General features: G+C 44.8%; 1 protein-coding gene across 1 annotated transcript; it reads left to right on the top strand.

The window, feature by feature from the left end:
* The first annotated feature begins 28,560 nt into the window (after positions 1-28,560).
* LOC144494995 (membrane protein FAM174A-like) lies at positions 28,561-69,788 on the top strand. The gene is made up of 3 exons (XM_078214724.1): positions 28,561-28,926; positions 37,283-37,417; positions 65,364-69,788. The coding sequence occupies exons 1-3, from the start codon at positions 28,628-28,630 to the stop codon at positions 65,365-65,367; spliced, it is 438 nt and encodes a 145-aa protein (XP_078070850.1). The 5' UTR covers positions 28,561-28,627; the 3' UTR covers positions 65,368-69,788.
* The last annotated feature ends 2,301 nt before the right edge of the window (positions 69,789-72,089 follow it).

The following is a 72,089-nucleotide window of genomic DNA, read 5'->3' as shown; positions in this document are numbered from 1 at the left end:
AATTGTTGTGCAAGAAAATAGTGCTTGCGCATTATATTAAGGAAGTTTTTGACATAATAGATTAAAAAGTGCAAGCTACATTATTTTCCAATTATAATGCCCCAACATCAGCAACTGATATGGTTGCAGTTTATTTATTTGGCTGTTTGCTGAGTTCTGCTCATTGTTGGAGACTATGAAAAATAAAATCACCAACGTTTCAATTGGCAGAGAATCACTAACAAAAGCGTCAGGTCACACTCAAGCCATACTTCCAGCTTTTGTTAGTATGGAACACAATGGGTTTATCAGATTACCACAACATTAAACCAGACGTAGATACTTGACAACTAGAAAAAATATTTACCTAAAGAGACAGAAGTAGAGGAAGGAAGTTCTCTTCCAAGAACACACATGAAGAAGGCCAATACTTACTCCATACTCCAGTCTTTGACACTCATTTTTTATTGATCTGAATTCAGGCTAAATGGATAAGCCCATTTGCTGTCCAAAGGTGTATCAAGACCTTGTATTTATATAGCCCTTAAAACATAGCTAAGTTTCTCAAAGTTTCGCAATTGGACATCAGAATCGTGAATGAATGTGAGAAGTAGTGAATGAAATTGACAGATAATGTAGATGTTGGACAGGCTCTGGAGAGTCAGGAGGTGAGTTACTCTCTACAGAATTCCCAGCCTATGACCTGATGTTTATATTGGGGATTCTGCAATGATATTGCTATGGAATGTCAAGGGGAGATAGTTAGATTCTCTTTTGTTGGAGATGGTGTCATGCCCAGAAGACATGATGAAAGAAAAAACATATCACCCAGGCTACTTTATAAAATTATGTTTTTATAATGGACAAAGATTTTACACAGACAGAAACCTGACTAGTTATGATTCACACAAAAAGAATTTCTAGCCTTCAGAAAACAGCTAAAGAGATGCTGGTGCCTCCATGACTGCAGAAGTTAAATTTCAAGGAAAAGCACAAAGATACTGCACATTTGTAAGGCACAGCTCTGGCCATTGGAGACAGTACATCTGCAAAGATAAAGGGACCCTGAACGCTCTGAAATGTATTGACGGATGCAACATTGACCATCTCAAGAATCCAGACCTATAATATTTATCCTTTGTCCGAACCAAGGAGAAGTGGGAGTTATATTACATGACTCCACCCCCAAGCTGCTAGAACCTATAATATTACCTTGATGAGCTGAACAAAGGCAGTCCGACATCTTCCACCAACAAAGCAGCAGCAGGAACAGAGTTCTGCCCAGGTTTAAATTGTTTAGTCCCCTCATCTACCTTATTTTCCACCAGGATGTCTAAATTTCTATACCAGTGCCTACTACTACAAGACTAATTCACTTCTATGCACTTGTCCCACCATGAAATCAACATGACTGGAAAAGTGGATTATCTCTCATCAGCTTCAGCCTGCTAAGTTCTCTGGAGGAATACACCGTTGGACTTTTGATTCGACACTCTGGACTCAATGAAACAATGGCCAAGATTTTTCAACCCATCAGCAGCGGGTTTTCTGGTGGTGGAGGCAGCTTGCCATTAGCCGCTGGTGAGATCTTTTGATCGCGCCAAAATCAATGATTCATTCAAGTTGCTCACCGATTCTGCCGCTAGGGAATCCAGGGCTGGGAGTTGCCTTCAGCGAGACTGGGAGATCCCAATGGTGGAGGAAGCCACAAAATCCCAGCCAATAATTCTCATTTTCTCTGTGGACTTTGCCCTGAACCTCTTCCTTCCCCTTACTCCTCTTTTATCGTGTGAAGATACCAGGGGCTATGTTGTGAACTCCCATAGAACCATAGAAAATTACAGCTCAGAAACAGGCCTTTTGTCCCTTCTTGTCTGTGCCGAACCATTTTTTGCCTCGTCCCACTGACCTGCACTTGGACCATATCCCTCCACACCCCTCTCATCCATGAACCCGTCCAAGTTTTTCTTAAATGTTAAAAGTGACCCCGCATTTACCACTTTATCCGGCAGCTCATTCCACACTCCCACCACTCTCTGCGTGAAGAAGCCCCCCCTAATATTCCCTTTAAACTTTTCTCCTTTCACCCTTAACCCATGCCCTCTGGTTTTTTCTCCCCTAGCCTCAGCGGAAAAAGCCTGCTTGCATTCACTCTATCTATACCCATGAAAATCTTATACACCTCTATCAAATCTCCCCTCTTTCTTCTACGCTCCAGGGAATAAAGTCCCAACCTATTCAATCTCTCTCTGTAACTCAGCTTCTCAAGTCCCGGCAACATCCTTGTGAACCTTCTCTGCACTCTTTCAACCTTATTTACATCCTTCCTGTAACTAGGTGACCAAAACTGTACACAATACTCCAAATTCGACCTCACCAATGCCTTATATAACCTTACCATAACACTCCAACTTTTATACTCGATACTCCGATTTATAAAGGCCAATGTACCAAAGGCACTCTTTACGACCCTATCCACCTGTGACGTCACTTTTAGGGAATTCTGTACCTGTATTCCCAGATCCCTCTGTTCAACTGCACTCTTCAGAGTCCTACCATTTACCCTGTACGTTCTACTTTGGTTTGTCCTTCCAAAGTGCAATATCTGGCACTTGTCTGCGTTAAATTCCATTTGCCATTTTTCAGCCCATTTTTCTAGTTGGTCCAAATCCCTCTGCAAGCTTTGAAAACCTTCCTCACTGTCCACTACACCTCCAATCTTTGTATCATCAGCAAACTTGCTGATCCAATTGACCACATTATCATCCAGATCATTGATATAGATGACAAACAACAATGGACCCAACACCGATCCCTGCGGCATACTACTAGTCACAGGTCTCCACTCAGAGAAGCAATCCTCCACAACCACTCTCTGGCTTCTTCCATTGAGCCAGTGTCTAATCCAATTTACTACCTCCCCATGTATACCTAGCGACTGAACCTTCCTAACTAACCTCCCATGAGGGACCTTGTCAAAGGCCTTGCTGAAATCCAGGTAGACAACATCCACCGCCTTCCCTTCATCCACTTTCCTGGTAACCTCCTCGAAAAACTCTAATAGTTTGGTCAAACATGACCTACCACGCACAAAGCCATGTTGACTCTCCCTAATAAGTCCCTGTCTATCCAAATATTTGTAGATCCTATTCCTTATCACACCTTCCAATAACTTGCCCACCACCGGCGTCAAACTTACTGGCCTATAATTTCCCGGATTTCTTTTGGAACCTTTTTTAAACAACGGAACAACATGAGCCACCCTCCAATCATCCGGCACCTCCCCCGTGAATACTGACATTTTAAATATGTCTGCCAGGGCCCCTGCAAGTTTAACACTAGCTTCCCTCAAGGTCCGTGGGAATACCCTGTCTGGTCCTGGGGATTTATCCACTCTGATTTGCCTCAAGACAGCGAGCACCTCCTCCCCTTTAATCTGTAAAGGTTCCATGAGCCCCCTACCTGTTTGCCCTATTTCTGTAGACTCCATGCCCGTTTCCTTGTTTTGAGTGTGTGTAAAATAAACTAACCCTTTGATTTGACCCTACCTCGGTTTTGCTGAAGGATTATTAAAAGAAAATTGGATCACTAGAAAAATGAAGGATTGGGATAAATTCATTACCACTTATAAAGGGCAAAATGAAAAAGAACATCTGTTTATGGATAGGTGGTGAGAGGAGAAATCAAGGCTGTTTTAATTAAACCCCCTCGTGTGCATAACAATGGTCAGTGCAAGGCTTTAGTGTGATACAAATGGCTTTTGCCAATTATCAGCCCAAGCCTGAACATTGTTCAGGTCTTGCTTCATTTGGAAATTGACTATTTCAGTTTCTGAGGAGTTGCAAATGTGACTGAACATTTTGCAATCATTTGGGAACATCCCAAATTCTGACCTTGTGATGAAGCAGCTGAAGGTGGTTGGGCCTAGGACACTACCCTAAGGAACTCCTGCATTGATGTCTTAGGACTGAGATGATTGACCTCCAAAACACCTCAGCAGTATATCTTTCTTTGTGCGAAGTAGGACTCCAATTAGTGGAGAGTTTTCCCCTGATTCCCATTGACTCCAGTTTTCCTAGGCCTCATTGATGCCACACTCAGTCAAATGCTGTCTTGATGTCAAGGGCAGTCACTGTCACCTCACTTCCCGAGTTCTGCTCATTTATTCATGTTTGGATGAAAGCTGTAATGAGGTCAGGGCTGAGTGGCGCAAACTGAGTGTCAGAAAGCAGATTATTGCTGAGTAAGTGCTGTTGGTTAGCACTGTCGATGACACTTTCCATTACTTTGCCTATGATCGAATGTAGACCAATGGGATCATAATTGGCCAGGTTGAATTTATCCCATTTTTTGTGTACAGGACATACCTGGGCAATTTTTCATATTTCTGGGAAATGCTAGTGTTGTGACTGTACAGGAACAGTTTGGTTGTGCTGTAGAAAGTTCTGGAGCACATGCCTTGGGTACTATTGCCGGAATATTGTCAGGGCCCATAGACTTTGCAGTTTCCAATGCCTTCAGCTGTTTCTTGATATCAGGTGGACTGAATCCAATTGGTTGAAAACCAGCATCTTTGCTGCTGGGGAGCTTAGGAGAAGTCCAAGATGGATTATCCATCCATGTGAATGTTGGCAAGCTAGGGCAGTGCAGCAACATCGAAACGTGTGCCGCCTTCTTCTTAGTAGATCTGTTGAAATGAGCAATTGAAAAGAATCTGGCACAGAAGATAAGATAACAGCAGGTTGGCCATGAGTCAAAGGTTTATGTTAAGAAATGATAGATGACAGCAAAAACAAAGCAAGAGTCAGATAAATATGTAGACATTCATTGATTTTTTTCTCTCATGACTCTCCCAACTCAAGGGGCTTCTAAATTGTTGGTCACAACCCCTGGGGTCACAGAGATTGCTTTTGGGGTTGCAAACATCCCCCGCCTCCAAGGCAATAATGACAACTTTGGGGAGGAAAGTCTGGTGGAACAGTCCAGAACGCACAGGCTTTTTGCCATCAAATAGCGAGGGATGGATGATGACCTCAAGGTGCTTGTTGGCTTCAGAAAACACTTGTAGCGATGAGTACCCAGGCAGGCAAATGTAGCTCAATGACTGATCATGTGTGGGCAAAGCTCGGAGGTCATGCAACTGAGCTGGGAAGGTGAGGGGGAGATTTATTGCAGAGTGTCGGAGATTCATTCGGGTAAGTACGCCCAGAAAACAGGCAGGAGATTCTCCCGTTTTCCCGCCTGTTGGGCATTTAGTTTGATTTTGGCAGAATCCCAGCCGATGTATTAGCATATCTATAATATGCAAACTTTAATAATTTAATAATAATACATTGCTTTCTATTTCTGCTGACATCAGGACTCATGTTCATTTTAAAGTTTTAAAATGGAATCACATTGGAAAATAGTTTGGGAAGCATTGTCTAATATATTAATACTGATAAAATAGAGACAGTTTACTCTTAATGATTAAAAATAAATAAACTGAAGCACAAAGAATACAGCAGGATATAGATAGATTGCAGACTTTGGCACAGAAATGGCAGACAAAGTTTAATCTAGACAAGTGCACGGTGATGCATTTTGGAAGATCAAATTCAGGTGCAAATTATACAGTAAATGGCAGAACCCTTAAGAGCATTGACATACAGAGGGATCTGGGTGTACAGGTCCACAGGTCTCTGAAAGTGGCAACACAGGTGGATAAGGTGATCAAGAAGACATGCAGCATGCTTGCTTTCATCGCTCAGGGCATCAAATATAAAAATTGGCAAGTTATGTTACAGTTGGATAAGACTTTGGTTAGGCCACATTTGGAATACTGCGTGCAGTTTTGGTTGCCACACTACCAGAAGGACATGGATGCTTTGGCAAGGGTGCAAAGAAGGTTTACCAGGATGTTGCATGGTCCGGAGGGTTTTAGATATGAGGAGAGGTTGGATAAACTCGGATTATTTTCACCTAAAAAGACGCAGTCTGAGGGGCGACCTGATAGAGGTCTACAAAATTATTAGAGGCATAGATAGGGTGGATAGTCCCAAGGTGGAAAGGTCAACTACAAGAGGGCACAGGTTTAAGGTATGTTTAGCGGAAATGTGCAGGGAAAGGTTTTCACACAGAGGGCGCTGGGTGCCTGAAATGCACTGCCAGTGGAGGTGGTGGAAGCAGGCATATTAACAATGTTCAAGGTGTATCTTGATAGATGCATGAATGGAAAGAGAACAGAGGGATAGAAACCACGTATTGATTCAGGTTTGGTGGAACAAAAGGCCTGTTCCTGTGCTGTATTGTTCTTTGTTCACACTGTCAGAAACAGAGCACTCTGGTTAATAGATTGTCAACACTCTTTTACAGTGTATACACAGGTTTGTTTTACAGAATATTTGAATTAAACCCTTTTCTGATGGTGAGTGTATTGGTCTTGATTGTGACTGTTGATATTTTAAAACCTCAACCCTATTTTTAATGGATTGTGAACTTGTTTTATTTATATTGCATATATTTTGTATCTTGTGACAAATATCGTCACCCAAATGCCACCAGTTTAGCAAGCATTAAAATCCTATTGGACAACACTGAGTTAGAGAAGATATTCCAAACTTTCTGAACAAATTCATTAAAGGCTCTGGTGCAGACAATAGTGCAGAATGTCAAGGAAATGTGCTGCAGATAAGGTTAGAGGAGTGAATGCTGCAAGAAGTGAAGCTGCAGAAATAGGATGAGCTGAGACCAAGAGGGGAAGTAGGGGAAACTCCAGAGTTGGGGTGGTTTGAGGCCACAAGGGAATTGATGATCAAGATGAGGATTTGAAAATTGTGCTAAAAGATGGGCAGCTCACCAAGATTTTGGAATGAGAGTTTTTGTAGAGTTTTATGCAGAAAGCAATCAGCTTGGGGAGTTTTGAATGAGGTGAAGTTTATTAAAATGCAGCTTAGGAGACAAATGTTTGCAGATTTTCGCCCAGAAGAAACAATAGCATGAATGCGGGCTGCATTGCACTGGCATGTGATAAGGAGCACAGAGTGCTGGAGATTTGTTCCACTAAGCACATCCCAGAAACAAGCGGGGAATTCTCCCATTTTCCCAACTGTTGGGCACTTCGTTTTTTTTTGGGAATGTCCCAGCAGTAGTTTCGCCTCACCTCAGTTTTGAACCTACCTCCTCTCACTCTGTATCTATGACTTCTTGTCCCACGAGGGGGGCATCTGTTCAATGCCCACCTTATCAATCCCCTTTAGCATTTTATATACCTCAATCAGATTCCCCCCCTCATTCCTCTGAATTCCAGCAAGTTTAGTTGGCTGACACAATGTACATGTCATTTTTGCCACTGATTAATAGCAACAACACAATTCTATTGATCTGGTAGCTTTCCTGGGGTCCAGGGAGCCAATGGTTACACTGATGTTACGATGCTAAACCCAATGTACAATGGATTTTGTTTCAACTGGTATGAACCCTCCAGCATGAAATCGTGCAGATAAATGCCTGTTGCCTTGGGATCTTTTATGGTGCCTTCATTTTATCTATCACATTTTTTTTGAAAGAGCAGAAAGATTGGCGGCTGCCTATTGCTGGAAAAAATCACAAGGAACTAGAGTATATATTTGAAGAAAAGGTGCTGAACGGTGTCGATGAATAGAGAGACCTAGGGGTTCAATTACATAATTCCCTTTAAGTGTGAGTATAGTGGATAAAACAGCAGAAAAAGATAACGCTATTTTGAATTCTAAATTGGGACAGAGAAAACAAGAGTAAATAAGCAATGATAAAAGTCATGCAAAATATTGATTAGAATACAGTCAGAGTAACTTGTGTAGCTTTAGGCGTTTAATTTGAATTCACCAGGATGAAGAATCAAGAAAGTAGGGCTCTGGGGTATGTTTTGGCCTGGCAAAAAACCAACATAAACACAATGGGCTGATTTCCCTTATTCTGTAATTTAAACTTCTACAACAGCCAGGACTAACCTTGCAGACAGGACTCATACACTTTTGCCACCAGCAAAAGGTGAAAGTAGAGTACAATAAAACTCCTGCCAGAGCTAGCGAGATTATTGAGCATACCACCGGGATCTTAAAACAGCACTTCAGACGTCTTGACTGGGAATGCCTCAGAGCACTATCTGTCCCAAGGGGTTCACAAATAATTGGGTCTCTGGTACACGCTGAATGAATTTGTCCTGCAAAGAAATCTCACCGTGACTGGAAAAACAGGATGATGAAAGCATAGCAGAGCAAGAGGATGAAAATTACAATTGACAATGCAGCAAGGAAGACTTGCAGTTCAGACATTAATTGAGGATCTCTTCCAATGACTGCGCCAGTGACACCACTTCTTAAAACTGAAAACCGCAACTGCAAAGTAATTGTGCCCAGTCGCATTCGCATACATTATTGTGTGCAGCTTCTCAAATCATGCCTTGTATCTTTCCAATGGGAGTGCAGATTAGGGAACTGGGCATGGAGCTCAGGGCTCCTCGTTTGTTACAGACCTAACATTTCAGCCAGTAAATTCATAGAAATTCATAGAAACCCTAAGTACGGAAAGAGGCCATTCGGCCCATCGAGTCTGCACCGACCACAATCCCACCCAGGCCCTACCCCCATATCCCTACATATTTACCCACTAATCCCTCTAACCTACGCATCCCAGGACACTAATTTTTTTTTTAGCATAGCCAATCAACCTAACCCGCACATCTTTGGACTGTGGGAGGGAACCGGAGCACCCGGAGGAAACCCATGCAGACACAAGGAGAATGTGCAAACTCCACACAGACAGTGACCCAAGCCAGGAATCGAACCCAGGTCCCTGGAGCTGTGAAGCAGCAGTGCTAACCACTGTACTACCGTGCCGCCCTGTGTGTCGGCCAGTGGCTAGATTTTACTGATTGAAGAGATTCTAAGTAACTGTCGACTATTTTCTGCTGTGTATTACGAAGGCCCTGCATTTCTGTCCACCACATCCAGTACTGTGGTGGCTCCCTGCTTAAGTTCCTGGTCCCTCCACAGTAATACCTGCTGCTGTAGCTTTGGCAATAGTCGAACAGACATCCTCATTTATAACTAATCAATTCATGCCAATGTGGCTGGGCATTCACCCAATCACTGATTTGTCTGACAGCAGGACTTAGGCAGTTATAAGATCAGTGGATCCTTTCCTCAAAGTTGTCTTTGTGTAATCTTTCAGTGTGTTGAAACAAATCCAGAGAATATTGTTAAAATTTGACCACACGGTGTTGTATGAGAGAAAACTGAGGAGTAACAGGAGCTGCTTCGACAGCTTTCATCATCTGTCCCACTGCAGAGTTTGCAGAAATTGCCACTGGCGATACATGGACAAATGTTCATCCAGGATTTTGCAGATTTAGGTGATGCCGTCTCCTGTGCTCCTCCAATCTTTCCGTTGTATTTTGTACAGACACAATTCTGTCAGTCAGCAATCTATAGGTTGTCAGCCAGGCTCGTCTGGCCATTACAACCAAAGCAGCCTCATTGCTCCTTGCTGGTAATTGCTCTGCCTTGCCTGTATAATGTGACTCACCTATATGTCCTCTCCAACTTTGATACCTATATCCTCCAGGGAGTGTGGCAAAAAGATAGGCAACTCCAACAGCGCAGTGCTCCCACTGGAGTGTCAGCTGTAATTTTAGTGGGGGGGGCGATTCTCCCAAAAGTGCTGAATTGGCGGGAAAACTGTTCGAGATCACGACTACTCTGACGGATCAGCTTCTCACCCGAATCTCTGCACTCTGTGCAATGCAGAGGGCCCAGCCGTGAATATTATTAAACGCTCAGGGAGCGGGGCCAAGGAGCCTGAAATCGGCGAGATGAGCGAGAACCCGCGCATGCGCACATTGCTGGGAGATCATGGAAAAGACCTCCCAGCATCCAAATCACTGCCATCCAAACCCCACACACATCACTGGCCTCATCGCTGCCCCCCACAACCCTCCCACAGAGACATAGCTTGCCTCATCGCTGGCCCCCATAACTCCCCCCCACCACATCGTTGGCCTCATCGCTGGCCCCCGCAACACTCCCCCACACACATTGCTGGCCTCATCGCTGGCTCCCACAAACCCCCCTACATACATCGCTGGCCTTATTGCTACCCCAACCCTGTCTCCCCCCACACATAGACATGGCTGCCCGCTCACCTCATGCCCCCATGGATCCGGATAATGCGGGAACACAATTCCTCCATCTCTTGAACAGACTGTCCTCACTGCTGCCCTGCAGAGAACTAGCGTTGTGCTGACATGCACAACCCCAGCTTGTGATCATTCCCTCTCTTGAATGGGAGCCTTGAGTATTGCACCCCCGCTGGACACAGCAGCCAATCAATTAGGAACCCAGAGTATTGCACCCCCCATGGACACAGCAGCTTATCAAGTAGGAGCCCTGAGTATTGCACCCCCCCTCCCCACCCCCCCCCCCCCCCCCCCCCCACCCCCACCACCCCCGACCCCCGGACACTGCAGTCTATTGAATGGCAGCCTATCAGCACCCTGAGGGATACATGACATTCAACTGAATGCAGCCTTAAGTATTTGTTGCCAACGGGCCCCTGACTGGTCACACTCGCTGCACCTGCACTCCCCTAATAAGCCAGAGCTGTTTATAAGCTGCAGGAATGGACACACAGCCAGTCACGCCACAAAGATGTCTGCGAGGAAACCGGCTCCCAGATTTTTGGAGGCCGACCAGGAGCACCTGCTGGATGCCGTGGAGGAGAGGCGTCATCGTCTGTTCCCTGGCCAGGGCCCCAACCCAAAGGGTGCATCCGCCATTGCATTGTGGGAGGAGGTGGCAGAAGCGGTGAATGCCAGGAGCCTGACACCGTGCTTCGGCCGGCAGTGTCGGAAAAAACTGTACGACCTTCTGCGAGCAGCAAGGGTGAGTGAGCATCCCACTTGGAACCCCGCACATGCTTGGCACGGATCTCCAACCCTGCTTAGACACCTGAAGGCCATGCAACAAGTGACCCTTCCCACAGGAATAGAAACTAACCCTCACCCCTCAATGAGCACCCTTCAGTGGTGACCGCTTTCCCTGAAAATTGTCAGCGCAACGCCCGAGACACAGGCACGCATAGCGCACCATGCACTGCAATATGTTAATGCTTGCTATCCACCTTGTGTTCCCACAGGAAAAGAAAATCCACAACGCACGGGAGATGACACAGACGGGTGGTGGTGTGCCTGACCTGCGGCAGCTGAGTAGCATGGAGGAGCGTGCCATGGAGCTGGCAGGGGGTGATGGGCCATCCCGAATGGTCACCGACAGCCAGGTCGGCGTATAGCATGCATGTGAGCAGAAGCGCACCCTCAACCCAGGCCCTCCTCGAAGTAAGTGCGATGCTGCATGGAATGTTTCGTCTCCCTCCCCCTAATGTGTGTTCTTTATTGCAGCTCTGGATCCAGAGGAACCGAGCCCTTCGAGTGTTGCCGCCGCCCCCGCTGCTCTGGAGCAAACTGCCCACGACCCCTGGATGACACCTCGGAGGGAGGCACTGAGGAATCCCCCAAGGGCAGCACCACTGAAGCGGCACTGGCATATACCACACAACCCACCAATACAGGCGATCACCACGGTGGGTACCTTTAGCGTTGAGGTTTCTGGATCACAATCTGGTGAGCACATCACAGCCGCTGATGCACATCGGGTGGAGGCCGGCACATCTGAGGGCCCGGGCACACGGAGGTCTGCCAGAGGCCAGGATTTAGCTGTCCCCAAGCCAGCTGCTGGGCCTCTGGGTTTGTTCCTCCGGGTTTGTTCCTCCCAAGGCTGGTCGGGATGCCTCAGGAAACCCAGGGAGTTGTGGAAGGGCTGTCAACAACCATGCTGCGACTGCAAGGCTGTCTGGGGGAGTCAAACAGAGTGCCGTTGCAGGAGGTGGTGCCGACACAGCGTGCAAACCAGGCCAACACTGCAAGGGTGGTGACCGCAGTGGAAAGTCTGGCTCAGGGGTCTGTCCTCATGGGTGACATGGTCCAGGCCATCCTGGAGACACTTACGGGCCATGGGCAAGTGTGTTTCCGATATCCAGGATTCGATGGCCATGGGTGTTGGGGGCATGTGGGAGACACTGCTGGCCATGGCTGGGACTCTCGCTGGCATTCTGGAGACACAGCAGGTTGTGGCTGTGAGCCTCGACAATATAGCCCAGGCTTAAAGGGCTACTGCTGAGGGGCTCCAGGGCCTGGCTTGCTCACAGAGTGCTGTAGCAGAGGGGCTCCGGAGCTTGGCCGAGTCTCAGAGGGCCAGGGCTGAGAGATCACTCATCATGGGGCAGACGCATTTAGGCCTCCAGGACTGGCAGAGCCAGGTGACGCCGGAGCTTCTGGAGTTCAGTCTGGGTACCCTGGTGTCTGATGGAGTGCCCCCAGGGCCTCTGGGCACCCCAAGGGAGGAGGAAGGACTTGGGCCCGTGCCAGGGTCTTCCACCCAGGAGATCCCAGACGTCCAGAGGTGTTCCGATTCCCCCCCTTCCTCACACCGGGGCATCTCAGAGCCAGCAAGATGAACAGTGTGGCACCGAAACAATGCCATCCGCAAGTCAGCCGGGGCCCTCCAGGTACCAGCCACCCAGGGGACGTCCGTCAAGGGCATCCCAGGCAACGGGGCGTGCATCACAGCTGGACACCTCCACCTCCGATGTACATCCTGGGGTAGCACCTAGAAGAAGCAGTAGACAGCATAAAATTAGAAAGTTGAAGTTCACTAGAGGGCACGGGTGAAGGTCAGCATTAGTCAGGGTTTGGTAATCATTTATGTTAAGAGCACATTAAACTGTTAATTGCACATCACGCTGTGACTAATGTGTCTCTGATTCTCTTCCCCCCATTCCCGCCCCCACAGCTCAGTGTTCCCGACTCCCAAACATGGAGGTGCTGTCTGTTGAGCCTTGCAGACTCAGCCCATGTTTCAGTGTACCTGCCCTACCTTCCCCAACATCCACCAGACCCTTGGTGCAAGCACCATCCACCCCCCACTCTCTTGGCCAAAAAACATGTGTCCCCAACCCTTACAGCTACATGGGCCAGGGTGACAGCGTGCATTTGGAGTACAGGTAGGAGTCAGACTTGAGTGGACCAGAGGCAGGATCCCAGTATGCACAACAGCAAGTTGTCATCATCCTCCAGCCTTCAACCAAGACTCACAACCACTGCCAGCCCAGGCACATTAACAGGTTCGGATGTTTCTGGGGGAAAGGGTGGTGAGATGACAGGAACAGGGGAAGGGTGATGTGGTGGTTTGAGGGCCCAGGTCGGTTTGGATGGGGAATAGCGGCTGCACTTGCTCCTGGGGTGTGGTGGATGTGTGGTGGTTGCACCCCTCTCACTGCACAGCTGGGTGAAGCGGGCTGCAATCAAGGCGTCCCTCGCTGCCCTTCCCTGTCGGACACCTGCCGTTGCAGCCTGCTGTCTTTCCTCTGGCACTTCAAATGGGCGCCCACCTCATTCCCTCGCCGCTCCTCCTCCTCCTCCTCCTTCTGCTCCAGCTGTTCTCCCCGCTGCTGGGTGATGTTGTGCAGAGCGCAGCTAATGATACGTGAAGCACGCACCGGGTCATACTGGAGGGGCCCTCCCAGTGTGGTTCAAACAGCGGAACCGTATCTTAAGCAGGCCAATGCACCGCTCAACGACGGACTGGGTGGCTGCATTGGCCTCTTTGTAGTGGGTCTTGACCTCGGTCTGGGGCCTCCGCACAGGCGTCATCAGCCATGAGCTTAGTGGATAACCCTTGTCATCCAGTAGCCAGCCCGGGAGCCTGGGCTGGTCTTCAAAGAGCCCAGGGATGTCCGACTGCCAGATCACAAAGCTGTCATGGACACTCCCTGGGTGGCGTGCATCGACCTGCATGATCTTGAGCCGATGGTCACAGACGATTTGAATGTTCAGGGAGTGGAATCCCTTCCGGTTCACAAATCACTACGGCCCTGCATGGGGGGCCTGCAAGGCGATGTGCGTGCCATCCACTGCGCCCTGCACATCTGGGATCCCGGCGATGGAAGCAAAGCCATGAGCTCGGGCCTCCTGCTGTGCACGGCCCACATCGAAATTAATGAACTGCCTGCCCGGGCATACAGGGCATCTGTGACCTGCTGCACACATCTGTGCACAGAGGCCTGGGAGATACCAGCTAGGTCGCCACTGGGAGCCTGGAATGACCCAGAGGCATAGAAATTGAGGGCTGCCGTCACCTTCACATCCACAGGGAGTGCGTGGTCGCCGCTCCTCTGAGGTGCCAGGTGTGAGAGCTCCTCACAAAGGTGTCGCACCGTGGTCTTGGATAACCACAGCCAGCGACGCCACACCTCCTCCGAGAGGGCCTCGAATGAATTGTGAGGCCTGCACCTCCTTGGCCTCGGCACCCCCCCTTCTGTGCATCCTCTCGGGAGCCTGCTCACCCACCTCCTGGCCCTCAGTGGCAGCCCCCTGCCCTCCTTCCTGAGGGTTTGGTGGTGGCTGCTCTTGCGGTGGTCTCTCCACGCCCATCACCTCCTGAGCCGCCTCCTCCTCCGCCTCCTTCCCTGCTGCCACCACCATGGCCAGCTCCAGAACAAGCAAACCGAGATCCATCTGCACAGCAGGGTTTGGAAAGACCATAGAATGACAGATTGTTCTCATTGGCTGCAGAGACCCAGCACCACCCCAATCCCTCACTTGGGCCAGTACCCCCACTTGTGGGAGCTGGCAACCCAACACAACCCATGGTGCCATGCGTGGCCCGATTTGGGTTGTGTGAGATTCCCATCATGACAAATGCTGGCACAGTTTATGCAGGTCGGTGTGCAGACATGGGCAATGCGCACCCTTGAGCCATTGCTATGTGTGCAACTGCAGCATCGGTTACAGGCATGTGTTGCTGGTCCGTGTCACAGGGCAGGGACAGACTGCAAAGCAGCACCAGATGTGTGCCCAGAGACAGCAGATTCCATGCAGTCCATGTCTGAACCTCTGCACCCCGGCCTGGAGCAGCAGCTGCTTCATCTGGTTAGGCCTCAGTCAGCACATGGTGCACTCCCCCCCCACCCCGGAGCACCAGCACTCAGTCAAGTCCCTGACCACACCCCGCGGCAAGACAATGCCACTGCAAAGTGCTGTGGAGGGGGAGGGGAAGCGGGAGCCCTCGACGCTGCCTCTCACAGTCAGCTTCAGCGCTGCTTGGAGGATGGGTGGGGGGGGGGGGGGGGGGGGGGGTGGGGAGCAGGACTCCCTGACGGAACCTCACCCAGGGAGCTGTGAGGAAATGGAAGCCCCTCTCCCCACCAACAGATGTCAGTCGTCAATGGGCCAACACCTGAAGGCAGCAGGAGGAAAGCGATAGATCGATTCCTTCATCTCAGAAACCAAACTAGTGAACTTCCTTTGCACTTCCTCTTAGCTAACGGTCAGCCCAACCCCACTGGAGTGAGGGGGGGTGGGGGGGAGCCATGGAGGCTCCCCAGGAGGTCGGGGGTAAGGGGAGGGTGCCCCCTGGGCAATGCCAGCCTGGCCCCCTGGCACTGCCCAAGGGGCGCCTTGGCATTGCCTGCCAGGCATCGAGTCGTGCCAGGAGGGTGGGGCCAGAGGGTGTGGAGTGTATGGGGTGTATAGGGGCAGGGCCTATGTGGGACAGATCGGTGGAGGTGGAGGATCCTGCTGCCACTCTGCACTGGGGATCAGTGGCAGAGAGAGGGAAGGGGCTGATCGGGGCTGGCCATTGGGACGGGGGGCGCCTGTCGGGAGTGTCGGGGCCGCAAGGGGCGGGGGGTGGAGGTGGGACTGCGGAGGGGGAGGGTGTTCAGGGACATCAGAGGTGGGATATTGGCAGATGTCCAGGAGGCTAGCGATGTGGAGGGGGTGAGGGGTCTCATGGCTAGAAATGGGGGGTTGCTGTGTTGGTTAGCGAATGGGCTGGCCAGCTTTCTGGCAGGCCAGTGATCGGGAGGCCAGTGATCGGGTGGCCAGTGATCGGGAGGCCAGTGATCTGGCAGGCCAGTGATCGGGAGGCCAGTGATCGGGAGGCCAGTGATCGGGAGGCCAGTGATCGGGAGGCCAGTGATCGGGAGGCCAGTGATCGAGAGGCCAGTGATCGGGGGGGCCAATGATCGGGAGGCCAGTGATCGGGAGGCCAGTGATCGGGAGGCCAGTGATCGAGAGGCCAGTGATCGGGAGGCCAGTGATCGAGAGGCCAGTGATCGGGAGGCCAGTGATCGGGGGGGCCAATGATCGGGAGGCCAATGATCGGGAGGCCAATGATCGGGAGGCCAGTGATCGAGAGGCCAGTGATCGGGAGGCCAGTGATCGGGAGGCCAGTGATCGAGAGGCCAGTGATCGGGGGGGCCAATGATCGGGAGGCCAGTGATCGAGAGGCCAGTGATCGGGAGGCCAGTGATCGGGGGGGCCAATGATCGGGAGGCCAATGATCGGGAGGCCAATGATCGGGAGGCCAGTGATCGAGAGGCCAGTGATCGGGAGGCCAGTGATCGAGAGGCCAGTGATCGGGAGGCCAGTGATCGGGGGGGCCAATGATCGGGAGGCCAATGATCGGGAGGCCAATGATCGGGAGGCCAGTGATCGAGAGGCCAGTGATCGGGAGGCCAGTGATCTGGCAGGCCAGTGATCTGGCAGGCCAGTGATCTGGCAGGCCAGTGATCTGGCAGGCCAGTGATCTGGCAGGCCAGTGATCGAGAGGCCAGTGATCTGGCAGGCCAGTGATCGAGAGGCCAGTGATCTGGCAGGCCAGTGATCGAGAGGCCAGTGATCTCGCAGGCCAGTGATCGGGAGGCCAGTGATCGGGAGGCCAGTGATCGGGAGGCCAGTGATCGAGAGGCCAGTGATCGGGAGGCCAGTGATCGGGAGGCCAGTGATCGGGAGGCCAGTGATCGGCAGGCCAGTGATCGAGAGGCCAGTGATCTGGCAGGCCAATGATCGAGAGGCCAGTGATCGGGAGGCCAGTGATCTGGCAGGCCAGTGATCTGGCAGGCCAGTGATCTGGCAGGCCAGTGATCGAGAGGCCAGTGATCGGGAGGCCAGTGATCTGGCAGGCCAGTGATCTGGCAGGCCAGTGATCGAGAGGCCAGTGATCGAGAGGCCAGTGATCTGGCAGGCCAGTGATCGGGAGGCCAGTGATCGGGAGGCCAGTGATCGGGAGGCCAGTGATCGGGAGGCCAGTGATCGGGGGGGCCAGTGATCGGGAGGCCAATGATCGGGGGGCCAGCAGTACATGCACCGATCTCGGTGCTGACAGAATGGCGCATGCGCAGTTCCCCGCTCAATGCCATGCTGCCAGTGTCTCCAGCAGGAGTAGGCCCCACCCCTGTATTTTCATCGTGAATCTCGCAAGTGCTCAGTGTGGGAGATTCATTTTGAAAATCCCACAAAAAAAAACAGTGGGATTTACTCCAGTTTTTATGCAAATTCGGCACTTAGAATTTTTTTGGAAGAATCCCAGCCATTAATTTTCGTGGCACCTGAAGGGGTTAAGAATCATTAAATGCAGCAAAGCTGGGAAATTGCTGGAGTTGTAAGGTATAAGCTGCAAAACCATGGTTAAAGAGGCTTTGACAGAACACCAGAGGGCTGTAACTACATATATCACTGTTTTCAGATCACATCCCAAGACACACTGGGTGGAATTATCCCTTTCCTGCCGACCAGGAGAATAATAGAGGGCGGGACAGAAAATTTGGTGGACCATTTAAAGGTCCGTGGACCTCAAACTGGAATCTCCGGTCTTGGGGCACACCAGAAAATCCCGCCTACTGTGCTTTGCTAGGAATCCTAAGTCACTATCCAGGGAGCAGACAGTAATGCAGTGCAATATAGCAGGCAGTGGTACAGTGTGATGTAGCAGACAGTAATGCAGTGAGATACAGCAGACAGTAATGCAGTGTGATGTAGCAGACAGTAATGCAGTGAGATGTAGCAGACAGTAATGCAGTGAGATACAGCAGACAGTAATGCAGTGTGATGTAGCAGACAGTAATGCAGTGTGATGTAGCAGACAGTAATGCAGTGTGATACAGCAGGCACTAATGCAGTGTGATACAGCAGGCACTAATGCAGTGTGATACAGCAGGCACTAATGCAGTGTGATGTAGCAGACAGTAATGCAGTGTGCTGTAGCAGACAGTAATGGAGTGAGATACAGCAGACAGTAATGCAGTGAGATACACCAGACAGTAATGCTGTGTGATGCAGCAGATAGTAATGCAGTGTGATGCAGCAGACAGTAATGCAGTGTGATGTAGCAGACAGTAATGCAGTGAGATACAGCAGACAGTAATGCAGTGTGATGTAGCAGACAGTAATGCAGTGTGATGTAGCAGACAGTAATGCAGTGTGATACAGCAGGCACTAATGCAGTGTGATACAGCAGGCACTAATGCAGTGTGATGTAGCAGACAGTAATGCAGTGTGATGTAGCAGATAGTAATGCAGTGTGATACAGCAGGCACTAATGCAGTGTGATACAGCAGACAGTAATGCAGTGTGATGTAGCAGACAGTAATGCAGTGTAATGTAGCAGATAGTAATGCAGTGTGATACAGCAGGCACTAATGCAGTGTGATACAGCAGACAGTAATGCAGTGTGATGTAGCAGACAGTAATGCAGTGTGATACAGCAGGCACTAATGCAGTGTGATACAGCAGGCACTAATGCAGTGTGATGTAGCAGACAGTAATGCAGTGTGATGTAGCAGATAGTAATGCAGTGTGATACAGCAGGCACTAATGGAGTGTGATAAAGCAGACAGTAATGCAGTGTGATGTAGCAGACAGTAATGCAGTGTGATGTAGCAGATAGTAATGCAGTGTGATGTAGCAGGCAGTAATGCAGTGTGATAGAGCAGGCACTAATGCAGTGTGATACAGCAGACAATAATGCAGTGTGATGTAGCAGACAGTAATGCAGTGTGATGTAGCAGGCAGTAATGCAGTGTGATACATCAGGCACTAATGCAGTGTGATACAGCAGGTACTAATGCAGTGTGATGCAGCAGACAGTAATGCAGTGTGATGTAGCAGACAGTAATGCAGTGTGATACAGCAGACAGTAATGCAGTGTGATGTAGCAGACAGTAATGCAGTGTGATGCAGTGGAATACAGCAGGCACTAATGCAGTGTGATGTAGCAGACAGTAATGCAGTGTAATAGAGCAGACAGTAATGCAGTGTGATGTAACAGATAGTAATGCAGTGAGATACAGCAGGCACTAATGCAGTGTGATGTAGCAGACAGTAATGCAGTGTAATGGAGCAGACAGTAATGCAGTATGATGTAGCAGACAGTAATGCAGTGAGATACAGCAGGCACTAATGCAGTGTGATGTAGCAGACAGTAATGAAGTGATACAATGGGCAATAAGGCAGTGTGATATAGCAGGCAATAAGGCAGATGTAATGGTATTACAATTAAATAAAGGTAACTACAAAGACATGAGGGAGGAGCTGGCCAGAGTTGATTGGAAAGGGAGCCTAGCAGGGAAGACAGTGGAAGAGCAATGGCAGGAATTTTTGAGAGTTAATCAGGAGGCACAACAGAAATTCATCCCTAGGAGGAGGAGATATGCTAAGGGGAGGACGAGGCATCCATGGCTGACAAGGGAAGTTAAGCACAGCGCAAAAGCAAAAGAAAGAGCATACAAAGTGGCAAGGATTAGTGGGAAGCCAGAGGATTGGGAAGCCTTTAAAGGCGAGCAGAAGACGACTAAAAAAGCAATAAGGGGGGAGAAGGTGAAATATGAGTGTAAGCTAGTTAGTAATATCAAAGAAGATAGGAAGAATTTTTTTCAATATATAAAAGGGAAGAAAGAGGTAAAAATAGCCATTGGAGCACTGGAAAATTAGGCTGGAGAAGTAATAATAGGAAACAAAGCAATGGCAGAGGAACTGAATAGATACTTTGCATCAGTCTTCATGGTGGAAGACACCAGTGGGATAAGAACATAAGAACCATGAACAGGAGTAGGCCATCTGGCCCCTCGAGCCTGCTCCGCCATTCAATAAGAACATGGCTGATCTTTTTGTGGACTCAGCTCCACTTACCCGCCCGCTCACCATAACCCTTAATTCCTTTACTGTTCAAAAATGTATCTATCCTTGCCTTAAAAGCATTCAATGCGGTAGCCTCAACTGCTTCACTGGGCAGGGAATTCCACAGATTCACAACCCTCTGTGTGAAGAAGTTCCTCCCCAACTCAGTCCTAAATTGGCTTCCCCTTATTTTGAGGCTATGCCCCCTAGTTCTAGTTTCATCTGCCAGTAGAAACAACTTCCCTGCTTCTATCTTATCTATTCCCTTCATAATCTTATGTGTTTCTATAAGATCTCCCCTCATTCTTCTGAATCCCAAGGAGTATAGCCCCAGTCTACTCAGTCTCTCCTCATAAGCCAACCCTCTCAACTCCGGAATCAATCTAGTGAATCTCCTCTGCACCCCCTCCAGTGCCAGTATATCCTTTCTCAAGTAAGGAGACCAAAACTGTACACAGTACTCCAGGTGTGGCCTCACCAGCACCTTATACAGCTGCAACATAATCTCGCTGTTTTGAAACTCCATCCCTCTAGCAATGAAGGACAAAATTCCATTTGCCTTCTTAATTACCTGCTGCACCTGCAAACCAACTCCTTGAGATTCCTGCACAAGGACACCCAGGTCCCTCTGCACAGCAGCATGCTGCAATTTTTTACCATTTAAATAATAGCCCATTTTGCTGTTATTCCTACCAAAATGGATGTCAGAGCTCCAGGAGAGTCAGGGGGCACAGGTGAGTATAGTGGCCATCACTAAGGAGAAGGTTGTGGGGAAACTGAAAGGTCTGAAGGTGAATAAGTCACCTGGGCCGGATGGACTGCACCCCAGGGTTCTAAAAGAGATAGCTGAGGAAATTATGGAAGCATTGGTGGTGATCTTTCAGGAATCACTGGAGGCAGGGAGGGTAGCAGAGGACTGGAAAGTAGCTAATGTAACGGCACTGTTTAAGAAGGGAGGGAGGCAGCAGATGGGAAATTATAGGCCAGTTAGCCTGACTTCAGTCATTAGCAAGATTTTAGAGTCCATTATTAAAGATGAGATCGCAGAGTACTTGGAAGTGCATGATAAAGTAGGACTGAGTCAGCACGGCTTTGTCAAGGGGAGGTCACGTCTGACAAATCTGTTAGAGTTCTTTGAAGAGGTAACAAGGAAGTTAGATAAAGGAGAACCAGTGGATGTGATTTATTTAGATTTCCAGAAGGCTTTTGACAAGGTGCCGCATAGGAGACTACTAAATAAGTTAAGATCCCATGGCGTTAAGGGTAAGATTCTGGCATGGATCGAGGATTGGCTGACTGGCAGAAGGCAGAGAGTGGGGATAAAGGGTTCTTTTTCAGAATGGCAGCTGGTGACTAGTGGAATATCTCAGGGGTCGGTGCTGGGACCACAACTTTTCACAATATATATTAACGATTTAGAAGAAGGAACTGAAGGCACTGTTGCTAAGTTTGCAGATGATACAAAGATATGTAGAGGGACAGATAGTATTGAGGATGCAGGGGGGCTGCAGAAGGACTTAGACAGGTTAGGAGAGTGGGCAAAGAAGTAGCAGATGGAATACAATGTGGAAAAGTGAGAGGTTATGCACTTTGGAAGAATGAATGGAGGCATAGACTATTTTCTAAATGGGGAAATGCTTAGGAAATCAGAAGCACAAAGGGACTTGGGAGTCATTGTTCAAGATTCTCTTAAGGTTAACGTGCAGGTTCAGTTGGCAGTTAGGAAGGCAAATGCAATGTTAGCATTCATGTCAAGAGGGCTAGAACACAAAAGCAGGGATGTACTTCTGAGGCTGTATAAGGCTCTGGTCAGACCTCTATTTGGAGTATTGTGAGCAGTTTTGGGCCCCATATCTTAGGAAGAATGTGTTGGCCTTGGAAAGGGTCCAGAGGAGGTTCACAAGAATGATCCCTGGAATGAAGAGCTTGTCATATGAGGAATGGTTGAGGACTCATACTCGTTGGAGTTTAGAAGGATGAGGGGGGATCTTATTGAAACTTACAGGATACTGCGAGGCCTGGATAGAGTGGATGTGGAGAGGATGTTTCCACTAGTAAAAAAAACTAGAACCAGAGGGCACAACCTCAGGCTAAAGGGACGATCCTTTAAAACAGAGATGAGGAGGAATTTCTTCAGCAAGAGAGTGGTGAATCTGTGGAACTCTTTGCCGCAGAAGGCTGTGGAGGCCAGGTCATTGAGTGTCTTTAAGATAGAGATAGATAGGTTCTTGATTAATAAGGGGATCAGGGTTATGGGGAAAAGGCAGGAGAATGGGGGTGAGAAAAATATGAGCCATGATTGAATGGCAGAGCAGACTCGATGAGCTGAGTGGCTTAATTCTGTTCCTATGTCTTATGGTCTTATGATGCAGCGGGCAGTAATGCAGTGTGATTCAGCAGGCAGTATTGTAGTGTAATACAACAAACAATAATGCAGTGTGATGCATTGTAATACAGCAGACTGTAATGCAGTACAATACAGCAGACTGTAATGCAGTACAATACAGCAGGCAGTAATGCAGTACAATACAGCAGGCAGTAATGCAGTGTGATGCAAAGTAATACAGCAGACAGGAATGCAATGTAGTACCGCAGGCAGTGACAGTAAGTACTCTCACAACATCAGGTTAAAGTCCACCAGGTTTATTTGGTAGCACGAGCTTTCAGAGCGCTGCTCCTTCATCAGGCGAGTGCCCTGATGAAGGAGCAGCGCTCCGAAAGCTCCTACTACCAAATAAACCTGTTGGACTTTATCCTGGTGTTTTGAGACTACTTACTGTGCCTATCCCAGTCCAATGCCAGCAAGTCCACATCATAGCAGGCAGTGATGCAGTGTCATACAACAGAGAACAATGCATGTAATACAGCAGAGAATGACGCAGTGCAATACAGCAGACAGGAATGTAGTGTGATATAGTAGACAATAATGCAGTGTGATGCAGCAGACAGTAATGCAGTGTGACAAATCAGGCAGGAATGCAGTGTGATGCAGAGCAATACAGCATGCAGTAATGCAGTGTAGTATAGCATAGTAGTGCAGTGTGATACAGCAGGCGGTAATGCAGTGGTGATACAGTGGGCAGTAAGGCAGTGTGATACAACAGACAGTAAAGCAGTGTGCTATAGCAGGGTGTAATGCAGCAGGATGTGATACAGCAGACAGTATAATGCAGCAGGGTGCGATACAGCAGGGTGTGATACAGCAAGCAGTGTAATGCAACAGGGTGTGATACAGTGTCATACAGCAGAGAACAATGTAGTGTGAAACAGCAGACAGGATGCAGCAGGCTGTGATATAGCAGGCAGTGTAATGCAACATAGTGTAATGCAGCAGGGTGTGATGCAGAAGATAGTGTGATGTAGCAGGCTGAAATGCAGCAGGCAGAAATAGGGAGTAAAGCAGCAGGCAGTAATGTAGTGCAGTTTAGCAGGCAGAATTGCGCTACAGTGTAATGCATCAGGGAGTAATGCAGCAGGCAGAGTAATGCAGTGTGATACAGCAGGCAGTAATGCGGTGTGATGCAGCAGGGTGTGATGCAGCAGACAGTAATGCGGTGAGATGCAGCAGGGTGTGATACAGCAGGCAGTAATGCAGTGTGATGCATCAGGCAGTAATGCAGTGTGATGCAGCAGGGTGTGGTACAGCAGGTGGTAATGTGGTGTGATGCAGCAGGGTGTGGTGCAGCAGGCAGTAATGCAGTGTGATGCAGCAGGGTGTGATGCAGCAGGCAGTAATGCGGTGAGATGCAGCAGGGTGTGATACAGCAGGCAGTAATGCAGTGTGATGCAGCAGGGTGTGGTACAGCAGGCAGCAATGCAATGATGCAGCAGGACATGGCACAAAAGGCAGTAATGCTGTGTGATGCAGCAGGGTGTGGTGCAGCAGGGTGTGGTACAGCAGGCAGTAATGCAGTGATCCAGCAGGGTGTGGTACAGCAGGCAGTAATGCTGTGCGATGCAGCAGTGTGTGGTACAGCAGGCAGTAGTGCAGTGGTGCAGCAGGGTGTGCTACAGCATGCAGTGATGCAGTCATGCAGCAGGGTGTGGTGCAGCAGGCAGTAATGCAGTGATGCAGCAGGGTGTGGTACAGCAGGCAGTAATGCAGTGTGATGCAGCAGGGTGTGGAGCAGCAGGCAGTAATGCGGAGATGCAGCAGGGCGTGGTACAGCAATGTAGTGTGATGCAGCAGTGCGTGGTACAGCAGGCAGTAATGCATTGTGATGCCGCAGAGTGTGGTACAGGAGGCAGTAATGCAGTGATGCAGCAGGGTGTGGTACAGCAGGCAGTAATGCAGTGTTGTGCAGCAGGGTGTGGTGCAGCAGGCAGTAATGCGGTGTGGTACAGCAGGCAATAATGCTGTGTGATGCAGCAGGGTGTGGTACAGCAGGCGGTAATGTGGTGTGATGCAGCAGGGTGTGGTGCAGCAGGCAGTAATGCAGTGTGATGCAGCAGGGTGTTATGCAGCAGGCAGTAATGCGGTGAGATGCAGCAGGGTGTGATACAGCAGGCAGTAATGCAGTGTGATGCAGCAGTGTGTGATGCATCCGGCAGTAATGCAGTGTGATGCAGCAGAGTGTGGTACAGCAGGCGGTAATGTGGTGCGATGCAGCAGGGTGTGGTACAGCAGGCAGTAATGCAGTGTTGTGCAGCAGGGTGTGGTGCAGCAGGCAGTAATGCAGTGTGGTACAGCAGGCAATAATGCTGTGTGATGCAGCAGGGTGTGGTGCAGCAGGCAGTAATGCGGTGATGCAGCAGGGTGAGGTACAGCAGGCTATAATGTGGTGTGATGAAGCGGGGCATGGTGCAGCAGGCAGTAATGTGGTGTGATGTAGCAGGCAGTAATGCAGTGTGATGCAGCAGGGTGTGGTACAGCAGGCAGCAATGCAGTGATGCAGCAGGACATGGCACAAAAGGCAGTAATGCTGTGTGATGCAGCAGGGTGTGGTGCAGCAGGGTGTGGTACAGCAGGCAGTAATGCAGTGATCCAGCAGGGTGTGGTACAGCAGGCAGTAATGCAGTGATGCAGCAGAGTGTGGTACAGCAGGCAGTAATGCTGTGCGATGCAGCAGTGTGTGGTACAGCAGGCAGTAGTGCAGTGGTGCAGCAGGGTGTGCTACAGCATGCAGTGATGCAGTCATGCAGCAGGGTGTGGTACAGCAGGCAGTAATGCAGTGATGCAGCAGGGTGTGGTACAGCAGGCAGTAATGCAGTGTGATGCAGCAGGGTGTGGAGCAGCAGGCAGTAATGCGGAGATGCAGCAGGGCGTGGTACAGCAGGCAGCAATGCAGTGTGATGCAGCAGTGCGTGGTACAGCAGGCAGTAATGCATTGTGATGCCGCAGAGTGTGGTACAGGAGGCAGTAATGCAGTGGTGCAGCAGGCAGTAAGGCGGTGTGGCGCAGCAGGCAGCAATGCAGTGTGATGCAGCATGCAGTAATGCAGTGTGATGCACCAGGGTGTGATGCAGCAGGAAGTAATGCGGTGTGATGCAGCAGGCAGTAATGCAGTGTGATGCAGCAGGGTTCGGTGCAGCAGGCAGTAATGCAGTGTGGTGCAGCAGGGTGTGGTGCAGCAGGAAGTAATGTGGTGTGATGCAGCAGGCAGTAATGCCGAGTGGTATAGCAGGGTTTGATGCCGCAAGCAGTAATGCAGTGTGATGCAGCAGGCAGCAATGCAGTGTGGTGCGGCAGGGTGTGATGCAGCAGGCAGTAATGCAGTTTAATGCAGCAGGCAGTAATGCAGTGTGATGCGGAAGAGTGTGACGCACCAGGCAGCAATGCAGTGTTGTGCAGCAGGAAGTAATGCAGTGTGGTGCAGCAGGCAGTAATGCAGTGTGATGCAGCATGCAGTAATGCTGCAGGCACTAATGCAGTGTGGTGCAGCAGGCATTAATGCAATGTGATGCAGCAGAGTGTGACGTAGCAGGCAGTAATGCAGTATGATGCTGCAGTCAGTAATGCGCCGTGATGCAGCAGGCCGTAATGCAGTGTGGTGCAGCAGGGTGTGATGCAGCAGGCAGTAATGCAGTGTGATGCAGCAGTACGTGATGCTGCAGGCAGTAATGCAGTGTGGTGCAGCATGGTGTGGTGCAGCAGGCAGTAATGCAGTGTGGTGCAGTACAGCGTGGTACAGCAGGCAGTAATGCTGTGTGATGCTGCAGGGTGTGGTACAGCAGGCGGTAATGTGGTGTGATGCAGCTTGGTGTGGTACAGCAGGAAGTAATGCAGTGTGATGCATCACGGTGTGGTACAGCAGGCAGCAATGCAGTGATGCAGCAGGATGTGGTACAAAAGGCAGTAAAGCAGTGATGCAGCAGAGTGTGGTACAGCAGGCAGCAATGCTGAGTGATGCAGCAGGGTGTGGTACAGCAGGCAGTAATGCAGTGGTGCAGCAGTGTGTGGTACAGCATGCAGTAATGCAGTGATGCAGCAGGTTGTGGTACAGCAGGCAGTAATGCAGTGTGATGCAGCAGGGTATTGGTACAGCAGGATGTGATACAGCAGGCAGTAATGCAGTGCAATGCAGCAGGGTGTGGTACAGCAGGCAGTAACGTGGTGTGCTGCAGCAGGCAGTAATGCAGTGGTGCAGCAGGCAGTAATGCGGTGTGGTGCAGCAGGCAGTAAAGCAGTGTGGTCCAGCAGGGCGTGATGCAGCAGGCAGTAATGCAGTGCGGTGCTGCAGGCAGTAATGCAGTGCGGTGCAACAGGTGGTAATGCAGCGTGATGCAGCAGAGTGTGATGCACCAGGCAGTAATGCAGTCTTGTGCAGCAGGCAGTAATCCAGTGTGGTGCAGCAGGTGGGAGTGCAGTGTAATGCAGCAGAGTTTGATGCACCAGGCAGTAATGCAGTGTGATGCAACAGACAGTAATGCAGGTTATGCAGCAGCGTGTGGTGCAGCAGGCAGTAATGAAATGTGATGCAGCAGAGTGTGATGCAGCAGGCAGTAATGCAGTGTTATGCAGCAGGCAGTAATGCAGTGTTATGCAGCACACAGTAATGCAGTGTGATGTAGCAGGCAGTAATGCGGTGTGGTGCAGCAGGGTGTGATGCAGCAGGCAGTAATGCAGTGTGGTGCAGCACGCAGTAATGCAGTGTGGTGCAACAGGCAGTAATGCAATGTGGTGCTGCAGGCAGTAATGCAGTGTGATGTAACAGGCAGTAATGTAGTGTGGTGCAGCAGGCAGTAATGCAGTGTGGTGCTGCAGCTTGTGGTACAGCAGACAGTAATGCAGTGTGATGCAACATGGTGTGGTACAGCGGGCAGTAATGCAGTGTGATGCAGCAGGCAGTAATGCAGCGTTGCAGCAGGGGGTAGTGCAGCATGGTGTGATGCAGCAGGCAGTAATGCAGTGTGATGCAGCAGGGTATGATGCAACAGGCAGTAATGCAGTGTGATGCAGCCTGGTGTGTTGCAGCAGGCAGCAATGCGATGTGATGCAGCAGGGTGTGATGCAGCAGGCAGTAATGCAGTGTGGTGCAGCAGGGTATGATACAGCAGGCAGTAATGCAGTGTGGTGCAGCAGGGTGTGGTGCAGCAGGCAGTAATGCAGTGTGGTGCAGCAGGGTGTGATGCTGCAGGCAGTAATGCAGTGTGGTGCAGCAGGGTGTGATGCTGCAGGCAGTAATGTGGTGTGGTGCAACAGGGTGTAGTGCAGCAGGCAATAATGCAGTGTGATGCAACGGGCAGTAATGCAGTGTGGTGCTGCAGGCAGTAATGCAGGGTGACGCAGCAGGGTGTGATGCAGCAGGCAGTAATTCAGTGTTATGCAGCAGGCAGTAATGCAGTGTGGTGCTGCAGGCAGTAATGCAGTGTGGTGTAGCATGCTGTAATGCAGTGTGGTGCTGCAGGCAGTCATGCAGTGTGGTGCTGCAGGGTTTGATGCCGCAGGCAGTAATGCAGTGTGGTGCAACATGGTGTGGTACAGCAGGCACTAATGCAGTGTGATGCAGCAGGGTGTGTTGCAGCAGGCAGCAATGCAGTGTGGTGCAGCAGGGTGTGTTGCAGCAGGCTGTAATGGTTTGTAGTGCAGCAGGGTGTGATGCAGCAGGCAGTAATGCAGTGTGGTGCAGTAGGGTGTGATTCAGCAGGCAGTAATGCAGTGTGATGCTGCAGGCAGTAATTCAGTGTGGTGCAGCAGGCAGTAATGCAGTGTGATGCTGCAGGCAGTAATGTGGTGTGGTGCAGCAGGGTGTGATGCTGCAGGCAGTAATGCAGTGTGGTGCAGCAGGGTGCGATGCTGCAGGCAGTAATGCAGTGTGGTGCAGCAGACAGTAATGCAGTGTTGTGCAGCAGACAATAATGCAGTGTTGTGCAGCAAGGTGTGATTCAGCAGGCAGTAATGCAGTGTGGTGCAGCAAGGTGTGATTCAGCAGGCAGTAATGCAGTGTAGTGCAGCAGGCAGTAATGCAGTGTGGTGCAGCAGGCAGTAATGCAGTGTGATGCAACAGGGTGCCGGATTCTCTGGGGAAACAATGGAGCGTTTCCTGGTTGGTGACGTCAGCCTGCGCGAGCCCGCGGTCCCGACGCGAGGCAGAGGCTGCACTGCGCAGCCGCAGCGGGGGGCGGGGGAGCCGGGCCGAGCGGCCTGACAGCCAGCACCGGGCCTGCGGCTCTGAGATGTGGCGGGGGCTGTGCGTGCTGTGGCTGCTGATGTGGGCCGGAGACGCTTCCATGGTGGTGTCGATGTCGAAGAAGCTGCCGGGAAACCGGACGGAGGCGGTCAGGGCCTCGGGGCACCCAGTCAACAGCAGCAGCGACAGCACCGCGCTGACGGCGGCGGCGGGCAAGCACCAAGAGGGCGGGCAGCACAGGACTGAGTCCCCTGTGGAACAGACCATGATGATCCAGAGAGCTCTCTATGTGCTGGTGGTGGTCACTGCCCTGGTCGTCATCTACTTCGTGGTGAGGACCATCAGGTGAGGGGGAGGAGTTCCCAGGTAGGGCAGTGCCCCTGGTTCATGTTAACACTGTAAGAAGTATAACAACACCAGGTTAAAGCCCAACAGGTTTATTTGGTAGCAAATGCCACATCATGTTAACACTGACAGCCCAGGCTGGAGAACCAGGAGGCTGCAGGAATAAGAGGAAAGCACAGAACTGTGACAGCACAGAGATAAGACATTCAGTCCATCATATCTGTGCCAGCTCTCCAGGTGAGCAATCCACCCAGTGCCATTCTCTCAACTTCTCCCCCTAACCCACCACATTCTTTCTTCCAGTCCGCTTTTGAATGCCTCAGTTGACCTGCTTCCACCATAGTCCCAAGGCAGCACATTCCAGATCCTAACCGGTAGGAAGAATACTTCTTTAGTTTTAGTGAGCGCTGCCAGCATCAGATATCGCAAACTCAAGATCTTTCTTGAACAAAATTAAGAATATACAGACCATAAAGCTTACCCGTACATAGCAGTATCTGCTGTTGGCAATAATAGGAGAAATAATACTAAACACTGACCACTAACTTTGAAACTCACCATCCCTGAATCGTATGGTATTATTAGGGTTGGCTGCAATTTCAGTAGACATTGACATTGTCATCATGCCCTCAACAATGAAGCAGGTCAGCTGTGTTGTCGACAGTCGCTTCAAAACAATGTGTAGTCCTGATGGAGGATTGTTCAGGTCAGCCATTGCTCAGCTGGTGGCACTCTTGCTTGTTGAATTAGAAAGTTATGGGTTCTCAAATCCCATTTGTTTCTTGAGCACAGTCTAAGCTGACACTTCAGTGTAGTGTACTGAGGGAGTGCTGTACTGTCAGAAGTGCCATTTTCAGATGAAATGCTCTCAGGTGGGTACAGAATATTCCAGGGCACTATTTTGAAGATGAGCCGGGGACATATCTTTGTTATCCGGGCCAATATTTATCCCCCAGTTGACATTGCAAGATCAGATAATCTATCATTATTAAATTGTTGTTTTTGAGAACTTCCTGCATGCTTATTGGTTGCAGCATTCTTACATTACAGCAGTGACTACATTTCACCAGCTGTAAGGACTATGGGACATCCTGTGGTGTAAACAATGCTATATAAACGTAAGTCACTTCTTATTCTTTTTGTAAGGAATATGAAAGAGTGTGGCATTCTGCCTCTTGAGCTGTTCACTGAGTTCATGGCTGATTTGCACCTCAACTCCATTTACCTGTTTTAATCCACATCCTTACCTAACAATTTATCTCTCTTGAAAGCACTCATTGCCCTAGCACTTGCAGATTTTTGATGGTGAGAGTTTTTATATTTCTATATACTTGTTCCTGATTTTGTTCCTGAATAACAGCTTCATTTGTATGATCATGTCCCCATATTCTTTCTTTTCCCTCAAGAGGGTTCTTCATATCCACCTGAACAAATCCTTTTAACATTTGAAACATCTTAATATCAAATGTTTGTGGGTATGATTTATGTTGATCTCCAGAGACATTTACAAAAGTCCGACATGAGAATGTTAGCAAAAATGAAAACCCATGAAATTGGAGACAACCTATATGGGTAGGGAATTTATTAGGGAGATAGAAGACCGAGTAGGGATAATGGATACGTATTCCAATTAACAGGATGTGGCTAGTGGTCTCCAACAGTAAGTGCACAAACGACTTTGTCAGTCACTTTCTTCTCGTCCCCTATTTCATCAGCTCAGATTTCCCCTAAAGTTGCCCCCAGTCCTATCTGAACCCATAATTCTTTTCTATTTTCTATCTCCTCTCTCAGTTCATCTTGTCCATTAGACTGACCATTCATTCCCTCGACACTATTCCCACAAACTGTTGGACAAGCAAATTGCCTCCTTGACCCTAAGTTCACTGATATTGTCAATGGTCCTCTAGCCTTAGAAACTGTCCACATCGTGTTGAAATGTCATCTTCACCCATCTTAAAAAATCCTATCCTTGACCCCTCTGTCCTTGCATATACTCTCCCATCACTAAACTTCCTTTGCTCTCAGTTGGAATTACTATCACCTCTCAAATTGATGGTATCTTTCCTGGAACTACTCTGTTTTTGAATTCCTCCGATCAAGTTGCAGGCCCTGACACAATACTGAAATAGCCTTTATCAGTATCACAATTAATACCCTTTGTGACTGTGATCAAGGTAAATTATCCCTCCTTATCCTGTGTGCACTGCTTCACTGTTAGCTTCTTGAGAATGTCATCTTCTCGTCCCCATGTTTTTGATCAAGTTGCTGTATTTGCACACTAATTACCCATTAAAAATACCACATAGTTAATTTGAATAATTAATAGCATACCTTATTATTAGTACCTTTTCAGTGACAATTATTAATGTCTATTTTTCAACTTTTCTTGGCAAGAAAATGTACAATTAAAAGTGTGCAGTCTTATTCCCTAAGGTTATAATTTTTTGGACATTTAAAAAATAAATCTATATTTTTAATTTTCCTTTGTCTCTTTTTTCATTCTCTCCTAATCCTGTCTTTCTTTCCTTCTCTTTATTTTTCCATCTGATTTGACGTTGAATTCATCCTCCTTCTCGGTCTTTTCCCTGTTTACTTCTAATCTCATAATCTCATTGGTTAAGGAGATGCATGCTTTGTCCTGAATTCATCAAGGTCCCAGATGCACTCTTATCCTTGCTACGCAGTTAAAAGTTTGCACTTCCATCAACTGTGGGTAAAAAATTCAAAACTAAACAAGTCTAACTGATTGAGATTCCACGCTCCTGACAAATCAAAGGCACTGTTAATACTATTTTGCAACAATGTACCAAAAAGATATATATTATTCCTGATCTTTAATTAGCTTTATTGATCTTTATGCTGTTTCTCCCAACGTGTTAGTGTGCAAAGTACATCTTGCAAAATCACTCAACTCAATGATTTGTAATTTCCCTGAATCTGCTGGCAGTTTAAAGGTTAAATTGCCACATTTGATTTGCTGAAGCATCTGATAATGTTGTTATAGCACAGGAGAAATTAAAGGCAGGAATCTTGTCAAAGTGTGAAATTATGCTGTATAAAAATGACTACAAAGCTTAAACTTCAACATGTCCCTTTCACACATAAGACCATAAGACCATAAGACATAGGAGCGGAAGTAAGGCCATTCGGCCCATCGAGTCCACTCCACCATTCAATCATGGTTGATTTCAACTCCATTTACCCGCTCTCTCCCCATAGCCCTTAATTCCTCGAGAAATCAAGAATTTATCAATTTCTGTCTTGAAGACGCTCAACGTCTCGGCCTCCACAGCCCTCTGTGGCAATGAATTCCACAGACCCACCACTCTCTGGCTGAAGAAATTTCTCCTCATCTCTGTTCTAAAGTGACTCCCTTTTATTCTAAGGCTGTGCCCCCGCGTCCTAGTCTCCCCTGTTAATGGAAACAACTTCCCTACGTCCATCCTATCTAAGCCGTTCATTATCTTGTAAGTTTCTATCAGATCTCCCCTCAACCTCCTAAACTCCAATGAATATAATCCCACGATCCTCAGACGTTCATCGTATGTCAGGCCTACCATTCCTGGGATCATCCGTGTGAATCTCCGCTGGACCCGCTCCAGTGCCAGTATGTCCTTCCTGAGGTGTGGGGCCCAAAATTGCTCACAGTACTCCAAATGGGGCCTAACCAGTGCTTTATAAAGCCTCAGAAGTACATCCCTGCTTTTGTATTCCAAGCCTCTTGAGATAAATGACAACATTACATTTGCTTTCTTAATTACGGACTCAACCTGCAAGTTTACCTTTAGAGAATCCTGGACTAGGACTCCCAAGTCCCTTTGCACTTTAGCATTATGAATTTTGTCACCGTTTAGAAAATAGTCCATGCCTCTATTCTTTTTTCCAAAGTGTACGACCTCGCACTTGCCCACATTGAATTTCATCAGCCACTTCTTGGACCACTCTCCTAAACTGTCTAAATCTTTCTGCAGCCTCCCCACCTCCTCAATACTACCTGCCCCTCCACCTATCTTTGTATCATCGGCAAACTTGGCCAGAATGCTCCCAGTCCCGTCATCTAGATCGTTAATATATAAAGAGAACAGCTGTGGCCCCAACACTGAACCCTGCGGGACACCACTTGTCACCGGTTGCCATTCTGAGAAAGAACCTTTTATCCCAACTCTCTGCCTTCTGTCTGACAGCCAATCGTCAATCCATGAATGACGAAGCTCTAATTTTGAATCACGATTACTTTTGGGGGAAAGGGATGTTGAACAATGTTATATATAGATCCCCAATGTCGTTATTGAGGATAGAGTGAGTGGCTATATTTTATTTTTGCAAAATTAAACTGTTTCCTTGTGCAACATTTTTTGCATATTGATTTTTTTGTGTGTACTTTTATTTCTTTTCCCATCTTGGTAGGATGAATGTCCAGTAACCATGTAATACATCTCATGACCTAAGCGTGGTTTGTTCCATGAGTCAACTGTATACTGTTCCTCACTTTTGCTCATTCGGGGAATCCCATTTGATGTTGGAGGTGCTTCTTTACTTCTGTAATACCCATATATCGGTTAGATTATCTAATGTGATCATGTCGGGAAATTCCAAAGCAGGATGTGGAATCGTTATGTGGCCTTATTAGGAAAATGAATCCTAGAGATTGAGAGGGATATTCCCTTCTGGACAAATTCACTTGGTGAATGGAGGAAAGTCCTAGCTTGGGGAACAAGCGAAGGGGGTTTTATCATTTGAACTGGGGGTGGATTTGCAAAAAATGACATGTTAAAGGTGGTAGTGTGGGAGTGAAGAGGCTTCAGTCATGCAAGAACTTTGAAGGTGTATCTAGGATGCAAATGGCCTTGAAGCTAATGGTGCAAATGGCATTTTAATTTTAAGACTGTTTTAGGCCAGCTACCACTGCGCTCACTTCTTGCTGTCATTTTCCTCCACACACCCTCTACTTCATTTTCGGTTTGTGTGCAGATGACGGGCTGTCCTTTGAATCAAAGACTGGATATGTCATATGGGAATTGTGCTCCTTCAAGTTATCTTTCTATTATCCATGGCTTGAATCACATTACGGTATCTGAGTCAGTCCAGGTGGATGCTAGAAGGCTGATTTCTATTGGAAAAATCAGATCTTGCCACTAGGATTGTTAAATCCAAGGGTTTGTTGTTAGCCATGTTTGTAATTGTGAATCTCTGCTGTCCTATGTCCGTTTCCAGTCATGTAGTGTAGAATTTGTTTTTCGGAAGTTGGATCAAAAACTGAAGAGGCACGGGTTTCTCCGAAAGCCTTCTTTATTGCATCGGAGGAGAGATCACAAGGTCATGCACATCCAGCATGGGTTCGTGAGTCTCTGTCTGGCTTACAAAACAGTTTCAGTTATACACGACGGAGATACATCCACATACTTCTGTTAGCCAATAAGGGTATAGCTGTATTGTTACATTTTGATTAGATTACTTTCAAGAACAAAAAGCGATAGCCACGTAAAGACATGGCTATTAAAGTTTCTGATTAGATTACTTTCAAGGACAAAAGGCCAATTGATAAGGCCCTGCCCTCCGAAGCCAGAACCACAATTACCTATTAGCAGTTTCTTTAACGTGATCATTAGTTTCGCTTGTCGCCCTCGCCTCAGGCCCTTTCCAAAACCAGTTTATCCCTCAACTGATTTCTAGTTTCGCATCCCAATTTTAACCCTTTCCTCTTCTCAATCTATCTTATACTCATTCTCAGTAGAGTTCAGCAATTCAATCATGATGAGTGCCAGAATCCCACATTTCCTCTGACATTTTTCTGCACTTTCGTTTTTTTAATTTACTTTATTTGTGGGTTGTGACCATCGCAGGCTAGGCCAGCATTTATTGCCCATCCCTAACTGTCCTTGAGAAAATGGTGACGAGCTTCCTTCGAACTGCTGCAGTGCATGTGGTGTAGGTGCACTCATAGTACTGTTAGGGACAGAGTTCCAGATTTTGATCCAGCAATAATGAAGGAACGGCGATATAGTTCTAAGTGTGTTGAGTGATTTGGAGGAGAACTTCTAAGCGGAGGCTTTCCTTGTGCCTGCTGCTCTTATCCTTCTAGCTGATAATAGTTCTGGGTTTGGAAAGTGCTGCCTAAGGAGCCTTGATGAATTCCTGCAGTGTATACTATTGACGGTACACACTGCTGCCACTGTTAGTCACGGGTGAAGGGAGTGAATGTTTGTAGGTGAGTGCCAATCAAACAGGCTGCTTTGTCCTGGATTGTGTCGAGCCTCTTGAGTGGTGTCAGAGCTGCATTTATCCAGACAAATGGAGAGTATTCCATCACATAAGAACTAGGACCAAAATTAGGCCCCTCGAGCCTGCTCCGCCATTCAATAAGATCATGGCTGATCTTTTTGAGGACTCAGCTCCACTTACCTGCCCACTCACCATAACCCTTGATTCCTTTACTGTTCAAAAATGTATCTATCCTTGCCTTAAAAACATTCAATGAGGTAGCCTCAACTGCTTCACTGGGCAGGGAATTTCACAGATTCACAACCCTTTAGGTGAAGAAGTTCCTCCTCAACTCAGTCTTAAATCTGCTCCCACTTATTTTGAGGCCTAGTTCTAGTTTCACCTGCCAGTGGAAACAACCTCCCTGTTTCTATCTTATCTATTCCCTTCAGAATTTTATATGTTTCTATACGTTTTCACATTCTTCTGAATTCCAATGAGTATAGTCCCAGTCTACTCAGTCTCTCCTCATAAGCCAACCCTCTCAACTCCGGAATCAACCTAGTGAATCTCCTCTGCACCCCCTCCACTGCCAGTATATCCTTTCTCAAGTAAGGAGACCAAAACTGTACACAGTACTCTAGGTATGGCCTCACCAGCACCTTATACAGCTGCAACATAACCTCCCTGTTTTAAATTCCAGCTCTCTAGCAATGAAGGACAAAATTCCATTTGCCTTCTTAGCTACCTGCTGCACTTGCAAACCAACTCTTTGTGATTCATGCACAAGGACACCCAGGTCCTTCTGCACAGCAGCATGCTGCAATTTTTTACAATTTAAATAATAGCCCATTTTGCTGTTATTCCGACCAAAATGGATGATCCTCACACTTACCAACATTGTACTCCATCTGCCAGACCCTCGCCCACTCACTTAGACTATCCATATCCCTTTGCAGACTTTGTGTCCTCTGCACATTTAGCTCTACCACTCATCTTAGTGTCATCACACCTGACTTGTGCTTTGTAGATTGTGGGCAGGCTTTGGGAAATCAGGAGATGAGTTACTCGCCGCAATATTCCTAGCCTCAGACCTGCTCTTGTAGCCACAGTTTTTAAATGGCTAGTTTGGTTCAGTTTCTGATCAATGGTAACCTCTAGGATGTTGATAGAGGGGGATGCAGTGATGGTTAGTAATGCCATTTAATGTCAAGGGGCGATGGTTACATTCTCTCTTATTGGAGATGGTCATTGCCTGGTCATTGGCATGTTTGTTATTTGACACTTAGCACAAGCCTAGATATTGTCCAGGTCTTGCTGCATTTGATCATGGACTGCTTCAGTTGCTGAGGAGTTGGAAACGGTAGCCCAGAAAATACGTTAAACATGTGTGTCCCACTAATTTAAAAATGAGCATCATATTCAGCTTTTCATTGAATTAAGATAAAATTGTGAAGGAAGCAGAATTGAAGCCCATCAGCCCTTCTCTCTCTCTCTCTCTCTCCCTCCCCCCCACACCATCCCCCCCCCCCCCCACCTCCCCCTGGCCAAATTGAGTGAAAATATATAAAGATAGTTGTTATTTTGAACATCACTAAAGCTCAAAGCGAGGGTCAGAGAAAGACACAATTTAGCTAAGTGGCAGTCCCAAATTACTTACACAGTTCTTCTGGACCTCAATGGATGTTACAAAGGTTCTGGCAAATGTATATTTGTAGAAGTTTCATTATATGCTTTTGTTGAAAAGCAGTCACAAATCAATCTTTTTCAGTCTTTCTGACAAAAATCTGTTCGAGATATTACCTCAGTATAATGCTTGGTGCAATATTGCTAACAAAAGGATAAAATAGCAGACATTGAGATTGAGCTTAAACTGAGCTGAGTCGCACATCTAAATTGGCCCTGGGCTACATTCTGTGACATTGCTGCAGTCTATTAAAGAAGGCATAGCAGTGCCCAGGGTGTGGTGGGAGATGCTGTTGCTGTAAGATATCCAAAATGCTCTGTAGAGCTAAAAGGTAGTTTTCCTCATTTTTTTACCTGTGAATGTCCTGTGTTATGACATCCACTTGAAATCAGCAGGATAGCCAAAATTAACTGCTGCTATTTTAATGTCGGTATGAGATGTTTACTGTAAATTCTTATTTCAATCTAGGATGAGGAGAATTAACAGAAAAAACCGGAAGTATGGTATACTGAATACAAATCTAGAAAACATGGAAATGAGGCCTTTAGATCAGGAAGATGATGATGAAGATGATACATTATTTGATGTACATCATCCAAGAAGGTGAGTGATGAATCAAATATATGCTCTTTTTTAATAATAAAAACAAACAATGAAGTTAGTAAATTAGTTAGTTCTCTTCGTTTAGTCTCCAGGATCATAACGCAAACCTATGGAAGATGCCAAGTAATGGAAAAAGAAATAAACTGATCACTTACCATTGTTTGCCTAATCAAACAAGTGTACATAACATTGTACAAATTAAAAAATGCTTCAGCATATTCCTGTAATACATGGGATAATCAGCAGCAATGCTTTAATAGATTTATTCAATTGAAAACTCTATTCTGATACTCCAGCATTATGAAATGGTGAAGTACACTAGTGAAATTGTGCAGTAATTTACTAATATTGTGAAACACTTAAATAGTCAAGTAGGATAGGTCACTTCACTTGGTTGAATTACTAAGTGTGCACTCCAGCTGAGCGACCAGAAATTGAAAATCCCAAACTATTTCTCCTGCCTATTGAGCCAAATCTGGCCTCTTGAATATTCTATTTTAATTGCTGCACCATCACAGCTATCAAGGCCTTCAGCTGTGAAATTTCCTCTCTAAACTTCTCCTCCTCCACACCTGTTCTTCCTCCTTTTAAGGCATTCTTAAAACCTACTTCCTTGAACAGGCTTTTGGTTATTTTCCCTTTTATCTCTTTTGTTTAGTGTCTGATTTTGTCCAGTCATGCGCCTGTGAAACATGTTGGGACGCCGTTTACATGCACACAACTTGCTGTTGATCTATTACCTCAACAACTAGCACAGCTGGAAAGTGAGGAATATTTTTGTTTCATTCCCCAAATTGTAGTATCATTGAATGTATTAGAATAAAAATAAGCCATCCTGTTGCATTTGCATCAGTATTTTTCTCCACATGAGCTTCCTCATCCAATCCTATTCTCCTACTTGTTCCCCACTAACATTCATTAATAGTTCTTTGCTAGTCCAGGATAAGTAGACAGTACTGTTTTAATGAAGCTTTATGAATGAGCTATATATTCTGGTACACAATGTGACACACCGGGGGTGATTTTGCACCCACGTTCGCTGTCAGCGAGAACAGCGATGCGGGTGCAAAATCTTGCAAGAGTCGAGAAATGAGATTCTGGCTGGCAAGATCTAATTTCCCAATTTTTCCCCGCCCCTCCTCGGTGACGTAGAGAAGTTCCCACCCACAAAAGACAGGAACCCAATTTGAATATGTTTTAATGTAATTATATCTAAATAAAGGGCCCACACGCCAGCCCTCCCCTCTTGCTGAATATTCTAACCTTGATGAGGTTCACAACAGCTTCACGACAACAGGAAACAGTCTAGGGGCTCCCATCAGGATCGCCAAGGTCACTATAGCCCCCAGGGGGGAAACGGGCATGCCTGGGCAATGCTAACCTGGCAGTGCCAACGTGTACCAACCTGCATCGGGGGCAGTGCCATGAGGGTGGTTCCTTGGGAGCACAGTTGTAGTGGGTGGAGGGAGGAGCAGCAAGGCTTTCGAAGGGGGGGCCATGACAAGAGAGTGGCCATGTGCGGTGGGGGGGACGATGGGATCTTGCAGTGACAGGGGAGCAGCCATTGATGGGGGAACATGCGTTGAGGGATGGTGGGGGAGGGGAACTTTGCACTTTGCAGTGCGGGGGGAGTGAGAGCGGCTGCAATACTGCCGTAATAGTTGCTTGGAGGGGAAGTGGGGGGATGTCTGGTAGTTGTGGAGAGAGAGCCCCTGATACCTTCATGGCTGGGGGGGGGGGGGGGGGGGGGGGGGGGGGGGGGGGGGGGGGGGGGGGGGGGGGGCGGCGGCTGTTGCGGGGGAGTTCAATGTCAATTCTCATCCTTTAAAGTTGGCGCCCCAAACTGGAGTCAGCCTTGCCGGCTCTATCAGGCCCTGCCCTGCCAGACTTATGGCGCAAGCCACAAACCCTGGTTTTCTTTTTTGTCAGGGTGGCTCAAGGTCTGGTCTGTCAACTCAGCAGTGCATCTGGAGAGGTACACGCCGGTTTTCAGTCAAAGCTTATCACTGACAAACTATGGGAAAATTCCACCCATTGTATACTTTCACTTAAAGTCTCCTTCCTGTTTTATGATTCAGTGGGATTAATCACTTTCCCTCTACCATGCTGGGTGTAAAACATATATTTTTAAAAATCAGACTTGAATCAAAAATTAAAAATAAGGCTATTTGCTCATTCAGAGTTGTCTGTTTATAGTAATTAACATCCGCTGTTAAATGCTCCTTATTAAACAATTGGCTAGAAATCTCTGCGCTAAAAGAAGTACCAATTCATTTTTGAAAATGCTTTCATATTTTGTCTATGAACGACACAATAGGTGATCAAACATTTTTCCAGTAAAATTTAATATGTTTGAATATATAAATTGGATATCCAGGAATAAACTGAGAATAATGCATTTATTATATAAGGGAGGGGGTGTCCAAACACTGAGTAAAATACTACAAATGATTTCTGATTTGTAGTCTGTGCAACTGAATTAATGCTCTTAATTTGAGGGAAGAACTAGATTTTACTGACTTGGGTACCTAGACTCCTAAATCCCCCTGTTCATGTACACCTTAGTGCAGCGATAGGCAACTTAAGCTAGTGAGTGGCCCGCATGATTGGACCTCCTTCATCTCAGGGGGCTGTATGATTGAAATTGGGCATGTTCACTAACCGAGACCCCATGAATAAGAATGAATACGTTCAAACATGCCGAATATTTCATATTGAGTTATAGAAAATGCGTAATCATTCATATATTAATGGAACTGTCATCATCTTCAAATGGTAAAAACAAATGAAATATTTATGCTTTGATTGGGCGCAGAGGGAGTACGGCTCTCTCAGTTAATGATGCGTGTAATCAGCACTCACCTCACTTCACTTTGCTTTACATGCATATCACTTTAGTCATACCAGTAGAAAAAATGCTATGTGGGTAGAAACCAGCAGGATCTGGCAACCCTGCGCATCGGCAACAGTGACCGAAATATCTCATGGGCTGAACCCTAATGGAGTACATGTGGCCCACAGGCCACAGGTTGCTCACCACTGCCTCGGCATCTGCTTTTTGATGTCCAAAGTAAATTACCTCATTCCGTGACTGTATCTGGTGTCATTCCACTCAATCTATCTGTCCTTTTAGGGGTGGAACAGTGGCACAGTGGTTAGCACTGCTGCCTCACAGCGCCAGGGACCCAGGTTCAATTCTGTCCTTGGGTGATGTGTGGAGTTTGCAGGTTCTCCCCATGTCTGCATGGGTTTCCTCCGGGTGCTCTGGTTTCCTCCCACACTCCAAAGATGAGCGGGTTAAGTGGTTTGGCCATGATAAATTGACCCTTAGAGTTAGGGAGATTAGCAGGGTAATTGTATGGGGATAGGGCCTGGTGGGATTGTTGTCAGTGCAGACCCTGATGGACTGAATGGCCTCCTTCTACGCCGTAGGGATTCTATGATTCTAACTTTTGTTTTCTTCACTGCCCTTTCCAGTATCTGCAGCCTTTGATATATTATTACCCCCTGCTTTCAAACCAGTTCACTTATTTATGAGCACAAAGCTAAGGCCATGGAATATTGGAAGACTTGGTAGCCCTGTATCTGAACAAGGCAGGCCAAGATCTCCACAGTATAGACAGTTGAGCAGTCTACCTGGCTCACTATTGGGGCTTGGCGAGATAGACCTACTGTAGGCTGACATTCCTTCCATTCCGATAACGATAAGTCATCACACTGCTATCTTAATGTGGGTGGGCTTGGCTTGACAAATGTTTGAATGCTGGTTAGTAATTTCTATTAGTAAACGCTGTGGTTTTAGCTGGTTAAAACTGCAGCAGTACTATGGCACACACTGAAATCTTGCTGCTTGCTAACTTACGCCTGAACTCTTTGGAACTACCTAAGTGGGCTTTATCTCTGGGATGAAAATATGTATTTTATATTGGGCAAACAAAATTCCGGTAAATTGGTTCTCAGTAGCTTGGTTTGAAGATTTTAAAATAAGATGAATTTCCAATCATTTGAGATCCTTCACTTTCATAACCTGCAACTGCATTCCACATAACTCATCTGATTTTACACAAACAGTTTGGACATATCTCAGAGATTTTATCGATTGTTTTTCAAATAGCCTTTACGAGACCATCATTGGAATGTTGACAGTGACAGCCCTTGTATCTGTGTTTAATAGTTTTCTGCAGAAATAGTTTTTAAATTCTATCTCTGACTTGCTGGCATGGTTAACATTACAACAGTAGGGAATTCATATTTTTGGTTTTTGTTGGCTTTTTATGTTGTGGATTTCATAACCTCGGTTCTCGCTTGACTTGTTGTAAGTAATTTTGACTTTCAGTTTAATCCTGTTTCAAAGCACTGTTTCCAGCTAGTCCAAGCCCAAATTGCTCATCTTTATTTGGTCAACCAAGTTGATAGTTAATGCATCAAAACCATGAAGAGGTTTACCAAATGTGTGCATTCTTTCAGTATTTCCCAACTTCTGAATGGGTAAATTCTGGGCTCAAAAGATTATTTCCCACAGCCTGTACAATCCATTCACATAAGTATGTAAACTACACTTTGTAGTTTACAAGAGAACATTTTCTGTACAAACTATGCTTCAGCTCCTGAAGTATATTGTAATCCTTGTTTATCTTTTTGGTAGCTTTCACGAAATGTTATTTCTGTTCACTTCAGATGTAAGTGGCCTCTCTTGTAACCAATTTGATTACCATTAACCTATAAATGCAGTAAACCTTCTGTAAGTAATGAACATTTTTAAAAAATCATACCTGATGCTAACCTATAAACTTTATAGTAAGTCAAACTAAACCTAGTTCATTTAATGTTCTGACCAAAATACTTCCCATAATATAGCTAGAAAACCATTTAAAAAATAAGGTTACGGAATAATTTAGGCATTTATTCTCAGTGTAAATAAAATATGTTGGTAGGCAACTAGTCTTCAAGTATCAGGATTGATGGGTTTACGCAAAGCAAATCATGCTTAACAAATTTACTGGAATTTTGTGAGTATGCGACTAGTAGAATAGATAAGGAGAATCAGTGAATGTGGTACATTTAGACTTTCAGAAGGCTTTTAATAAGGCCCCTCAAGAGATTAGTGGGCAAAATTAAGATACTTGGGATAAGGGGTAATGCATTGGCATGGATCAGGAATTGGTTGACAGACAGGAAACAGAGTAGAAATAAATGGGTCTTTTCTGAGTGGCAGGCAGTGACTAATGGGGTACTGCAGGGATCAGTGCTTGGCACCCAGCTGTTTATGATATATAAATGACCTAGATGAGGAAACCAAATCTACAAGTTTGCTGACGACACAAGACTGGATGGAATTGTGGTTGTGAGGAGGGTGCAAGGAGGCTTCAAGATGATTTAGTTAGACCAGTTGATTGAGTGGGCAGACGCATGGCAGATGCAGTACAAAGTGGCTAAATGTGGAATTATACATTTCGGTGTGAAAAGTGGTGATATATTAGGAAGTGTGGATGTACAAAGGAATGTGAGTGTCCTTGTACACCAGTCAATCAAAGTGGAGAGGCAGGTGCAGCAAGCAATTAGGAAGACAAATGCTATGTTGGCCTTCATTACAAAAGGATTTGAGCTCATAAGTAGGGATGCCTTACTGCAGCTATAAAGAGCCTTGGTGAGACCACACCTGGAGTAGTGCGTGCAGTTTTGGTGTCCCTACCTAAGAAAAGATATAATTGCCATGGAGGGAGTGCGGCGGAGATTCACGCGGTTGATAACGGGGTTGGCAGGACCGTCCTATGAAAAGAGATTGGTTCGACTGGGCCTGTATTCACTGGAATTTAAAAGGATATGAGGAGATATAATTAAAATGTACAAAATTCTGGACAGACTTGATACAGGGTGTTTTCCCTGCTTGGAGAATTTGGAACCAAGGGACACAGTCCCAGGATACAGGATCAACCTTTTAGGACTGAAATGAGGAAAAATGTGTTCAAAGCGAAATGAACCTGTGGAATTCTCTACCACAGAAGGCTGTGAAGACTAATGCTGAAATTTTACCGTCTCGCCCACCCGAAGCTTGTAAGATCCCGCCCGAGGCCAACGGAGAATGCTATTCTGCAAGCCGCGCCCGCCCTGTAGAATATAGACATGTTTCCGAACTAGAGTACTTCTGGCATAAATTAAAAAGTAAGAGTTTTAACAACACCAGGTTAAAGTCCAACAGGTTTATTTGGTAGCAAATACCATTAGCTTTCCACTCCATCTAACAAAGGAGCAGCGCTCCGAAAGCTAATGGCATTTGCTACCAAATAAACCTGTTGGACTTTAACCTGGTGTTGTTAAAACTCTTACTGTGTTCACCCCAGTCCAATGCCGGCATCTCCACATCATAAATTAAAAAGGGCATTTTAAAACATAACCGTCTTGTAAAGGTCAGCATTGACAACAGCATCCGTACTGCACTGTCGGCAGTAAACAGATTAATTGGCCACTATCAAATTGCTCTCCAGGAGTTTGCTGTGTGCAAATTGGCTGCCATGATTCCTACATTAAAACAGCAATTACACTTCAAAAATACTTCATTGGCTGTAAAGTGCTTTGAAATATCCATCGGTCATGAAAGACATGATATAAATTTGTGGGAGTTTTTTTAATGAATAATCTTACTTTGCTGTGTTAGTCAGGTTATAATAGTGCTAGGTTGCTCTGCATTACAAGCCCAATGACTATGAAGGAATGGAGATTTATACCTAGGCCAGGATGGCTTGTAACTTGGAGGGCAGCTTGGGAGATGCTGGTGTTCTATTATTCTTCCTTCCATCATAAGGTCAGGAGTGGGGATGTTCACTGATGACTGCACACAATGTTCAGCACCATCTGCATCTCCTCAGGTACTGAAGCAGTCCGCGTCCACGTGCAACAAGACCTGGAAATTACTGTTTGAGCTGAGAAATAGCAAGGAACATTCATGTAATCTCTAAGAAGAGTGAATGTAACCATCTCTCCTTGCCGTCGCCAAATTTCCTCATGTCAACATCCTGGGGATTGCCATTGACCAGAAACTGAACTGGACCAGCCATATAAATACTGTGGTTCTCCCTTGGTCAATGCGGGGGGCACCATTTAATTTTTTGGGAGGAGGTGGGAAGCTGTTTCTGAGTGTGGAGAAAACTCCTGTTTACCTGCTGGTGTGATCACTTCACCTGAAAATGGGAGAATTCCACCCCTTGCCTCCTTTTGTGCCTGCCCCCACAATGATTAAAAATCTGTCTAATTTAGCCCTGAATACACTCAATGACCCAGTCTGCACAACTCTCTGGGGAAAATAAACTCAGAGTTTCATAATTCTCTGAGAGAAGAAATTCCTCCTCATCTCCATCTTAAAATGAGGTGTGCTTTATTTTTAAACTGTGACTCCAGTTCTAGATTATCCTACAAGAGGAAACATCCTCCCAGTATCCATGCTGCTAAGTCCCCCCAGGGACATACATGTTTCAATAAGATAACCCCTCATTCTTCCAACCTCCGGTGAGTATAGTTCCGGTGCGTAACCTTTCCTCAGAACGCCAGAAATTAGCCAAGTGAACATTTCTCAACTGTTTCTAATGCAGTTATATCCATCCTTAAGTAAAGAGGTCAAAATTGTACCCACAACTCCAGATTCAGCCACGCTAAGGCCCTATGCAGCTGTAGCAACACTTTGTGACTTTTATTCTCCATTCACCTCGCAATAAAGGCCATCATCCATTTACCTTCCCAATCACTTACTGCAACTGCATGCAGGCTTTTAGTGATTTAAGTACCAGTTACAGAGACCCTCCCGTACCACAGATTTATGCAGTCTCTCCCTATTCTTCTGCAAAGTGGCCATGCTTCCATTTTCCCACATTATACTCCCATCTGCCAAATTTTTTGCCCACTCAATTAAACCTATCAGACTCTTTGTGCCCTCTTCACAACTTGCTTTCCAACCAATTGTTTTGGGAAGGAAAAATCTTTTGCCCCTTTTTTGGGGTAAGACCTCTATTACACTCAACTTAATTACAGTAAATTATTTGTAAATATTCTTTGTGGAATGTCTTTTGAGCAAACTATAAACAAGGGGATGCAGACTTTTTCAAGCTGAGTCACTGAAATCTGGCATATCTCCTGAACTGTAGATTTATGGCACCATTGATAAATTTCAAAGGGTTCCTTCCCATGTGTCTGCCAGAATTCGACACAGCTCATCATTCAAGAAAAACTACTTGGGTTTGATTCACTAAAAAATTACAAACTATCTGAGACTTGTAAATAAGTATAATTAACAATTTACTAATGCTGAAATGATTTTAAGATTGCAAATCATTTAATGGTTATACAAATACATTTTAATTGAAGATTCAGCAGTACTTTGTTTTCTAGTGTCATGCAAGATATAGGGCAGAAACTTCCCAAAAAATGCACAGAGTGTTGGCTCAGGAGAGAGAACCGGTGTGAAGGCTCCAAGGCCAGGAATCCTGCTAATCTCCGATTTAACTAATCCCCCTCCCCAAGAAATTTGGACCCTACTTACTAGCCCCCCCACCCCCCCGACCGACCGACCACAACAAGATCAACATTAACCCCATCCCCCCACTTCTCACAGGCATCAAGGATCTCCCTTCTTTTCCCAGCCCCCCCCCCCCCCCCCAACCTCACCACACATAAGGGGAAAACCCCTGGTGGGGTCCCCAGCAGCCACGTCCCTCACTGCCCGGGGGAATACTTAACCCTCGCAGCCTGACGCGGTCATCACAACTGGTTTTCGTTTTTGAAACAAGATTTAGTAGCCATTATGGGATTTGCACCCACGGCTAGTGCAGCTGGTAGATCAGGGCCGAAGGAAGTAAAAGATATATGTGATGTAAAAGGACTCCAGATTTCCTCTCAGTGAATAAGTTTGTGTGCTGTTAATGCCTCAATCAGGGGAAAAGTTGGGTTCAAGTTTCCTTTATGAAAGTTTTTGCTGATTGGTCAGAAAAGAAACGCAAGTCAGACTTTATTTAACAGGACATTTGTACCATGCAAAACAAAGACATCATTAGCTCTAGATGCTGAGATAACTTTTTAAATTACAGGATTAGCTTTATTATATCTTTTAGAGAACATGTGTAAGTCCATTAAATATATTTTGTATCTACAGATTATTGCAGTTGATGTTTTTATGCTTAAAGGCCAAATTATCAAAGCTCTTTAATTAAGTAATTGAAATAATGCAGCACAGCAAAACTTTAGTGCTAAAACAATTTAATTACTCGGTTTGAATTAAGTGACTTTGAATTAACAGGATTAGACCTGGTTATCTAGTGCAGCTCAGCTGAGAAAGCCAGTCCAAATGTCCAGCTGTGATATATATGCTGCAGTAAAAACTCAACGTTTTCACTAGGGAGAAAAATCTTCACCGGCAGCAGTGCATCTGTCTGCAGAAAATGCAGATAATCTAATTCATTCATATTCTACTGCTGTACAGGTCAGGCAATTTATGTAGTTGATAGTTGTGCGGTTTATCTTTATGTCCCAGAAGTATTACTGTTGTAGAACCCTTTGTTAAAATTGTGCTCCAGGCCCCACAATTCATAATGTAATAATTTTGGAAACAAATCACAAACCTAAATCATAATAGTATTTTGTTTCTTGAAATGTACAGGACTTTTTGTCTAGTTGTTATTAGAACACCTGGGACAGCAGGTTACCAACCCTCTCGTCATTTTGTGTGGATACAGTAATTTTCTTTTAAAATGTGGTACAGAATAATCATTGAAAGAATTGAACTTGCACATTGAGCCAGGTGCACAGAAACATGCCATTCATCCCAGCTGGTCTGTACCAATATTTATGGCCTTCTGAGGCATCAGCATATCCTTCTATTCCTTACTGCCTCATGTGCTTATCTGTTGTTGTTGTTCGTCCATCGTCGTCGATGAGGACCTCGACACCGTTAGTCATTATGAGGCTGGATGTGGTGTGTCCGAAGATGACTGATCAGGCCAATTCGGGCACGGAATGTCCTGGCACATATTGGGCAAACTTGTGTAGGTGCTGTAGTTGTTGCACTGGTGGCTCTGGACTTGCGCAGCTCGCGCTTCAGTTGTGCTTCAGCATTGCACCTTCCTTCATAAGCTTGACAGCCCTTGTGGATGAGGCAGTGCCAGGTAGGGCGGATTTGTGCCAGTGTTTCCCAGGTGGTCGTGTCTATGTCAAGCGACTTCAGGGAGGCCTTGAGTGTGTCCTTGTAACATTTCTTCTGCCCTCTATGCGAGTGTCTTCCAGCAGAGAGTTCCCCAAAAAGGAGCTGCTTGGGTATGCGCTCGTCCGGCATACGGATGACATGACCTGCCCTCCGGGTCTGTGCTCTCATCAGCAGTGTGTGGACTGATGGTAGGCTTGCTCTAGAGAGAACTTCAGTGTCTGGTACTTTGTCTTGCCATCTGATGCGTAATATTCTGCAAAGACAAGTCATGTGGAAATGATTGAGCTGTCTTGCATGCCTTCGATACACAGTCCACGTTTCACAGGCATACAGGAGGGTAGTGAGTATCACGGCGCTGTAGACCTTCAGTTTTGTTGCTGGGCTGATTCCTCGACGTTCCCATACAGTGGAACGCAGTCTACCGAAAGCAGAACTTGCCTTTGCTATTCTGTAGTTAACTTCTGTATCAATAGTCACTGCTCGGGAGAGGGTGCTGCCAAGATAAGTGAACTGGTCCACTGCCTGTAGTTTCTGCCCTTTGATTGTGACTATGGGTTCTGTGTACGGTGCATGAGGAGCAGGCTGGTGCATGACTTCGGTCTTTTTAATGTTGATGGTGAGTCCAAAGTTGTCACAAACCGTGGAAAATTTGTTCATACCAACTTGCATCTCTGGCTCTGAGCCAGTATACAGTGCGCAGTCATCGGCAAAGAGGAAGTTTCTCAAAACAGTCTCCTTCACTTTGGTGATAGCTTGAAGTCTCCTCAGGTTGAAGAGCTTCCCATCCACTCTGTACTTAAGGCTGATTCCAGCAACACTGTCCTGGAAGGCATCATTCAGCATGACAGTCAACATCATGCTGAACAGTGTGGGTGTGAGCACACAGCCCTGTTTGACACCATTGGTGACTAGGAATGCCTCAGAGGATTCTCCACCGTCCAGTACTCTGGCCATCATGGAACTGGCGTACCATCTGAATGAATTTGGGGGGGCAGCCGAACTTTGACATGATCCTCCACAGGATCATGTGCTTATCTACATTCCCGTTAAATGCTTCAATGCTATTTGCCTCAATTGCTCCTTGTGGTAGCGTGTTCTACATTTTTACCACTCTGGATAAAAACGTTTCTGCAGAATTCTTCATTGGATTTATTAGTGATTTTCTTATATAACCTCTAGTTTTCGAATCCCCACCAGTGGGAACATTCCAGCTTAGTGAAGGACAAACTAACATGTGATATTGAGCTATATTTAGCCTGAAAGGTGAGCAAATAACACAGAGCTGATTTGTTTGATTCCACTCCTCCCATATAACAAGGTCTTTAAATGTATCTACTTCAGATTTCACACTCAAGTATTTGAGTTCATATTACTTTTATCTCCTTTTAATGACTTTTAATGAGCTGCTGCAAGTCCTGTGCTGCATATTACTGTTGCAGAGCATTTGATAAGTTCAGTAAGATGATGGGGTTAGCAGAAATGCAGGCTTTTTTAACTGATAATCATCAAGAATTATACATTGTAGAAAAGGTCAGTTAATTGCAACTGAAAAATGGCGGAACATTTTAAAAGACTGCCAGTTTACATGTTTGTGTGTAGCTGTATTCTACAATTTCAGTTGGTGGAAAAAGTGCTTTTTCAAAAATAATCTACCACTTGGAACTGTCAGCACGCTGGCTTTTCACCTTGGGAATGTGTATTTGAGCCAGTACAGGCTGGCAGGATAAGTCTTACATTTTCAGGCTGCATTGGCCTATTTATACAATAGATTTTGATCAGTCTCAATTCACTGACTGGTTTTGTGGGCCCAAAGAATGCAACTGCTCCTAACAAGCTTTCTCTCTGGGAGACCACATAGATTAAGGTACAGGCAAAAAAAAGTCACACTGGCACACTAGGGAGATGAATAAAACACTTGTTACAGCAAAGTTACTCTTGCCTGTGCTCTATCTAATCCGGACGTATTTGACACTGCACACCTCACTTGGAAAAAATGTGCAAGTATTAGCATTCTTTAGCTTGCTGAAGATTAATATTAATTATGTCCGGTTTCCTTTATTGGGGGAGAAACAACTTGGAAGGTTCAAAGCAGATAGTGATGAGCATCCCCTTGTATCAGGTAGAAAATATATAAAGTGAACAATTAAAACTTAAACGGGTTCAGTGGAGACGGGAGAGGTGTTGGAGGATTGCGGATGTGGTTCCTATTTTCAAGAAGGGGAATAGGGATAGCCCAGGAAATTACCGACCGGTGAGTCTAACCTCCGTGGTTGGTAAACTAATGGAGAAGATCCTGAGGGACAGGATTTATGAGCATTTAGAGAGGTTTAGTATGCTCAAGAATACTCAGCATGGCTTTGTCAAAGGCAGATTGTGCCTTACGAGCCTGGTGGAGTTCTTCGAAAATGTGACTAAACACATTGACAAAGGGAAAGCAGTAGATGTGGTTTATATAGATTTTAGCAAGGCGTTCGATAAGGTCCCCCATGCAAGGCTTCTAGAAAAGGTGAGAGGACATGGGATCCAAGGTGCTGCTGTCCTGTGGATCCAGAACTGGCTTGCCCAAAGGAGGCAGAGAGTGGGTATAGATGGGTCTTTTTCTAAATGGAGGTCAGTCACCAGTGGTGTGCCCCAGGGATCTGTTCTGGGACCCTTGCTGTTTGTCATTTTCATAAATGACCTGGATGAGGAAGTGGAGGGATGGGTTGGTAAGTTTGCCGACGACACGAAGGTTGGTGGGGTTGTGGATAGTCTGGAGGGATGTCAGAAGTTACAGAGGGACATAGATAGGATGCAAGACTGGGCGGAGAAGTGGCAGATGGACTTCAACCCAGATAAATGCATCGTGGTCCATTTTGGCAGGTCAAATGGGATGAAGGAGTACAGTATTAAGGGAAAGACTTCGTACTGTAGAGGATCAGAAGGACCTTGGGGTCCGGGTTCATAGGACTCTAAAATCAGCCCCGCAGGTGGAGGAGGTGGTTAAGAAGGCATATGGTGTGCTGGCCTTTATCCATCGAGGGATTGAGTTTAGGAGTCCGGGGATAATGATGCAGCTATATAAGACCCTCGTCAGACCCCACTTGGAGTACTGTGCTCAGTTCTGGTCGCCTCATTATAGGAAGGATGTGGAAATGATTGAAAGGGTGCAGAGGAGATTTACAAGGATGTTGCCTGGATTGAGTGGCATGCCTTATGAGGATAGGCTGAGGGAGCTCGGCCTTTTCTCCTTGGAGAGACGTAGGATGAGAGGAGACCTAATAGAGGTGTATAAGATGTTGAGAGGCATAGATCGGGTGGACTCTCAGAGGCTTTTTCCCAGGGTGGAAATGGCTGCTACGAGAGGACACAGGTTTAAGGTGCTGGGGGGTAGGTACAGGGGAAATGTTAGGGGGAAGTTTTTCACACACAGGGTGGTGGGCGAGTGGAATCGGCTGCTGTCAGTGGTGGTGGAGGCAAACTCAATAGGGACTTTTAAGAGACTCCTGGATGAGTACATGGGACTTAATAGGATGGAGGGTTATAGGTAGGCCTAAAAGGTAGGGATATGTTCGCCACAACTTGTGGGGCCGAAGGGCCTGTTTTGTGCTGTAGTTTTTCTATGTTTCTATGTTTCAAATTGAGTTTAATTTAACAATCTTCAAACGAATATCTCATCGATATTGTGCTTTAGAGTTTATTTTATTTCATGAGTGCATTATGTTGTATAGCAGTAAGATAAGCTAGTGACACATTTAATGAGCACTGATGTCTCATGGTAATGGTTGGGAATATAAAGACTTCAGGAAACTCTATCAGGTTAGAAACAGACAAGTGACAGACGTCCCATTACTTATTATCTCTGCCAAGCAGCCTGACACACATTTTTGATTCAGCAAATAAATTCATCCGCACTTAAATTTCTCTGTACAAGGAACCCTTAACATGCTGTTTAGACCTAATTCCCGACAGGAGGTGCAGCATACAAAGATTTGCGGCATTAGTTTTTGTCTACACTTCAGACTATTTCCACATTTATAGTCACTGTATAAATGGACATTGTGTAGTTTGTATTCTGAAGCATGTTAGATATCTGAGTTCAGGGAGGCAATGAACCCATTATCCCTTTTTCTGCAGCCTGTGATGATACAAAGCGATAACCTTTACGAGTGATATTGGTTATATTTTATTCAGTGTAAATAAGATCTGACACAAGCAGTAGTATCAAAGTGCAACAGAATTACCATGGCAGCAGCCATTGCAAATGAGTGAAGCTACAAATCTCTGTGCTTGGCTAATTTACCATGGCTAATCCATCTAATGTACACATCATGGGACACTAAGGGCAATTTAGCATGGAAAATCCACCTAACCTGCACATCTTCGGACTGTGTGCAGGCCAGGTGGATTGGCCATGCTAAATTGCCCCTTAGTGTCCCAGGATTTGTAGGTTGGGGGATTAGTGGGGCAAATGAGTGGAGTTATGGGGATAGGCTGGAGGTTGGGCTTGGGGAAGATGCTCTGTTGGAGAGTTGCTACAGGCTTGATGGGCCGAATGGCCTCTTCCTGTACTGTAGAGATTCTATGATCTTTGGACTGTGGGAGGAAACCGGAGCACCCGGAGGAAACCCACGCAGACATGGGGAGAATATGCAAACTTCATGCAGTCACCCAAGGCTGGAATCGAACCCAGGTCCCTGGAACTGTGATGCAGCAGTGCTAGCCACTGTGTTGCCCATAACGTCTATGGAGGCTAATTTAAACTAATCATTGCCTACCTATCATTCGATTGGACCAATTACAAAATATGTAATTGAACCATATGTGCCCACCCAAGGCATGTCAAACTCTCAAATCTATTGGCTTCTGATGCTCCATCTTTGGTACAGGGCGTCCCTGGCCAGTATTTCCATGCCAAATTGTGAACATACGGTGGCCTTGAAGCCCAATTGTCTTATCTAGGATTCAAAGCACTGTTGTTTCCCTTTATCTCTGGGAACTGTTTATCTTCCTGTTCACACAGACCAAGTTGTTTGTTCTCAGCTCTGCAAGATTTCTGCTGAAGTCTGCCTTATGACCATTTGGATCCATGAACACCCAAATCATGGTTCATCTCTCAACTGTGCTTATCCAAGATGCGTCGCATAAGCATTAAAAATGTAGTTCAATATAACAATGAAATTAAAATGTACAGTCCCTGCCCTGAAATCCTGCCTGCAAATAACATGGGTCAAACTTGAGACAAAGCTGAAAGTATATGGGAGAATTGGACTACTGATCAGTTACTAGGCAGGTAGCATGAACAGTGAGCATTGTGACATAAAACAGGAAAATGTAGCAGAGAGAGCTTAAACAGAGAAAAGAAAGTAGTGACCATTAAGAAAGAGAAATAACTGTTGAAGAGTTAGTGGCCAGGAGAAGACTGTCCTGTAAGTGTCCTGAATATTTCCTGCAATTGATTCAGTTCCATCCTGAGAAATAACCATAATTGTGTCATCCATAGAGTATAATGGTCTATATTATTGATGGATTCGGGAAAGGAAAGCAACTTGGAAAGGAGTTACTTAAGGATATTTTGCAGAGTTCTCATTACATTTATGTTTGTCCTGCTTTGTCCCAAGTTTGACCCATGTTATTTGCAGGCAGGATTTCAGAGCAGAGACTACACATTAATTTCATTGTTATATTGAACTATATTTTTAATGCCACCCCTCCCCCTCCCACCCCAATACCTCTTTTTCCGAAGCGCACTCGCTGTTAGTACTGTTCCACCTTAAATCTAAGATTTCTTCTCTCCCTATCGGCATCTTGGATAAAAACAGTTGGAAAGTGAACTGTGATTTGGTTTTCATTGATCCAAAAGGTGTTAAAGGGGCCAGTGGATTCACAATTTAATGTTCAGTGCAGATTTCCAAGTGTATAAAATAAGATGAAAAGGTAGCTGCTATATTTCATTCTGAAATGCTGATTTAGAAAGTTAAATAACAGATTGTTTACATTCATTTTTCTTTTATTGCTCATATTCAGTTTTTCTCTACCCAACCATTTCTTCATCAGTAGGTTTCCAGGTACTTTATTGAAAATCGGTCTCGAGCACAATCCAGCAGCAAAAGTCTTAATGTATTGTGGCACGCACAAAGTTGTTTTTAAAAAAAATCAATAGAGAACTAAACACCTGAAGAAGAGTCATGTTTGACTCGAAAAGTTAATTCTGTTTCTCACTACACAGATACTGCCAGATCTACTGAATATTTTCAGCAGTTTGTTTTTAATTCAGATTTCCTGCATCTTCAGTGTCCTGTCTTAATGTTACTCTTTTTAAAAAAAATCCAGTCTGACCTGTAGATGCTTCAGCTCCAGAGGTTGAATCAGCTGGTTCCACCATTTTCAGTATATCATTGTACGATCATTTATCAAATGCGGGAAGGCCCTAAATAGGATTTATTAATTGCATTAAGGACATGTGAGTTTAGCAACTTAATCCAAGTGGCAATGGCTCTGCAAGTACAAGCTTTCTTGTTTTTTCTGTATAATCTTTATTGGACACATTTTAAATTGTGACTGTAGGGTGAGACATGTTCAGTGATGGTGCAATCTGCCTGTTTTTCAAGACATTTATACAGTACCTGTTTAAACAATGAGACACGTCTCAAGGTGTTTCACAGGTGCATAATATTGATACTGAGCTAAAGGAGGGAGATGTTCAGATGACAAATTATGCCAGTAATGTTGAAAAGCAATAATATAACTAGTAACCAATTTATGGGCTTAAACATTATTTCAACAGCCTTTTTATTAAATTATTTCCAAACAAAATTTTAATGTTTCAAACATCTTGCTTTATCTTATTTATTCTCCATGGGGCTAAAGCAGGTTTGTCCAACCTTTTCACTTGGGTGGGGTGTGAAGGGGGTACATTTCTATTCTTTTCTCACTCAAGGGGCTGATGAGCAAATTTCAGGAAGATAAAAGCAAAATGGATAAATGCTGAGATTTTCCAACATTTTCTGTTTTTGTTTTCGAAAGATAACTTTTGGCACAATGTCAAATGTGAATTTCAAATGAAGGTGAGATGTGAAGAATATAAATAAATTGCTCGAAATGGAGCAATGTCAAAGAGTAATTAATAAAGATCATCGTTAAAGTTTGGAGGGACACAGTATGTGTGTCTGGCTCATTCCCAATCTCTTGGTGCTCATTCACTCACCCTCACCCACGGTGAGTGGGTGTGATGTGTGTTGGTGTGTGGGAGTAAGGATGATTGGGAATGTGGAGACTGCAAGAGAGACACACTCCCACACTTTCTCTCTCTCCCCATACTCACTCACTCTTTCACTCTCCTACCCACGGTCCCACACTCACTCACCCACCATTCAATGAGATCATTTTCCTACCTTATTCCCAGGACTCTTGATTCCCTTACTGATTAAAAATCTGCCCATCTCAGCCTCAGACATATTTAACGACCCAACCTCTACAGCTCTGCAGTAAAGAATTCCACAGACTTGCTACCTCTTCGTCTCTGTCTTAAATAGGCGACCTCTTATTCTGAGATTATGTCCTTTGATTCTCCTAGATTCTCCCCTCCGCTCACTCTCTCCCATAGGCAGCAAGTCACTTTCCCCCCCCTCGCATAGCTGGTCCAGCCTGGCCTGGTATAGCATGGTGGCATGCCTCCTCCCCAACCTGCACAGCAGCCTCTTGCTACCTCACCCCAATACCTCTTTTTCCGGAGCACACTTGCTGCAAGTATTGTTCCTCCTTGAATCGCAGATTGCTTCTCTCCCTATCAGCAGCAAATGTGGGAGAGGAACCTGTTAAAGGTTCTTTCAGTATGTTCAACACCAGTTACTGGCATTTTTAAAACTGCCCCCAGGGACTACATTGGCAGGCTTCACAGGCCGCATCCAGCCTGCCGTCGCAGTTTGGACGAGCCTGGGATAAACGGTTTCCATATCATTGGAACAAAAAAGTCTCTGCTATCAGAACAGATCACTACAAATCTACATCATCTGGATTAGTAGGTTGTGCCTAAAATAAGGCTGTTCAGCATATATTACAAATTAACGAGCTGCAAAATGGACGGCATGCATTTAATAAAATAACGCCACAGTTATAATGCTGCTGCACATTTTAGGTTGTTTAGTTTTTAATTGTATACTCTAAGACACTGCAGGAACTTTTAAAAACATATTCTTTTCTTAAAGTTACAAAGCCAATGTGCAGAGTGGACAGGGCAAGCCCTTAATCCATCTCCTGGCTTGCTCAAAAACCAATTCAAATTGAATCCAAATCATTGTCCCCACAAGAGAGACATACAAGATCCTTGGTGCCAAGAAAAGGCATTGCACCTGATCTTGGGCTTGATCTTAGCCAAAAGGCCAAAGACTTTTAAAAATTTTATACTCCATTCTTAAAGTTATAAAGCCAATACTCTGGTGGACCCGAATCCATCTCCTCACTTGCTCCAAAAGCCCACTTCAAATTCCAATTAAACCCAATTCATGGTCCCCAGAAGAGAGATAAACAAGATCCAAGCTGACAAGATCAGGCATTGCACCCATCTTGGGCTTGATCCAACACTTGATCTTATTTGATTTGATTTGATTTATTATTGTCACATGTATTAACATACAGCAAAAAGTATTGTTTCTTGCGTGCTATACAGACAAAACATACCATTCATAGAGAAGGAAACGAGAGAATGCAGAATGTAGTGTTATAGTCAAAGCTAGGGTGTAGAGAAAGATCAAATTAATGCAAGGTAAGTCCATTCAAAAGTCTGATAGCAGCAGGGAAGAAGCTATTCTTGAGTCAGTTGGTACGTGATCTCAGACTTTTGTATCTTTTTCCCCGAAGGATGAAGGTGGAAGAGAGAATGTCCGGGGTGCATGGGGTCCTTGATTATGCTAGCTGCATTGCCAGGAAGTGTAGACAGAGTCAATGGATGGGAGGCTGGTGATTGGGCTACATTCACAACCTTTTGTAGTTCTTTGCGGTCTTGGGCAGAGCAGGAGCCATACCAAGCTGTGATACAATCAGAAAGAATGCTTTCTATGGTGCATCTGTAAAAGTCAAAAGGCCGAAGATTTTGAGAAAAATAATGATCAGAAGTTGGGAGGCCAGGCCTTGATAGTACCTAACCAATAAATAAACATACACAGTAATATCAATATGTAAAATTTTGTTTAATTAATAACACTTTTTTCCCATTAAAGCAGTTGATACTGCTACAAAGATAGCATAGTTTCTGCAAAAAAAAACTTGCAAGTTGAGTGCTGCGTATGCACTGTGATGGTGATAATACTCTTACCACAACATTAATTAGCATATAGATGTGTGATTTGCATTTTCCACAAGCTCTTTCAGAGGAATGTGCAAAGCTCTCTTCTGCTGCTGGGAGCAATCAACACGGAGGCGCATGACAAGACTTAATAGTCTTCATATTTATTACAGTAATTGGATTTTACCCAGTCAGTGGAAGTTGCAAATCTGTCTTTCTAGAAAAAAGAGACCTGGGCTTTCAGTAGTTCCTGACAGTTGTATCTTCTTGGCTCTGGTATTATACTTGTAAATCTTTTTTCCCCTTTCTCCAGTCCTTTTTCGTAATATCGGTACCAGAACTGTGATCAGTATTCTGCCTAGTCTGATGATTCCATGCCTGTTAACATAACTTCTTTTTTTGAGTTATTTTGTTCTAGAAATGATGCCTAGTGCTTTTTTTTTGCTGTTTATAGCTTTATTAATCTGTGGTGAATCTACACCACTAGATTGCCTGGTTTCAGTGTAAAATGCTTAAACCTATGTGATATTGGGTCTTTACTCGGAATGTTTATGTCTTCGGGAAATTAAAATAACTTTGAGCAATTTTTGAAAATATTTAATCGTTACATAAAACCCTGGGCAGCACGGTGGCACAGTGGTTAGCACTGCTGTCTCACACCATCAGGGACCCGGCTTGGGTCACTGTCTGTGTGGAGTCTGACGTTCTCCCTTTGTCTGTGTGGATTTCCTCTTGGTGCTCCAGTTTCCTCCCACAGTCCAAAAGACGTGCTGGTTAGGTGCATTGGCCATGCTAAATTCTCCCTCGGTATACCCGAACAGGTGCTGGAGTGTGGCGACTAGGGGATTGTCACAGTAACTTCATAGCAGTGTTAATGTAAGCTTACTTGTGACACCATTAAATAAACTTTAAAACAAATATACCATAAAATATTTAAACTATTTTCCTGGAATTCCGTGTTTGAATCCTTCTAATCGGGCTTCTGCCGGTTATAGTACAGAAATAGCACTTAGTAAATTCACAAATATCATCCTATATAATTGTGACTGAGGTCTCTTGAGCATACCTGATTTTAATTGATCTGATCATTGGTGGCTGTCTTCAGCTGCCTAGTTCCTAAGCTCAGGAATTTCCTTCGTAAACCTCTCTGCCTCACTACCTCTCTCTCTTCCTTCAAGATGCTCCTTAAAAACTACATCTTTGGCCAAGCTTTTGACCACCTTCCCTAATGTTGTCTTACATTGCTCAGTGTCAGAATTTGCTTTATAATGCATTTTTGGTTGTTTTATTTAATTCAAGGCACGATACAAGTACGAGTTGTTGACCGAGCACATTGATCTGTCTGAAGTCGGGAGCCAGCTGGCCACAATTTTCTCTGGAGGCGTTCCAAATGTCACTGAACAACCTAGCAGGAGATGGAGGCTCAAAATCATGCAACTCTCAACTGCTGAGAAAAAATAGATTTTTTTCCCCTAAAGATATATTTTAAATCTGATCATTTAAATATAGTTTGGAAAAACACACCAAGGAGAATATTGACTTGAGAATGACTTTACCTTCAATAGTGCTGCATGCTGAGCAACTTCAGCTGTAAAAGAAGAAAATACAAGCACAGACTACTTTCTGGAGCTTTGTCACCCGGAAAACTATGCAGCCACTTTTCCAGCTGTAAAACACTGTGCTGAGCACTGCTGCCTCACTGTGCCAGGGACCTGGGTTCAATTCCGCACTGTCTGCGGAGTCTGTACGTTTTCCCTGTGTCTGCATGGGTTTCCTCCGGGTGCTCCAGTTTCCTCCCACATTCTGAAAGACGTGCTGGTTAGGTGCATTAGCAAAACTGAATGCTCCCTCAGTGTACCCAAATAGACACCAGAGTGTGCTGACTAGAGGATTTTCACAGTAACTTCATTGCAGTGTTGATGTAAGCCTACTTGTGACACTAATAAATAAACTTTAAAACAAATGTGCCACAAAATATTTAAACCATGGAGGGGGAACTTCTTCTCTCAGAGGGTAGTGAATCTCTGGAATTCTCTGCTCATTGAAGTGGTGGAGGCTTCCTCGTTGAATATGTTTAAATCACGGGTAGATAGTTTTCTGATCGATAAGGGAATTAGGGGTTATGGGGAGCAGGCGGGTAAGTGGAACTGATTCGCTTCAGATCAGCCATGATCTTGTTGAATGGCGGGGCAGGCTCGAAGGGCCAGATGGCCTACTCCTGCTCCTATTTCTTATGTTCTTATGTTTTAATGAATATGAACTGCAAGTCAGTAATTGAGAAATTTTGGGGCCGATTCTCCCATTCCAACCCGCTAGTTTTTTGGTGGGTCAGAATGGGAGATGCCTGCGTGTGCCGATTCGTGGGATTCACGCATGTGTTCCCGATGCATTTGTGTCTCCCGCAGCCGGAGAGCAGGCACGGTCAAAACCACACTGGAAACCGGCGAGAAGACCAGGGAAGTCCTTTTAATCTGTTTTTAATCTATTTTAAATGAATTCTCCGGGCCTGATAGCATCTCCCATCCCGCCAGGAGTATTTCACTCAGGCAGGGTTTAGAGTAGCACCCCACTTATGGGGAACCAGCGGGAGACCCTAGTGGAGTGAAGGGGGGGCAATAGGGGCCACCCGGGGGTTGGGCGGCGGTGGTTGGTGCCCCCAGGGCATGAGCACCCTGACTGTGCCAGCCTGTGCCCCTTGACACTACCCAAAGGGCAAAGTGCCCATGCCCAGGGGGCACTTTGACACTGCCCACTGGGTCTATTGTGGAAACAATAGGGCTTAAGGGGTGACCAGTGGGGCTTGGGGTTCCCGCTGCCACTCTGCATTGGGATCGGTCAGGGCTGGAGGGAGGCCAGCGATCGGGGCGGGATGGGGTAGGAGGTCGTCTTCCGGGGGGTTCTGCCTCCTTGGGGTGGTCAGTGGGGTGGGTCTACCAGGGGGTATCATCACTGCTGGGGAAGGCTGGAGATTGCAGTGCTCCAGGCGGGTGGGGGGGGGAATGATCAGGGCTGGTCCGGGAATGCTTGTGCGGGCCGCGATTGGGCCATGGGGGTATCGCAAGGGGCAGCAGTGCGGGGGTCCCGGGCTGGCCAGTGAACGAGCTGGCCAGCAAACTGCAGGCTGACAGTTTAGGGCCGCGGCGCATGCATGAATAGGCCCCGCGCCCCCGAGCTTTTAATGATATTCACAATTGTGACCTCTGCATCTGATTGTCCAACAGCTCTCCAACCTCTCCAGGCAAAGCGCTGCAGTGGCCTGAATAGATGCTGCCGTGCTCTGCCTCGAACCAAGCCCTGGTTTGGGATGCGCTGGTGAGGGTAGGGGGGCGGGGGGGGGTGCAGTGACGGTGGTACGCAGGAGTGCTGTGCCTCAAACCAAGTCCTGGTTTGGGATGCGCTGGTGAGTGTATGGGGGAGGGGGGGGGGGGCAGTGACGGTGGTACGCAGGAGTGCTGTGCCTCAAACCAAGTCCTGGTTTGGGATGCGCTGGTGAGTGTATGGGGGAGGGGGGGGGGGGCAGTGACGGTGGTACGCAGGAGTGCTGTGCCTCAAACCAAGTCCTGGTTTGGGATGCGCTGGTGAGTGTATGGGGGCTAAGGGGGGGGGGGGGGGGGGGGCGGGGCGGGCTGCGGGTGCGTCTGCCTCAAACCAAGTCCTGGTTTGGGATGCCCTGGCGGGGGGGGGGGGGGGTGGTCGCAGGAAGCAGGGCGACCACGGCATCAGGAGATTAGCCAGGGGAGGCAAGGCAGGCCAGAGCTCCCAGGTCCTGGAGGGAGGATGCCCCAAATCTGAAAGGGCCTTCAAATTGAGGCACCCCAACTTCCTGACAGTGACTGAGAAACGTTGAAAAACGCATTGCCTGCCTGCCCGTGTGACTGCCTAAAATTGCACAGGCATCATAATGTCTGGATTCACAACTGACACCATCAAGTGCTATTTTCAGATCAGGCATCACCCACCCAGGACACGTAAAATTCTGCCAGTGGAAAGCTATTGATTAATTCATAAAATGTGTCATTTTTAAATACATCTTATTAAATCAAATAAGTTTTTAAATAAAATTATCAAAGCTTAACCAGAACCATCTTTCCTGGAGGCTTTAAGGAAGCTGTAAGTATTAAACTGTTTCCAGTGATTCCAATAGCGAAGAGGAGGTAGCATCATACTATATGTAATAAATTGTATGCAGACTTGCATGTAATAACCTTCAGAAAATACTCTTTTTATGTACTATTTTGGGTTGTTGTCATCATTTATTAAATACCACTTAAATGTACTATTTTCAGAATGTTAATCAGTTTAACAGTCAAATTGAAAAGCTTGTGTAGAAGTTCACCTTTATTTATTTAGTTAGATATTGATTTGATGAATGATTCAGTCATGTCACTAGACCAGGACCAGAGATGTGTAAATCTGATGACTACTACAATCATGTTTTTTCCTGTGATCGGCATAAATGTGACAGCAAGAATACCTCTGATCCTGACTTTTGACGTTTCTGAATAACCTGTCATGTTGTTGTGTGTGTCGGACTTACTTTTTCTCCATTCCTTTTTGTGCCTTGTTTATAATCACAAGGGATGATTTATGTAGGAAGTATTGGTTTCTGTAGCGATCACTGAGAATGTTGAGTGAGATGTCTTTGTGACAACTAACTTTGTCAAAGGTGGGAAAAGATTGATGAGGAGCTGGGAGCCTTGCTACTGGCACTTGCATTTGTGCTTCCACTACGCTGTACATTCCTACCCTGTGTACTGCCTCTTAAAAGTAGAAAAAAATATTGATTTCACAATGACAAATGTGAATGATGAGTTCAGAAAATTATTAGATGTAGAAGTTATTAGTCTATAAAATGCTAACCATGCAAGTTTTAAAAATATAAACTGACATTTGCATCCTTTTTTTTTACATGTTTGTATCCTAAATTAAAGAAAGTCAATGAGTCAAGCTGGAGTACAGTTCCACAAGGGCATGCTTGTCAACCTCACCTTCAGACCTGCCAGTGGGGAAGCATAAAATCCAGCCCCAAATGGATTGGCAGCACATGAATACAAATACAAAACACAGCTTTTAAAAAGCAACCTGGAAGTTTGGATGTGAATATCTGGTTTTCAACTCCTTATTAAAGTTGAACATGGACAAAGTAAATTTTAGGCCCTGTGAAAACACTGATGATTAACATGCCTGTCCTTGTGGAACTGTACCCCAACTTGATTCATTGACTTTCTTTACACTTTAAGATGCAGACATGTAAAAGATGTTATTTCATATTTTTAAAATTTGTTACCATTTTTTAGATGAATCATTTTCACATCTAATAACTTTGAACACATCATATTAATTGGCTACTTAAGGACCTCATCCTGCCATTGTCAGTATTTTACCTGTGAGGCAAGGGTGTGGGAGATGCTTATACTATGTGAGCACCCAGTTTTAGCTACGCTGGTTGGTGTCAGGGAAGAGAGGGTATCCCCTTTGCTGGAACAGACTCGCGGGCCTCAGTGAGATTCCTCCCACCATCCCGGACTTACCTGGACTCCATGGTGTTTTGGGACTGCCTATGGTCCCAGCCGTGGCCACCATTCCAAATGGTGCTACTGGAACTACCAAACTTCCGGACATCTAATTGACCAATAGTTCTCTAAGGCAGGACTTGCTACCAAGGGAGGGGCGAAAGTCTCATCTTAAAGCAACTCAAGCTGCTGACAGCATAATTTACTCCGGAACACCTCGTGGGATTCTGGTTGGGCTTCTCCTGACGTTTTAGCCATGGAGGCTAGAACCAAGGCACTCTGTTAAACCTAGTCCATGGTGTCTGTATCTAACAGGCTCATTGAATACTGTAACAGGGAAACAGACTATTTGATCTAATTCATCTACACTGTTATCCTCCATGAACTTCCTAGTTCTTAGGCTGGCCAGTAACACCCACATCCCATGAAAGAAAATTAAATATTGAATTCCACTTAAGTTCTTTCAAAGGCTTCAGCTACAGTGTATGCTCTTTTTAATAGTTTACTTTTTAATTCTTAATTTGTACCCTATTAAATTTCTTAAAATCTTCCATAATTTTTACCTTTTTTCAAATTACTCTTCAACACCAATGAATAGAAATCCTAAGTCAAGTATCACATCATTACTGTAACCCCCTCATCCCTGGTATAAAAAAAAGTGAATCTAAGCTGTACTTTCTGCATTGCCTGTATGTCTTCAATATAGTAAGAGTTTTAACAACACCAGGTTAAAGTCCAACAGGTTAATTTGGTAGCAAATGCCATTAGCTTTCGGAGCGCTGCTCCTTCGTCAGATGGAATGGAAATCTGCTCTCCATCTGACGAAGGAGCAGCGCTCCGAAAGCTAATGGCATTTGCTACCAAATAAACCTGTTGGACTTTAACCTGGTGTTGTTAAAACTCTTACTGTGTTTACCCCAGTCCAACGCCAGCATCTCCACACCATGTCTTCAATATAGCAGGGTGCCTAAACTTGTACTTTTTTCCATTTGTGGCCTGAACAATGTTTTATAGAAGTACAATATGACCCCCTTGAGTTTCGTTTTCTATGACTCTAGATGTAACATCAAGGATTCAGTTTTCTTATTTTGTGGCTTTTAATTAATGCATTTTAATGACCTTTGTACCTGTGGCACCAATAACCCTTTGTCTGACTTTTTCCTATTTCCAAAATGTATTAATTCACGTTTTACTAAGCATCTGCTCCCTACCTGTGCCTACATTAATAGAAATGTTTACTGATAGACAGCCTGTTAGTCCCTAACATGTTTGGATTCAAAGGCATTTATTGACTTAGATAGGAAACACGCTGCTGTCTGAAATATTCTATACAGGTCTTCAACCAGTTTGTTACACTTAAGTCCTTTACTTTATTAGACAGACAAAGCACTGTGGTTCAACCTTAGCTTTATTAAAAACACTCATGGATTAAAGAAACAATTCTTACACAATAGATTAAGTTAACTTTCCCTAAAGTAGGCTAAATGTCTGAGAAATAGATGTTACCCGGTCTGGTGAAATCGATTCGGCTGTTGGATTCAATTCACTGAGCTCACAGTGACCGATGAACTCAGAGTCCTCCTAGTACGAAGGTTGATCTCGCACGCCCTCTTGCATCATCCCAAGTTACAGTAGGTTTGGTGGATTCTTTGCTGGAGTTTGTCTTGAAAATGGCTTTTTATCCTTCTCTTCCCTTCAAACATTCCCTGGTTTTCAGCCAATGAGATGACAGGGCAGAGGTGGTCACAACACCCAGTGAGGGTTAGGCCAGGTCATCCTAGTTGTACATATCTCTTTACTTGTGAGTCTGGCTGAAACTAGGGAATACACAATCATGATGCCTTCTGGCTGAGTACCTTCTGTCATGTTTTGGGCCATAAGGACTATTACGTTATAATGTTTGAGGCTCTCTATTCAATATGTAAAAGGTCTGAGTTCTGGTTTCAGGTCATGATGACTTCTCTATTGTTAAGGTGAAGTACCCCTGTTCGATATGCGAGACAGTTCTGGTATGTGTCCCTGTTGGCATTTGACCTGTGGTAACCTCATAGTTTTTAGCTGTATTAGTTTAAAATGTCCAGTTTTATGTTGGGCCTAATTTCTCAGTCCTTGTCCATTTGGCCACAGTACATACAGGGAAAACAAACATTTCCCAACAACTACACACAATAATAGCCATTAGAGTACCGTGTATCAAATAATTAGTTGCACCATAGATTTTGAGCTCAGGGCCGACTGGCCCAACCTTGTTTGAGTTAAAGTGTCTGTTCTAGCACCAATCTATTTATACCTTCCTTTCACTCAAAATAGAACCTTATCTAATTACAGGGTTTCGCTTTTTAAAAGATAACTCCCTAAAACTATACTCAACTGTAATATATCCAGAATGGTGACAGGTGCCTTTACAAGGCTAAAGTAGACAGTTTTGTTGTCTCACCCTATCAATGCCTAACGCAAATCCTTTTTACTAACTGATCTTTGCTAACAAGAAGTCACTTAAAAGCTGAAGTTAACCTTAAAAATTAAGTATCTTCCCAGTAATGCATGTGAATGTTGTAGATGTTCTTTGGCAAATGTTGTCAGTATTCCAAAAGCGTTTTCTAGTTGGATAATATCTGACAGTTACTCTATTCGAAAAGGGAACACGTCTGTTTTTCTTAGAATAATCTAAAACATAGCAGACATCTTTTAGATTTATAATGGTAATACAGATGTGGCACTGAAATCTTCAACTGACAAATACAATTTACATCTTGTGACTTGCTTAAATTTACTTTGAATTTCTGCTTTCATTGGAATGAAGGTTAGCCAGAGAATGGAGCACTTTTCTACTTTTAGTACCCAGTGTAAGAGTCAAGTATTTCTTCTTTAACAACCAGTCTTATCCTGTACAAACACATCATATTATTTAGGTAATAAAATGCTCTGTACATTTGCGGTTAGAAGGTAAAACAAAAACCCTTTGTATTTTTGTTTTGTTTACAGGTAAATGCAGTCAATCTGGAAGAGCATACCCCGCAAGAAAACTGTAGAGCAATATTAAGAAACTACCTGCATCGTGTTGTATCAGAATGAACTCTAAATATATGTGTTGTGTACAGTTGTACTGTAAGTTACTGTACAGTTGTTTTGTTGCTCTTCTATCTTATTGAAAAATGCACTATTTTAATAAGGTAACTATTTGTTTCTATAATAAGTGTAAATGAAAATGGAGAATGTATATTTTTTATTTCTTTGTCAAAACTGATAATGATACAGTCTTTTTGAGGTTGAAAAAGCAAAATTGAATTTTCCCAGCTCTTTTTGTACATATGATCATTAATCTGAGTTTGGACTGAAACAATATGGGAGCTAGAATTCCCGCTGAAAAAAAATAGCAGAGATCTGTATTTTTTTGAGTCAAATGTTGGCCCCTTTTTAAAACTAGAATCAAAGTCCTAGAATAAAAATGGTTCAGTACACGGGAATTTTTTTTTCAAAAAGCCAGTGATTAATGTGGGACTCTTGGGTAGTAAGACTTCAACGTCCTCAGAACAATATAAATTATTACTGCAGCTTGTAGCACTAATAATAGATATTAGTATTTTACAGTCTGTTTAAACAAAATACTGCAGTATGCATGTCAGTGCATTATATAAAGCTTCAAAATTCTGTCATTTTGTACAGAACATACACTGATCTGCACAAATAGGTAAGTGTTTACAAACTAACTACCTGAAGAGATTCCTGTGATGATTTGTTTGATTTTTTGTTTCCTTTTATTTGCAAAGGAGCATAGGGGTCAGAACTGTGAAAGAATGTTTGCTTATTGTTGATAAATGCTTTTCAATTAAATTTCCGTTAAAATAAACTTTGCTTTTATGGAGTTTTTTTGGGCAAATGATAGTTGTCTTTATAAGTTAATTTACAATAATTTTTGAGTAGTTCAAAATATGTTTCAAAGTAATGTCCGTTACTACTGTTATTTCTTAATAGAATGCTAACATATAAATGGCTTTAACTTTTTTGTAAATAAAAACCACACCCTTTGTTTTGTATCCTCTACATTCCATGTCTTACATCCAGGTTAAGTTGTGTTTAAGTCTTTTTCTGATTTTTTATAATTCTTCACTTTACATAGAAACTAGAAGCAGGAGTAGGCCATTTGGCCCTTCGAGCCTGCTCCACCATTCATTTTGATCGTGGCTGATCATTGAATTCAATATCCTGATCGCCCCCCCATACCCCTTTATCCCTTTAGTCCCAAGAGCTTTATCTAATTTCTTCTTGAAATCAGACAATGTTTTGACCTCAACTACATTCGGTGGTAGTGAATTCCACACAATCACCACCCTCTGGGTGAAGAAATTTCTCCTCACCTCAGTTTAAATCCTCAAACTATCAATGAGCATATTTCTAGCTTCAAGACCCATTTGAATTCCTCATCTTATGGAAGAGTAATATAGCTACATGTGAAGTCTATTTCATCTATGTACAACAAACATGGAAAGGCAATTTGTTAAAAATGAAAGCCTCTCTAATCACTTGGTATAAGTTCAGATTCAGTGCATTTTCCAAAGCCCCTCATTCTACTGGTGCTGAGATCTTCAAATCAATAGTTTAAATCTAGTTCTAGAGTTTGTAACAACTTGCTACTACCAGTAACCTGTACAAACGGTAGATCTATTAAAGGGCCTCCCAGTGCAGACTCTTTTTTTGCTTCACCCTGAACCTCAGTCTTGCTGGTTAAAGTTCCAGTTCAAAGCCACCAATTGCTATTTTCCTCGATCATTGGATTGTGGCAGCATTTAATTGTGGCATTTAAACTATATCTCTAGAGTACCATCTAAACCTCCCAAGAGCTCAGAGGAGTTCTTCCAGTTAAGCACAAAGTCCTGATCCCAGGTTAGTTCTACTGAATAAAGTGATCATCGCTTTTAATAGAACAGATCCCTCCAGATGGGAAATAACCAGGTTTCCATTTTTAAGTGCTTTGTTTCACTAGGAATTCACTATCTCATACCTGAACTGCACTTTAAGTAGGAATTCAGAAAAATTCCTGATTGTTTAATGGACATTGTGTTCAGCCAACTAATTTACCTGCAGAACCACACTCCAGTGTCACTATAATGGATAGTTAATCCCTAATATAACTTTTTGTTACCTATTCATGTTGCTAATGTGCCAATTACATAAAAAATCTGATTCCAAGTCCAAAATTAAAAATAGCAATTACTGCTACTTACCTTGGGACTGCTGTGGCTGCCAGGATACTTGCCAATTGCTCTTCCATCATCGCAGCCTCATTAAAATCTCAACATTTATCTATACTTGAGTTAGACAGCTTTTCAAAAGTTAGCTTTCTGGAATTTGGATTTCCTAATTAAATGAGAACGTGCAAAAGGAGAACCATTCACGGGATCTGATTCTCATTAGAAATACATTATAAAAGACTATGTTGGCTGCAAACTCAAGCCGAGAACATTTCCTAATCGTTTAGAATAATTATACCGTCTGTTTAATGCAGCAATCCGATACAAAATCAATTCTCTTTTGATGGCTTTAGCCAATCGTGATGCAAAACTTCTATGTGCTAGTCATCATTTTTGGTTGAGCTAGGCACCGTCATCTGCATTGCCAGAACAATTTCTCTCCATCCACCCCATCCTGACTGCCATGATCTTGGAACACCTCCATCATATCTCCCTTCAATTCTCTCCTCTCCAAGAAGACAGACTCACCTTCTCCAATCCATCCATGTAATCAAAGTCCCCCATTCCAGGCGCCATTCTCATAAATTCCCTCTGCACTGCCTCTCCTCCCCCATAACGTATGGTGCCCAGAATTGGACACAATGCCCCACTTGAGCCCAAACCTGTGTTTTATAAAGCACCATAGCTTGTTCGCTTTTGCACTTCATGCACCCATTTATACCTGCATACCTTACTAACCACTTTCTCAATCAGCACTGACACTTTCAAAGATCTATGCCTATGTACCTCCAAATCACTCTACTCCTGCACCCTCATTAGAAGTCAGCACAAGGCTTTCTTTTGACTAACTGAGTAACCTTAATTGACTTCTTTTTGTGAGAACAAAGAATCCATCTCCCAGGCTATGGGCATAAATTTAGATGTAAAGAACTATGCTCTGATCCCATTGCTTCACTAAAATCATTCCGAGCTAAGTGGCAGGACTGACTTGGGGATGGCTTGTCATCTGGCTTTTCCCTCCTACCCACAATGATATGGAGAGGTTAAGCTTCTGTTCATCCCATTCCATAGCACCACTATAATGGAGCAATCTTTACTCTTGGTCTGTTTAGGCAACTTTTTTGATGTTGGATTTCAGCCAGGCTTCATGCATGTAATAACACAAGGAGCAAGCCTTATCAGTAAGTGTTCTTAGATTTCACTTATTTAGCATATCTTCTCTTTTCTCGATACTTTATTTATATAGGTGTTAGAGTTGCCCAAAAGGTCCATGCACCTATTTAATAAACCTAGTGGTAGGAAATTGATTCTAGCCCATTGAAAAATAAAGCCTATCTATACAAGGCTGATAATCTTATCTTCATCTGTGTGGAAGACTTCATCAGTGTGTCATGAAGATACCCAACTAGCTGAAGTCCTAAATATTTGATGTCCTGGCCAATATTTATCCCTCAATCAACTTCACTAAAAACATGTTTGGAGCTTGCTGTTTGCAAATTGATTGCTATATTTCCTACATTACATCAATAACTACACTTCAAAACGTACTTAATTGATTAATTGAGGTCCTGAAAGGTGCTATACAAATGCAAGTCAGTGCACCTCTTCCTCCCAACATATTGTCTTGGCAGCAGAACATTTAGGAAATATACCAAGAAAGGGTCTACACTAAGTCACAAAATGAGCACCATGATATGATTTCACCAATTCATCCAACTTATAACATGAGCTTATTCTAATTGAACATAAAGACAGGACTTGATAAAAATTACAACATATCTATTGGATTCATACTTTTTTTGTGTCAGTTGGTTGCTAAAAATAGCCAAAGGTTCATCTTTGTCTCCTTATTATTCAAGTCAGAGGGTTTATTTTCTTAATTAGCACAACTGGACATATTTTTCTAGCTATAATTAAAAATTTGCAATTAACTAATGAAAATGTTAGCAGTAGGTTAACGTTAGTTCAACTCTGTTTTACTAACCTGATGGGCAACATTTACAATAATGTTAATGTCAATGGATCGTTGTACATTTAGTCTTGTTAAAGAATTTCTTTCTCAGCATTAAAAGGATCTTTAAATTTTGCTTTGTGCCATCTACAGAACGTTGTTTCTGTAAATGTTTAATGCTGTACCTAGCATTTTGAGAAATGTACTAAATTGAACATTTTAATAAATCAAATATATATGAACATTTGTGGACTTGTGTACAAATGCTAAATTAATATCCTCCTTTTATCTCTGTTAAAAATCAAGTGTGCCCTGATTTAGGGGATGATGCATCAACTGTTGAAAATACAGGAACGATTGTGACTTTTCATTCACTGCTTGTTCATAAAATGATGATCTGTAGTTGACTACTGGAAAAAAACTGTCATTGAAATAATTAAATTGCAGTGATTATGGGTTATCATTCTGTTGTGAAAACAGAAAATGCCAATATGTAGCAAGACTGCACCACACTTTTGCCTTTACTTCACAATTCAAGGTTCTAAAATTTTGTATCTCAAGTTTTTTGGTGTGTAAATTAAATTTATATAGACAGTTTGGGGGGGGAAAAGACTACAAAGCACTAGGAACTAAAATACTGTGGTAGAGTTTATGCCTTCAAATGTGGTTGAAATTGCACTGGTTAGGGTACAGTTCAAGTTTCCACTAACATTAATTTGCTTTATCACAAATAGAAAAGCTTCCATCAATCAGTGCAAGAACACAGGGTAATAGAATGTAAAAGCATTCTTATCATTTAAAAAATACTTATTGATATAGTGAAGGGTGGTAACCTGGTGCCATTTTATTAATTCACATGAACATTGAGTTATTCACAAAAAGAGATTTTTAGTAAGGGTGCCAGTCCTCTACCTGAGTGTAAGCTGATGTGAAATGAAAGCTATACTAAACCATTTAATAATTTCATTGGTGTGTATGCCGGTCAGTTTCTTCATAAAATAAATATTTTTAAGATTAAAGTCTTACCTACTATAGTGCCTATATGCCCAAGAAAATTAGTGCAATTTGAAAAGCTTTGCCCAAAACTATACAATCAATGGAATCTCTCAATTTTCGCCTGTGGTGTGGACACTTTTCTAGAGTAAGGGGGAGCTATTTTGAGCAAACTGAATCTTGAACCTATTGTAAAATATATGAGTGCAAGTCATTTTGAGCATAACTCACCTATATTTTAAATTTCCAGATTCTATACGTTGGTTAGGCCGATGCTACACAACATGTTCGGATATTACAAATGGAAACTTGACCCAACTTAGTTTAACCATCTTAACTTAACCTGTTGGGATGCAGTGTTTCCAGAAATTATTCTCTTGATTCAGAACTGGTCCAATGTGACTAGATTTTTGAATGAAAAAGATCATAACCATTTTTAAGTAGGAAGAATAAATATTTCAAGTAAATATGATTTGAAAATGTAAATCACTTCCTTCAGGAATGGAATTTATTGTTCATGCTAGTCCAAGTCTAAAGTGTCTAGATTTTCAACTGCACAGCATTAATCATCATATTCAAGCTTTAATTTGTCATTAAACCTATTCATACAGTAAAGGTTAAAGTTAAACTAAATTAGAATTGTGATAGAATTTAAATCTTAACATTTAAGTACAACATGGATGAAAAAGTGGCTTAAGCTTATTGAAACATGAATGTAATGTTTGCATAATTGTAAGTGTTGATGAGCAACAATTATACCAATTATTATAATTGGAAAATAATTATAGTAATTATAGCTTAAAGCCAAAACTCCCACAGGTACAGAAGGAAAACAACCACTGATTTTAGTATTTGAACTTTTATAAAAACAGTAAACGCTGGAGATGTTTACATCTTGAACATTGTGATGTCCTTAATTATGAAGTTGTGAATTAAATAATTTTACTAGGCTAATTACAATTGGATTTTTTCAACAATTCAAACAATACAAAAGTTTATGATACTTTGAAGGAGATCTATATTTTTGAAAAGAAAAATGGCTTCAGACAATATCTTAACCTTGAGTCAGAATGAACTATAACTTAAAAATGGGTGTTTTACCGACTGTGAATTCATAACTTTACACATGGATTGAACTCATGGAAACTTCCGGAACTATCTTTTATTCATTTGAGATAGGCAGTGATGAACCATTAAGATGGCTGCCAAAGGGTCACGTGATCTTTTCTTATTCAGCACGACTATCCAGCTTCTGGAAGGTTCCAAATTGAATAACCATGGATGGAGGGCTCCCCCTGGAATGGGTAGAGGACACATTTTATCCATGGAATTCACACCTGCCATTATTTGAAGATTGCCCAAAGCAGAGTCAGTGGACTCCAGGGGTGGGATTTTACGGCCTCGCTCGGGTGAGACCGGAAATTCCCATCCGAAGCCAATGGAGATTTCCGTTGTTATTCCCTCACCCACTCCAATTCCATGGCGGCAAGGTGGTAGAGTTCTGGTCCAGGACTCTGTCTCCAGGTTCTCAATGTAGTAAAAGAAAGCTGACAAGACCAGTTATCCACAAATAAA

The sequence above is a fragment of the Mustelus asterias genome, chromosome 6 (genome assembly GCF_964213995.1).
Source record: "Mustelus asterias chromosome 6, sMusAst1.hap1.1, whole genome shotgun sequence".
NCBI classification, from domain to species: domain Eukaryota; kingdom Metazoa; phylum Chordata; class Chondrichthyes; order Carcharhiniformes; family Triakidae; genus Mustelus; species Mustelus asterias.
The sequence above is the reverse complement of the archived record's forward strand: the minus strand, read 5'-3'. Positions and strand labels throughout refer to the sequence as shown.

Bases quoted from the DNA above. Each gene is read 5' to 3' on its own strand.
- LOC144494995 (XM_078214724.1), top strand. From the start codon at position 28,628: ATGTGGCGGGGGCTGTGCGTGCTGTGGCTGCTGATGTGGGCCGGAGAC. The intron at 28,927-37,282 runs GTGAGGGGGAGG...ATTTCAATCTAG, and splicing joins TTCGTGGTGAGGACCATCAG to GATGAGGAGAATTAACAGAA.